Here is a 72,089-nt window from a genome sequence, read left to right as displayed (position 1 = left end):
TATTTTCTGGAAAATCAACAGTTGATCCACCACTCGGAAAGACAATGTACTCGACCCTAAACAATAAAACACTTTCAACTGAACCTTCGTCATTCTTAGCACAACTCCTATGCCAGGTCATGCACGGACTTTTTTGTTATCAATCCAGTTACACTCAGAGGACACCGGGGCAGGGTAAGATTGGTCCAAATCCGTTCTTATCCACTCTCTCTATCGTCCTCTCTCTCTCTCCCCTGATCTCTGTCTCACACTAACTCGCTCACTCCCCTCTCTCTCGCTGTCGATGAGTTTTCAGTGACCGTGTTTCACCATCGATATATCGCAGAAGAAAAAAATCGCAGAGAAGCAGCCACTTTATATTTCCTGTAGCCCACGCGGATTCCCAAACTGAACGTGTTGTTATTGTACCAGCCGCTCTTAGCTGCAATGTAGCTCTCTTTTTATTCTTATTTTTACACGTTTTATATTAACTCTGTCTGTCTGTTGTTGTATCCTCAAATCTTGTAACTCAATTTTACCCCACTTCCCGATTTGGTATCGACTGCAAACTTTGTATACTTATGTCTTATTGATGACAATAATATATTTTATCATAAAACATAAAAATAAATATATTTTTAAATCATCTTTTGACACGCTTTCTATTAACTCACTCTGTCTGTTGTTGTTGTTGGCGTATCCTCAAATATTTTAACTAAATTTTAACCCACTTCCCAATGTGGTATCGACTGCAAACTTGGTATACTTATGTCTTATTGATGACAATACTATATTCTATCATACAAATTGAACAAAATATTTTTAAACCATCTTTTTTTACATGTTATGTTTCGGCTTGGCTCTAATTGTCCACGCCAAACTGACGTTGGCTGTAAATCACCACGGTCCCGTACGTTGTGGAAAGCTTCGGGGCCACTTCCTGAAGTCGTGGAGTTCTTCCATTACCAGTACGGTACATTTCATTAAAGCGTGTTTTAAAAAAAAGTTTTTTTTTACATATTATTTCTTATTTCGGAAGCGACCCTGGGCTATCACAAATGATAGCATCTAAGCAAAGCGCAGCCCAAATCCTCTAAACGCGTGTTGCTGATTCTCCGGAAGGACCCGGAGAAAAAATCCGGCGCGACCACGGGGAGAGAACCATGCAAACTCCAGATACACAGGCGTCATTCCGGGTCGGTGTCGAACCAACGACATCCTGCATAGCAGGCGAGGGAGTTGACATCCCGTCACCGCAACGCTCATCCTGCCAACGAATGCCAAGCAACGATTGCCGTCCAATCATCGACCAACACCTCAGCTACCTCTGAGACCCCTTCTTCTTCACGTGACCTCTGCTCCACACAGAACGGTCCGTGGAAGTGGATATTAAAGAGCTACATCAGAGACCCCTCCTTCTTCACGTGACCTCTGCTCCACACAGAACGGTCCGTGGAAGTGGATATTAAAGAGCTACATCAGAGACCCCTCCTTCTTCACGTGACCTTTGTTTCACGCGGAACGGTCCGTGGAAGTTGATATCACAGAGTTACCTCTGAGATCCCTCCTTCTTCACGTGACGTCTGTTCCACGCAGAACGGTGTTGGAAGTTGATATCACAGAGTTACCTCTGAGACCCCTCCTTCTTCACGTGACCTCTGCTCCACACAGAACGGTCCGTGGAAGTGGATATCACAGAGTTACCTCTGAGACCCCTCCTTCTTCACGTGACCTCTGCTCCACACAGAACGGTCCGTGGAAGTGGATATTAAAGAGCTACATCAGAGACCCCTCCTTCTTCACGTGACCTCTGTTTCACGCGGAACGGTCCGTGGAAGTTGATATCACAGAGTTACCTCTGAGATCCCTCCTTCTTCACGTGACGTCTGTTCCACGCAGAACGGTGCGTGGAAGTTGATATCACAGAGTTACCTCTGAGATCCCTCCTTCTTCACGTGACGTCTGTTCCACGCAGAACGGTGCGTGGAAGTTGATATCACAGAGTTACCTCTGAGATCCCTCCTTCTTCACGTGACGTCTGTTCCACGCAGAACGGTGCGTGGAAGTTGATATCACAGAGTTACCTCTGAGATCCCTCCTTCTTCACGTGACCTCTGTTCCACACAACACGGTGCGTGGAAGTTGATATCACAGAGTTACCTCCGTGATATCCACGGGCCTCGAGTTCCAAACATATCCATCCTGTCTGGGATTGCTCCTCTTGCTGCTGATGTCACCCATCCCAGAGTCTCAACACCCAGTCCAGGGGGATCTTTGCTGCTGCTGCTGCTGCTGCTGATGTCACCCATCCCAGAGTCTCAACACCCAGTCCAGGGGGATCTTTGCTGCTGCTGCTGCTGCTGCTGATGTCACTCATCTTAGAGTCTCTTTGTGGAGAACGGCATTGCGCTGCGCTACGAACCCGGCGAACCGTGACGATTATCTGAATCGGTCCTGGATGTCCCGTAGGTCGACTCAGCCTCGAATGAGTACCCGGTGCCTCGAATGAGTGCCTAACGGCACTTGCACCAACAGTCGGGGGGGGAGCTTTGTCTTTGTGCGGGTGGCACAGTGGTTAGTACAGGTGCGCTGAGAGCCCGGGGCGACCCAAGTTCGACATCAAGACAGGTTCAAGCGCTCAACGGCAACACACCCACCACACACTCCTTCATGAACCAGCAGTGGACCAGCGTGGAGAAGTATGATTCATCTTCCTGGTTCTTTCGGTAAAGTCACGTAGAAGGGAAATAATAAAATAATAAAAATAAAACATAATAAAATAATTCTCACGACGTTTCGGCCACAACGCAAGCAGCCGTCCTCAGGTGGACAACAGGTCTGTCTTCTCGTCCTCAAGTGGAGAACAGGTCTATCTTCTCGACAGACCTGTTCTCCACCTGTGGACGGCTGCTTGCGTTGTGGCCGAAACGTCGTGATAATTATTTTATTATGTTTTATTATTTCCATTCTACGTGATTTTACCGAAAGAACCGAGAAGATGAATCCCTGCAGTCACCAAAGCTTCAAATCGAAATTTAAGTATGGTCCAAACAAAACAAAACAAAAAACTCCACCCGTGTGACCGACGCGGCGTGGAGAGGCCCTCATTCAGCAGTTGAATGATGAGTCCCTGTGAATCATTATCATCATGGACACTTTCTATTGGACACGGGGCCGCAAAAACAACGAGCGTCCAGCAACAAACGGCGTTGTCGAAGTTGTGAGCGATACGAGTTGGTACAATTTCGTTTTCAAGCTACGTGACTTCACCGAAAGAAGCAAGAATACGAGTGAGAGTTGGTACGTGCATTGAAAAAGTCAGCACAGTGCTGATATTCACACACACAGCACTACCAGGTACTGATTTATGGCTGAGTCGATCTTAGGGAACAATCCTAGGACCGAGTCAGACGTTAACCCTTCGGCGGATGATACTCACACCACGAACTGCCCCTCCTTTTGACTCGCCGCTGGTATTTGGCCTACTCTTCCTACCTGCACGTCACCCCAATCGTCGTGGTGATGCCACTGATGGCTGGGCAGAAGCGGTGTTGGAAGATGTTGAAAGAGAGAGAGGGGCGGGCGGGGAGGGGGTGATGGGGAGAGAGGAGGATGGGGGGCGGGGTTCAACGTAAACCCCCGAAGGGGTAGGAAAGGGGGACCCCCCATGGACCCCTAGAACAGGGGGCGGGCCGCGGGGGGTTGGGAGGGAGGTAGCCGAGTGGACCCTTCGATGGGGATTACCCCGTGGCTGGACACGGCACCACCATTGTTGATTTAGACGCAGTGTCTTCGACCGAGTGGTTCTTCCTCCGTAGGGTTAAGAGACGGGAGAGGGGGGGGGGGCGGAAGTGGGGGGGTGTAGATGGGTGGGCACGTTAGAGAGATGTTAACTACCTCGCCTGGTATGCAGGAGGTCGTGGGTTCGATCCCGACCCTGACGCCTGCTGCTGTATATTTGGAGTGTGTGTGTGTCTCTCTCTCATCATCATCACGGTGGCAAGGATATGTTAACTACCTTGCCTGGTGTACAGGAGGTCGTGGGTTCGATCCCGACCCTGACGCCTGCTGCTGTATATTTGGAGTGTGCGTGTCTTTCTCTCTCCCCGTGGTCGCGTGGATTTATCTCCGCGTCCTCCGGGTTTTCCCCTCCGCCTTTTAGAAACATCACGCGTTTAGATTTTTCGGCTGCAATAAATGGTCACGTGATAATAAGCCCACTTTGTTGAGTTATAATTTGCGGACAAGTGGTTTCTGTAAAAGAGCTACATGGCTCAGTGGGCCTCACCAAGTAAAATATATACACAAAGTTTATTTTAGTTTTTAGAATTCGCAAAATTTCGCAAGACGCGCATTGGGACGCACAAAGCCACATTCTTGAGCGCCTCTCGCCTTGAAGGGATAAATGTGTAAGGGGTCGACGTTTCGGGCAACGGCCCTTCCTCTGCATAGCCCGGATAGATGATGATCGCACGCACAAGATGTGCTCTGAAGAAGGGCCATGGCGCGAAACGTCAAGTGACGAACATTACTCTCATATGGCAGAGCGGGTGAGACAGTGCAACGCCCTAATGTGTGCGGGTGGAACAGAGGTCACGTGAAGAAGGGGGGTCTCTGATGTAGCTCTGTGAAATCCACTTCCACGGACCGTTCTGCGTGGAACAGAGGTCACGTGAAGAAGGAGGGGTCTCTGATGTAGCTCTGTGAAATCCACTTCCACGGACCGTTCAGTGTGGAACAGAGGTCACGTGAAGAAGGGGGGTCTCTGATGTAGCTCTGTGAAAACCACTTCCACGGATCGTTTTGTGTGGAACAGAGTTCACGTGAAGAAGGGGGGTCTCTGATGTAGATTTGCGATATCCATTTCCACGGACCGTTTTGGCACAGTCGACCCCTAATACCTAGATCTGACCTTGTGCTGGTCTCAGGGTGCACCTAGCCTGGCACACCCTCCGTGATGATGTCACGACCACTTCGTGGCGAACGGCGGCGGCTGTTGTTGCTGTTGTTGTTGTTGTTGCGTGAGACGCGGCGTCAAACAGAGCCGTGCTTCGTTTTGCTTCTCGCCGCTGGAACGGCCCCATCCGTGCGGGGATCTCAGATGCAGCTCTATGAAGTCTACTTCCACGGACCGTTCACGGCAGTTCTACTCGATGCCGGCAGTCGCTTCAGCCACCGAGGCGCCAGCTGCCTGGGCCTCTCACTCGGACAGAGAGGAGTGCGTTGTGCGTTGTTTGTCGTTCGTGTGCCAGTAGAAAAGCACGGTTAAAGAAGAATTAATTGTGCCCCTTTCTGGCAATAAAACAGGCGTTGTGTTCAGATGTTCAAACCACCGAATAGAAACATTTGGCACAGAATCTAGTCCGTATTGACCACACACATTACTTTTGGTGAAGATGCAAACAAAAAACCACGTGTTCTGATAATATGATTTGCAATGCCTTTGAAACTGATTTGTCTACACCAGAGTTCAAAGTTCAAAGTTCATTTATTAGGTATAGCCCTGTGAGCCATTCCGCTTTTGAATCGGGTGCAACCGCAACAAACAAAAAACAAAAATATAAAAACATCTTAAAGTGACTATGTGACTATGTGCAAACAGACAATCCAAGAAAAGACAGCAAAATATTGCAGAAAAATCACCGTTCACCAACCCTGTGCAAATATCCCAGTGGGATGCAAGTCAAACAACCTTCTTGAGGGCCTCGTCCAGAGGTCGCAAACGGGTTTTGATTCCTTACCCGTACCCGGCCGCACCAGGGTCGCAAATGGGTACCCGTGTCCGTACCCGGCCGGGTACGGGTAGCCGTTCCCTACCCGTACCCTACCCTACCAGAAATGAGTGACAAACGGTGACTCACCAGTGACTCACGGCCTACCCGTACCCGTACCCGGCCGCACCAGGGTCGCAAACGGGTACCCGTACCTGGCCGGGTACGGGTAGCCGGGTATCGGGTAGGGTACGGGTATCGGGTATCCAGTTGCGACCTCTGGCCTCGTCTCACGAGTGTCACGCCAGAGAACGCCAAAAGGCGACCAGCACAAAGACAATGCACCCTTCTGAGAGCTGTGTTCGTATGTTTGCATGTGCGTGCTTAATGCAGCAACTTGATTCATTAAGGGAATTAACCCGTAAAAACAAAGTTTTTCACTATAAATCCTTTATATGCGTGGCATCGGTTTTATTTTATTATTCATTTCTGTTTTTCTTGAGTAAGAGTTTCATTTTTATCACATTGGTATTTTAAATGAAATATGAAATAAAAAAAATTCAAAAAAGTGGAAATTTAGGAATTTTTTTCACGAAAATAAATTGTCACGCACAACGAGTCTGTGTGCAAAATGTCAGCTCGATTGGATCACGGGAAGTGGGTTAAAAAACGATCGAAAGATTTGCACGGTCGTAAGCGCGCAAGCAAGCAAGCAAGTGAACTTAATATAAAGCATTTAAAAAGGTTTCGATTTTGTTCCAGATTTGAAGTTTTCGTGAATGCAAGGATTCATACTCTTTAGTTGTTTCGGTAAAGCCACGGACTTGGTACAGTAATTTAGCTGTGACGGTTCCAACCTGAAGACGGAAGCTTGTGTTGCCTCCGAAACGTCGTGATTTAATTCAGTTGTTTATTTATTTATTTTTACTTTTTAACTACGTGACTTTACCGAAAAGGAGCATTTCGATTTGGTGTTTGAACATCTTAACACAACGCCTGTTTGATGGCCGGCAAGGGTCAAACCCATTCTTATTTTGTTTTCATACGTCGCGTTTCGTGTCTGCGTATGCGCAACCGGTTAACCGGTATGCATGCTGCGTTGAACTTCTTCCACACCGTACCTGGCCAACCGCGCTAATCGGCGGTGCGGTAACCGGTAACCTCCCCCTTCCCCCACTCCACACCTAACAAAAGCGAACAATGCGGAACTAATCGTATTTGATTGCGAGTTTGAGGAATCGCGAACCGTAGCTTGGCTAAGAATCCACATGGAATGACGAGTCGATTCGATGAGTGGACCAACACCAACAACAACAACACCAACAACAACACCCCAGCCAATCACCGCCTGTGCCAGGCTAGGTGCACTTTGAGGCCACGTGAAGTGTCGAAGGGCTCGCTGCTGGCAGGAGGAGGTCACTGGACAGACCCTGCAGGTGCCATGTGTTGTGCTGACCGAGATGAGTGGCCGATGCACACAGCTGAACCAACTTGCTGCGTTTTAGCCGCCCGGCGCTCGGCTCGTTGTTGTGAGCGTCGCTCCTCCGCCCTCCATTGTTGCTGGAGGGCGACTGCCTCCAACTGCCCAGTAGCAGCAGCGGCGTCCTTCACGAGCCTACACAACCACCACAACCACCACCATCGCCACCACAACCATCACCAGCATGACCATCACCAAACAGACAATTTTTTTCGTGGCAAGTGCTGTTAGCGAGCAGCACCTATGAAGGCCGGCACGGCACACGAGGGGGTGGGTGGCCAGCACCACGCCCGGCCGCCTTTGTATCCCCAGTGGCGACGTTTACCCACCGCACCAGGTACTCATTTGAGGCTGAGCCCACCTAGGGGAGGCCCAGAACCAGGACCGGTTCAGATAATCGCCACCGGTCGCGAGCGGGAATCGAACTCGGGTGTCCGGGTTTTTGCAGCGCAGCGCGCTAACCGCTGCGCCACCGCTCCCCATGGACACGCGTCAACGTAAAGTCACACGCGCAGCCACTAAAGACAAAGATTCATTCACCCCCCCCCGCCACCGGGGATAGCCTACGTGGTCTATTTGGGCAAGTGGTGTTTGCGAGCACCCATTAAGGCCGGCACGGCAGACGACAGAGATGGGTCGGTGTGGTGGTCGTGAGTTGACCCACTGCGCCACCACTCCCCACCACCACCAACAACACAACCACCACAACCACCACCACAACCACCACTGCTTCAGTGGTGCTCAGTGGGGGGCCACCCTCGGCTCAGAAGTTTTGTTTAAATTCTTTTTTTTTGGGGTCATGCACCCCGCCCCTCCCCCCCCCAACCCCATAGCCCCCCCAGCCCCCCCGCTGGCAATTCCTCTCCTCCTCCCCCCCTCCTCCGCCTCAACCCCCACCGCGCATTCTATTCGGCTGAGGAGTGGGGTGTGTGTGTGTGAGTGCGTGCGTGTGTGTGAAAGTGCGTGTCTGAGTGTGCGCGTGTGAGTGTCTGCGTGTGAGTGTGTGTCTGAGTGTGTGCGTGTAAGTGTCTGCGTCTGAGTGTGTGTCTGAGTGTGTGTGATAGTGTGTGTCTGAGTGTGTCGGAGAAAGTGTGTGCGTGCGAGTGTGTTTGAGGGTGAGTGTGCGTGTGTGTGTGTCTGAGTGTGCGCGTGTAAGTGTCTGCGTCTGAGTGTGTGTGAGAGTGTGTGTGCGCGTGTGTGTGTCTGAGTGTGTCGGAGTGTGCGCGTGTGTGTGTCTGAGTGTGTCGGAGTGTGCGCGTGTGAGTGTCTGCGTGTGAGTGTGTGTTTGAGTGTGTGTGAGAGTGTGTGTGAGTGTCTGCGTGTGAGTGTGTGTCTGAGTGTGCGCGTGTAAGTGTCTGCGTCTGAGTGTGCGTGAGAGTGTGTGTGAGTGTGCGCGTGTGTGTGTGAGGAGCGGTGGGTGTAATGGTTTGCGCTACGCTGCGCTACGAACCTGGCGACCCGGGTTCGATTCCCGCTCACGGCCAACATCAGTGACGATTATCTTAACCGGTTTTGGGCCTCCCCTAGGTCAACTCAGCCTCAAATGAGTACCTGGTGCGGTGTGTAAACATCGCCACTGGGGAGACAAAGGCGGCCGGGCGTGATGCTGTCCACCCACTCCCTCGCGTACCGTTGCGGCCTTCATAGCTACCCGCTAACAGCACTTGCCCCAACAGTCTGTTAAGGCTACACGGGGGATCTTTGTGTGTGAGCGGGGAGCGGTGGCGTTCCGGTTAACGCACTGCGCTAGGAACACGCGGGGCGAGCCGAGTTCGATCATCCTGGGACCCCTCTACATCGACTCAGCCCTAAACGAGTGCCTGTTGTGATGTGTCGTGAACATCAGCCACTCTTGGGGAACACAAAGGTGTCCGGGCGTAGCTCTGGTTACCGGCACTCTTTTGTGCGCCGTGCCGCCTATAATAGGCGCTCGCTAACAGCGCTTCTTCAACAGCCTCTATAGGCAACACGGGGGGATTCCTTTGTTTATTTGTGTGCGTGACAGGGTATGGGTGTGTAAGGGGCGTTTAACTACGGCGCGCGCGTGTGTGTGTGTGTCAGGGCGTGTGGTGTCAGTGTGGGTGAGTGGGCGAGTGAATGGGTGGGTGAGTTGGTGAGTGAGCGAGTGAGCGAGTGAGTGAGTGAGTGGGTGAGCGATTGAGTGAGCGGATGAGTGAGTGAGTGAGTGGTGAGTGAGTGGGTGAGCGGGTGAGTGAGTGAGCGAGTGAGCTAGTGAGTGGTGAGTTAGTGGGTTAGTGAGTGAGTGAGCGAGTGAGCGAGTGAGTGAGTGGGTGAGCGATTGAGTGAGCGAGTGAGTGGTGAGTTAGTGGGTGAGTGATGAGTGAGTGAGTGGGTGAGTGAGTGAGTGATTGAGTGAGTGGTGAGTGAGTGGGTGAGTGAGAGAGCGAGTGAGTGGGTGAGCGAGTAAGTGAGTGGTGAGTGAGTGAGTGGGTGAGTGGGTGAGTGAGTGAGCGAGCGAGTGACTGTGTTTGTTAAGGACGCTGCTACTGGGCAATTGGAGGCAGTCGCCCTCCAACAACAACGGAGGGCGGACGAGCGACACTCACAACAACGAGCGGAGTGCCGGGCGGATAAAGCACAGCAAATCGGCACAGTTGGGGGGGCACAGGTGGTGCATCGGCCAGTCAACTCAATCAGTCGACCCGTGGCACCTGCTGGGTCTGTCCCGTGGACCTCCTGCCAGCGGGCGTTCGACACTTCACGTGGCCTCTACGTGCACCTAGCCTGGCACGAGTCCCGTGGTGACGTCACCACCACTTAGTGCTGAAGGGCGGTTGTTGTTGTTGTTGTTGTGTCTTAGTCAGTCAGTGTGTAAGTGGGCAGTGGTGGCGTAGTGGTTAGCGCTGCGCTACGAAACCCGCTACGACCCGACTTCGATTTTAGTTCCCGGCCACCACCACCAACAACATCACCAGGGGCGAAATATCGGAACCGGTACTGGGCCTCCCGGAGGTCGACTCAAACACAAATGAGTGCGTGGTGTTCTTCTTAGGTTTTTTCGGTAAAGTCACGTAGAAAGTAAAATAAAATAAAAACAAAAATCACGACGTTTCGGAGGCAACACAAGTCTCCGTCATCAGGTGGGACCGTCACAGCCAGATTAGCTGTATATTTTACTTTCTACGTGACTTTACCGAAAAAACCTAAGAAGATGATTCCTTGCAGTCACGAAAGCTTCAAATCTAGAATGAGTGCGTGGTGTGGTGTTTAAACATCGCCCCTGTAGAAAGACAAAGCGAGTGAGTGAGTGGGTGAGTGAGTGGGTGAGTCATTGAGTGAGCGAGTGAGCGAGTCAGTGATTGAGTGAGTCAGTGAGTCAGTCAGTGAGTTAGTGAGTTAGTGATTGTGTGAGTGAGTGAGTGAGTCAGTGTGTGAGTGAGTCAGTGATTGTGTGAGTGAGAGAGTGAGTGACTCAGTGAGTTAGTGAGTGAGTCAGTGAGTGAGTGAGTCAGTGATTGTGTGAGAGAGTGAGTGAGTCAGTGTGTGAGTGAGTCAGTGATTGTGTGAGTGAGAGAGTGAGTGACTCAGTGAGTTAGTGAGTGAGTCAGTGAGTGAGTGAGTCAGTGATTGTGTGAGTGAGTGAGTGAGTGAGTCAGTGTGTGAGTGAGTCAGTGATTGTGTGAGTGAGAGAGTGAGTGACTCAGTGAGTTAGTGAGTGAGTCAGTGAGTGAGTGAGTCAGTGATTGTGTGAGTGAGTGAGTGAGTCAGTGTGTGAGTGAGTCAGTGATTGTGTGAGTGAGAGAGTGAGTGAGTCAGTGAGTTAGTGAGTGAGTCAGTGAGTGATTGTGTGAGTGAGTGATTGTGTGAGTGAGTGATTGTGTGAGTGAGTCAGTGAATGTGTGAATGAGTGAGTCAGTGATTGTGTGAGTGAGTGAGTGATTGTGTGAGTGAGTGATTGTGTGAGTGATTGTGTGATTGTGTGAGTGAGTGATTGTGTGAGTGAGTGAGTCAGTGAGTGAGTGAGTCAGTGATTGTGTGAGTAAGTGAGTGAGTCAGTGGTTGTGTGAGTGAGTGAGTCAGTGATTGTGTGAGTGAGTGAGTCATTGATTGTGTGAGTGAGTGATTGAGTGATTGTGTGAGTGAGTGAGTGATTGTGTGGGTGAGTGAATGAGTGAGTGATTGTGTGAGTGAGTAAGTGATTGTGTGAGTGAGTGATTGTGTGAGTGAGTGATTGTGTGAGTGAGTCAGTGAATGTGTGAATGAGTGAGTCAGTGATTGTGTGAGTGAGTGATTGTGTGAGTGAGTGATTGTGTGAGTGATTGTGTGATTGTGTGAGTGAGTGATTGTGTGAGTGAGTGAGTCAGTGAGTGAGTGAGTCAGTGATTGTGTGAGTAAGTGAGTGAGTCAGTGGTTGTGTGAGTGAGTGAGTCAGTGATTGTGTGAGTGAGTGAGTCATTGATTGTGTGAGTGAGTGATTGAGTGATTGTGTGAGTGAGTGAGTGATTGTGTGGGTGAGTGAATGAGTGAGTGATTGTGTGAGTGAGTAAGTGATTGTGTGAGTGAGTCAGTGATTGTGTGAGTGAGTGATTGTGTGAGTGACTGAGTGTATCAGCCAGCGACTGTGTGAGTGAGTGTGTCAGCCTCCGTCTTGCCGAGTGAGTTGTGCTCTCTGCTGCGCGGTGCAAGTCAGTCAGCCACGCTTCACTTGACGTCACCACCTCATCTCACTCTCTACCCCATCCTCCTCCACCTTCCCCCTAGCCGCCCCCACCTTCACCACCACCACCCCCCCCACCTCGCCCTTCTCGCCTAACGATCTCTCCTCCCGACATCACCACCACCACCACCGCTCCCACGCCGACAGGGGCAACCATGCTGCTTCCCGAAACCCTCTCGCGCTCACAACTCCGACTCTTCGATTTCACGGGGACCGCTGTTCCCCGTCTCCCCCCGGTCCTCCCCCCCGCCCCCGAGCGCTCCCACCCCTACCCCCTCCACCACCACCACCACCACCACGAGCAGCAGCAGCAGCTACAGCAGCAGCCCCTGCTGTCCGATCTCCCGGGGTGCGCCTCGCCCCCATCGCTCGCCGCGGGAGGGCTCCGCGCGGCTGTCGAGCGCGACTACATCCCCGGGTTGGGTCGCTACGAAGCGCAGATTTTGAAACTGGGGGCGGGCTCGGCACTCTACCACCACCACCACCACCATCAGCACCAGCAACAGCAGCAGCAGCAGCAGCAGCAGCCTCAGCACCACCTGCAACAACAACAACAACATCAACAACATCAACAACAACAACATCATCATCTCGTCCACGTGGAACGCGTAACGGCGGCTCCAGTCGTCTCCTGCGTCAGCGGCGGCGGTTGCCCTGGAGGTGGTGGGCCGGGAACGGGAGAAGACGGAACGCGCAGAGGAGGAGGAGGAGGAGGTGGAGGAGGCGACGTTGTTGCGTTCAACTTGGTTCAACCTTGCAACGCCACTGAGCTCAACACGGAGTTGCTGATTCCGCGAGCGACGATGCCGAGCGGATTGCCGGATCACCACCACCACCACCTGCACCACCACCCTCACCATCATCATCCTCACCACCACCACCACCATCCTCACCATCACCTCCCTCACCACCACCACCACCACCACACCGCCGGCATGTTCATACCACAGTCAACCGCATCGCCCGCATCCCCATCCCTCTACCACGCTGGCGGAAGCTTCATGGACTCGAACCACGGGGCTCAAACGCACTCTCTCTACCCGGGCCTCCACGCGCTTCCCGACGCTTTCTGCCAGGTGATTCGGCCCGATCCGTACGGCGTCGGTGGTGGTGGCGGTGGTGGTGGTGGCGGCGGTGGCGGAGCCGTGAGTCTAGGAGCCGGCGCGTTCCTGCGCTACCTGCGCCACCAACCCATCAAGCAGGAGCTCGTGTGCCGATGGCTCGAGGCCGATCGCTACGGAGCTCCGGGTCTCGGTCTCGTCGGAGTCGTTGTCGTCGGCACGCCGTGCGCCAAGACGTTCGGCACCATGCACGAGCTGGTGGCGCACGTGAGCATGGAGCACGTGGGTGGGCCCGAGGCGGCTCACCACGTGTGCCGCTGGGACGAGTGTCCCCGCGAGGGGAAGCCCTTCAAGGCCAAGTACAAGCTGGTGAACCACATCAGGGTGCACACGGGCGAGAAGCCATTCCCGTGCCCCTTCCCCGCGTGCGGCAAAGTGTTCGCTCGCTCCGAGAACCTCAAGATCCACAAGAGGACGCATACAGGTGAGGGACGGGTGGGTGGGTGGGTGAACAAGTGGGTGGGTAAGTGAGTGGGTGGGTGGGTGAACGAGTAGGTGAACGGGTGAGTGAGTGAACGAGTGAGTGGGTGAGTGAACGAGTGGGTGGGTGAGTGAACGAGTGGGTGGGTGAGTGAAAGAATGGGTGGGTGGGTGAACGAGTGGGTTGGAGAGTGAACGAGTGGGTGGGTGAGTGAAAGAGTGGGTGGGTGAACGAGTAGGTGAACGAATGAGTGAGTGAACGAGTGGGTGGGTAAGTGAGTGGGTGGGTGGGTGAACTAGTGGGTGGGTGAACTAGTGGGTGAGTTTGCGCGGAACGAGAAGGTGGGTTAGTGGGTGAGTGTGCGAACGAGTGGGTGGCTGAGTTGGTGAGCGGGCGGGTGGGTGAGTGAGTGGGTGAGTGAGTGAGTGAGTGCGTGAGTGAGTGAGTAGGTGAGTGAGTGGGTGGGGGAGGAGTGGGTGGGTGAGTGGGTGAGTGTGTGAGGAGTGGCTGAGTGAGTAAGTGGGTGCGTGAGTGAGTGAGTGAGTGGGTGAGTGAGTGGGTGAGTGAGTGAGTGGGTGGGTGAGTGGGTGAGTGTGTGAGTGTGTGAGTGAGTGGGTGAGGAGTGGGCGGTCTTCGCTCGCTCCGAGAACCACCACATTCACCAGCGGACTCGCACAGGTGAAGGAGCGAGGGGCGGGGCTGGGGGTGCGAGTGGGGGGTTGGGTTGGTCGTGAGGTTTGTTGTGGGTGGTGGTGGTGATGGTGGTGCTGCGGGTCACGGAATTGGTTTTGTATTGGTTCGGTGAATCGGAGAGGAGCGGTCGATGGTGCAGCAGTGGATGGATCATGGTCGATGATGACGCTGATGAGAGGCGAGGTGGGACGTCATGAGATCAGGGAGTTCGCGCGACTCTTCTATGAAGGAGGGTCAGTGCCCGAAATGTCGCACGAATATATATTAAATCTGTCCCGTGACTGCTCTAAACGAACGCGTTGAGTTGTTCGGGGTAGGGTCGATGGTGGTGAAGCAATGGATAGACCACGGTCGATATTATTGATGATGCTGATGATGATGATGTTGTTGTTAATGATGTTGTTGTTGATGATGATGTTGATGATGATGTTGTTGATGATGATGATGTTGTTGATAATGATGATGTTGTTGTTGATGATGATGTTGATGTTTATGATGATGTTGTTGATGATGATGTTGTTAATGATGATGATGTTGTTGATGATGATGTTGTTGATAATGATGATGTTGTTGTTGATGATGATGATGTTGATGTTTATGATGATGTTGTTGATGATGATGTTGTTAATGATGATGATGTTGTTGATGATGATGTTGATGTTGATAATGTTGTTGTTGTTGTTGATGATGTTGTTGATGATGTTGTTGTTGATGATGTTGTTGATGATGTTGATGATGATGATGTTGATGATGATGATGATGTTGATGATGATGATGATGTTGTTGATGATGTTGTTGTTGATGATGTTGAGAGGCGATGGGGTCCCGAGGAATGATTTGCTAGAGGGATGACGACGCCAAGTCCCGTTGTTATTGGGGGTGTAACAATCTTTACTCTACAGCGACGTAGGCCCCTTGTCCGAAACGTCGCCTGGTGTACACACCATTGGTTGAGGAATGTGTTCAGGTATTGTCTTGGGGTGAGCGATGGTAGAGCAGTGGATAGAACATGGTTTATCGTGGTGGTGGTGGTGGTGGTGGTGGTGGTGGTGGTGGTGGTGGTGGTGGTGGTGATGTTACTTATACCCAACCCTTTGAAGACGGACAATCATTATCCGTACAGTATATTATAATATACTGCATTAACATCATTATCATCATCACCACCAATGACATCATCATCACAACATCATCATCACTCACAACATTTTCATCAACATCATCACTCGTATCATCACTTACATCATCCCTAACATCATCATCATCACCACCACTGACATCACCATCACAACATCATCATCACTCACAACATTTTCATCAACATCATCACTCACACCATCACTTACATCATCCCTAACATCATCATCATCACCACCACTGACATCACCATCACAACATCATCATCACTCACAACATTTTCATCAACATCATCACTCACACCATCACTTACATCATCCCTAACATCATCACCATCACTGACATCAACATTCACTCACACCGTCACTCGCCCCTTCATCATCATCATCATTGACACAATCGCCAACACCGTTATTAGCACTATTGCGGGCACAATCGCTACGCAACATCGCCAATATCATCACTGACATCACATCGCTGTGAACCCACACGGCTTAGCCCGTATTCCTCTACAGGGAAATTGAGTTTCCAAGTCCACACGGCGTAGATACGTTTCAATGCTGCGCAAAATCCGTTTTTTGTCTATGTGTTTGTGTTTCTCTCTTGTGATGGGACTTTGTCGGATGAACGTTGAGATTTTGAAGGGGGCACTGGGGGGTGACCAACACGTGTCTGAATTGGTGTGTAACAAGGTAGGGGTAACATTTCGATTTAAAGCTTTCGTGACTGCAGGGATTCATCTTCTTGGTTCTTTCGGTAAAGTCACGTAGAAGGGAAATAATAAAATAATAAAAATAAAACATAAAGACGCTGAATGAACACCACAAGACAGGCCTGGTGGTGTTCATTCAGACGCTGTCTTTCCGACAGACCTGTTCTTCACCTGAGGACGGCTGCTTGCGTTGTGGCCGAAACGTCGTGAGAAATATTTTATTATGTTTATTTTTTTTATTTTATTATTTCCCTTCTACGTGACTTTACCGAAAGAACCAAGAATAAGGTAGGGGTCACCGATAAGGGGCTGGCAGGTATGACTTCATCACCGCAATCACTTTGCAGCATCGCACGCAACATCAACAACATCAACAACATCAACATCATCATCATCATCGCCATCACTGACACAGCAGTTGTGATTGGGGCACGATGGCTTCGATCTGAAGAACGTGTCTCACCGCGCCAGATACGCGTGCGACTTTGACGATGAATACACACAGATCCGGAACAAAATGCGGTGATTCATAATAACGTGTTTTTGTTTGTCTGTGTGGGATCGCGTGAACGTAAATGTGTCGCTAACCCACCACCACCACCGCCACCACCACCACCACCGCCATCACCACCACCGCCACCACCGCCACCACCGCCACCACCACCACCACCACCGCCACCGCCACCACCACCGCCACCACCACCGCCGCAGCCAATTAGTAAGTGGTTGTCACGTACACACGATGACGTGTCAATTCGTTAGTGTAGCAGCAGCAGCAGCGCTGTTGCGTGTTGGAGAGTAAACCCACTACGACGTTTACGAGTAGCGTGACGTTTCGCTGACGATTACAACAACCACAACCAACACAACAACAACCACAACGACAACCACAACTAACACAACAACAACATCTGCAACGAAAACAACAACCACAACAAACACAACAACAACCACAACACCCACAACAACAGCAACAACAACCACACCGACAACAACAGCAACAACAACCACAACAAACACAACAACAACAACAACCACAACAAACACAACAACAACAACAACCACAACAAACACAACAACAACCACAACGACAACAACAAACACAACAACCACAGCGACAACAACAGCAACAACAACAACCAGCTTCATCGGGTGATTTGCCAATGCTGGTAAAACTCGATGGATTAAGTTGTTGGGTTTTACTCTCCAGCACATAACCGGTTTAGCGCTGAACTCGTCACTAATTTGCACGTTTTGTTCACGTTGACAAATCTCACTAATTGGCCGCGTCGGGTGGTGGCGGGCTAACGACACAGTTACAATTACGCGATCTAACCTTAGCTACGGATAATGTCGGTCGCAAACAGCCTGCGTGTTAAACAAACTGCGGGGAGAATTGCTTCGTACTGAGATGGAGACACGGGAGGAACGGGAGTCGGGGGAGGAGAGAGGTGGGCATTCATCCAGCAGTGGAGTGACCCACTATGCCAACACAGCACGCACAGAGACGACCTCCCGGTACTGCCTGTAACAGACTGTTGGGGCAAGTGCTGATGACGTTGTAAATGAGACGTTTTACGCGAACTTGCCACTGCTGCTGCTGCTCATGCCTCAATAGTGTCAGATGTTGCGTCGATTAGACTGGTCAACGAAAAAAACATGTTTTTCTGGCCTGGACTTTTGCAGCTGTTTTAAACGAATTTCAGGGTGCTGATTCAAAATCTGATCTCAGATTTGCTCTATCACATCTCATGTTTATGCTATCGGCATACCACATTTTCATTGATTTTTACCCGAAAATAACTCTGTCACTCATGATTGCAAGTTGTTGCGAGTCAGTGACTGCTTTAGTGTTAAAATATGGTGCTGTAGTTTTAGGATAGTGTGTTTATAATATAATTTTATGTAGGTATCCACATTTATTTAATATTTTTCTTTTGCAGTTTTTATTGAAAATGCAATATTTGACATCTCAAAAACCTGATGTGATAGACAAAAACTGATGCCAGATTTGGAATCAGCACCCCAAAATTACATTAGAACCGTTGGAATACCTTATGCCAGAAAAAGTGTGTTGACCAGTGTTATTTAGCATATTATAACGCGTTACATTATAGACACAACTAAATACATTTCGATGTAAAGCTTTCGTGACCGCAGGGATTCATATGCTTGGATCTTTCGGTAAAATCACGTAGAAGGGAAATAATCAAGTAATACAAATAAAGCAATAAAATACATTCAAATATACAAATTCGCCCCCTACCCCAATTTTGTTTTATCTCCGCGTAAAACTGATACAAACTAAAGTAAATTAATATTAATATACATATTAATATTATTTTACACATCTTGTCGGCCGCACGGCAATGCTGATGAGTCTGTGTTGTGCGTCATAGCGTTGTGTGTACAACACCCATGCCTATGAACATCTACCAATTCATCAGCAATTGATTAATTCACGCGAGCCTGACACTGCTGATGAGACAACTCAATGCCGAAACCGCTCCTTATCGATAAGCATCTACCAGTTCATCAGCGATTGATTGATTCATGCGAGCCTGATACTGCCGATGATGAAACATCGAAGCGATGCTTGCATTTGGAGCAATGCGATTCCACCCCCCCCCCCGAAATCAGTGGAACTGACGGGATGTGTGAAAATAATACTTATATAAATATATATTTGTTGTACGTGGTCATCGTATGCGAAGCAGATTTCGCGTTCTTACGTATCTCGTGACGATGTTTTTAAAAAAAATTCTATTTACGTGTTATTTATTTTATATATATATGTGTGCGTGTGTATATATATAGTTTATGTATGTATACATGTACATATGTAATGTATGCACTTGCCCCAACAGTCTGTGACGGCTACAGGGGGGATCTTTGTCTTTTGTTTGTATGCGAGTGTGGGGAGTGGTAGTGTAACAGTCAGCGCCGAGTTCGATTCCCGCTCACGGCAACCAACACCCAGTGACGGCTATCTGAACCGGTCCTGGGCCTCCCCTAGGTCGACTCAGCCTCAAATGAGTACCTGGTGCGGTGTGTAGTAAACATCGCCACTGGGGGAGACAAAGGCGGCCGGGCGTGGTGCTGGTCACCCACCCCCTCGTTCGCGTACCGTTCCGGCCTTCATAGGTGCTCGCTAACAGCACTTGCCCCTACAGTCTGTTAAGGCTATGCGGGGGATCTTTGTGTGTGTGTGTGTGAGAGCGAGTGTTCATTTGTTGATCGCTGTGTAACATCGAGTGCCCTTTCGAGAGTCGTGAGGAACTGTTCCAGGCAACTGTTTCAGATCCCCGGAGTTACAGATCCAGCAGATCGAGTCCCACTCACAGGGCCGAGCAGTGTTTGATGCGGTGGTTGTTGTGGTTGTGGTGGTTGTGGTTATTGATGTAGCTGAAGGTTGTTGCTGTTGATGTGGTTGTTGATGACAACTGTGGTTATTGATGTTGTTGTTGTGGTTATTGATGTTGCTGAGGTTGTTGATGTGTTTGTTGAAGCCAACTGTGGTTATTGTTGTTGATGTGGTTGTTGTTGTTATGGTTATATATATAGCTGAGGTTGTTGTTGTTGATGTGGTTGTTGATGCCAACTGTGTTTATTGATGTTGTTGTGGTTGTTGTGGTTATTGATGTACCTGAAGGTTGTTGTTGATGTGGTTGTTGATGCACCTGTGGTTGTTGATGTTGTTGTGGTTGTTGTTGTGGTTATTGATGTAGCTGAAGGTTGTTGTTGATGTGGTTGTTGATGCAACTGTGGTTATTGATGTTGTTGTGGTTGTTGTTGTTGTTGTGGTTATTGATGTAGCTGAAGGTTGTTGTTGATGTGGTTGTTGATGCAACTGTGGTCATTGATGTTGTTGTGGTTGTTGTGGTTATTGATGTAGCTGAGGTTGTTGTTGTTGATGTGGTTGTTGATGCAACTGTGGTTATTGATGTAGCTGAGGTTGTTGATGTGGTTGTTGATGCAACTGTGGTTGTTCATGTTGTTGTGGTTGTTGTTGTTGTTGTGGTTATTGATGTAGCTGAGGTTGTTGTTGTTGATGTGGTTGTTGATGCAACTGTGGTTATTGATGTAGCTGAGGTTGTTGTTGTTGATGTGGTTGTTGATGCAACTGTGGTTATTGATGTTGTTGTGGCTGCTGATGTGGTTGTTGTGATTTTGGTTACGGTGGTTGATGTTGTGGTTGTTATTGATGTGATTGTGGTTGCTGATGAAATTGTGGTTGCTATGGTGGTTGTTGAAGTTGCGGTTGTTGTTGTGGTTGTCGAAGTTGCGGTTGTTGTTGTGGTTGTTGAAGTTGCCGTTGTTGTTGTTAGTGTTGATGAAATTGTGATTGTTGTGGTTGCTACTGTTGTGGTTGTTATTGGTTGTTGATGTTTATGCACAGGCACAATCCACAATAACCACATCATTCAGCCAATCACCATGCCGGAAACCACATCACTCAGTCAATCAGGACGCAGCAATCTACATCACTTAGCCAATCAGCCAATCAGCCCGAGGCAAACCACATGAACTAACCCAATCAGCCCGCAGCAACCACATCACTAAGCCAATCAGCTCGCAGCAAATTACGTCACTCAGCGAATCAGCTCACAGCAAACCGCATCACTCAGCCAATCAGCACGCAGCAAACCACATCACTCAGCCAATCAGCACGCAGCAAACCACATCACTCAGCCAATCAGCTCGCAGCAAACCACATCACTAAGCCAATCAGCTCGCAGCAACCACATCACTAAGCCAATCAGCTCGCAGCAACCACATCACTCAGCCAATCAGCACGCAGCAAACCGCATCACTCAGCGAATCAGCACGCAGCAAGCCACATCACTCAGCCAATCAGCACGCAGCAAACCACATCACTCAGCCAATCAGCTCGCAACAACCACATCACTAAGCCAATCAGCTCGCAGCAACCACATCACTCAGCCAATCAGCTCACAGCAAACCGCATCACTCAGCCAATCAGCACGCAGCAAACCACATCACTCAGCCAATCAGCACGCAGCAAACCACATCACTCAGCCAATCAGCATGCAGCAAACCACATCACTCAGCCAATCAGCTCGCAGCAAACCGCATCACTCAGCCAATCAGCACGCAGCAAACTACATCACTCAGCCAATCAGCACGCAGCAAACTACATCACTCAGCCAATCAGCTCGCAGCAAACACATCACTCAGCCAATCAGCACGCAGCAAACCACATCACTCAGCCAATCAGCTCGCAGCAAACCACATCACTCAGCCAATCAGCTGGTCTACCAGACACCATAGTGCGTTCAACCACCATCACACCACAGATCAAAACAACTCACACACCCATTAACTCACCTAACCACCCACTCACTCAACCATCCATCCACTCACTCACACACTCACCCATCCACTCACTCACACACTCACCCATCCACTCACTCACTGACTCACTTTACCACCGACTCACCCATCCATCCACTCACTCACCCATCCATTCACTCACTCACACACTCACCCATCCACTCACACAGTGACTTACCGAACCATCCACTCACTCACCCATCCATCCATCCACTCACTCACACACTCACCCATCCACTCACACACTGACTCACCTAACCACCTACTCACTCACTCACCCATCCACTCACTCACTCACCCATCCACTCACTCACACACTCACCCATCCACTCACACAGTGACTTACCGAACCATCCACTCACTCACCCATCTACTCACTCACACACTCACCCATCCACTCACACACTGACTCACCAAACCACCCACTGACTCACTCACCCATCCATCCACTCACTCACACACTCACCCATCCACTCACACACTGACTCACCTAACCACCTACTCACTCACTCACCCATCCATCCACTCACTCACACACTCACCCATCCACTCACACACTGACTCACTTTACCACCTACTCACCCATCCATCCACTCACTCACTCCCCCATCCACTCACTCACACACTCACCCATCCACTCACACAGTGACTTACCGAACCATCCACTCACTCACTCACCCATCCATCCACTCACTCACACACTCACCCATCCACTCACACACTGACTCACCTAACCACCTACTCACTCACTCACTCACCCATCCACTCACTCACTCACACACTCACCCATCCACTGACTCACTTTACCACCTACTCACCCATCCACTCAACTAACCACTCGCCCATCCACACACTCACTCAGCTAACTACCCACCCAGCCACTCATTCACAAGTAAAAACAACAACAGAAACACTCAACACAATCCGCACATACTTGTGTGTGCGTGTGTGTGGGGAGCGGTGGTGTAGTGGTTAGCGAGCCACGCTACGAACCGGCAACCCGGGTTTGATTCCCGCTCACGGCAAACACCAGTGACGATTGTCTGAACGGGTTCTGGGCCTCCACTAGGTCGGCTCAGCCTCAAATGATTACCCGGTGCGATGTGTAAACATCACCACTAGGGAGACAAAGGCGGCCGGGCGTGGTGTTGGCCACCCACCCCCTCGTGTGCCATGCCGGCCTTTATAGATGCTCGCTAATAACACTTGCCCCTACAGTCTCTTAAGGCTATACGGGGGATCTTTGTATTTTTGGGACATTTTTGCCAATATCCAATATGATGAAAAATAACAATAGTTTTTACGCTTTCTGGCAATAAAACAGTAGGTGTTAAAATGTTCAAACACCGAATTGAAAGCTTTAGCAAGGGATCAAGGCTGCATCAGCCACACACGTGTACAACCCCGACATTGCCTTTATACCGCTCGTGTTTTGGAGTTCTCTGGCCCAAAACTGGTACAGGGACAAGGCAGTGAAGAAGGCTGTCTCTGATGGGGGGGCAATCAGTTTTCAAAAACGATGCATGTTTTTTTAATTATCGGATCATATCTGTTTGCATGTTTCGCCACAATTGCGAGTGCTTCATGCAGACTTGAGTCATTGCAAAAGTCTTCTTGGTTTTTTCGGTAAAGTCACGTAGAAGGGAAGTAATAAAATAATAAAAATAAAACATAATTAAATAATTAACTTTCCATTTAAAGCTTTCGTGACTGCAGGGATTCATCTTCTTGGTTCTTTCGGTAAAGTCACGTAGAAGGGAAGTAATAAAATAATAAAAATAAAACATAATTAAATAATTAACTTTCCATTTAAAGCTTTCGTGACTGCAGGGATTCATCTTCTTGGTTCTTTCGGTAAAGTCACGTAGAAGGGAAGTAATAAAATAATAAAAATAAAACCTAATAAAATAATTCTCACGACGTTTCGGCTACAGCGCAAGCAGCCGTCTTCAGGTGAAGAATGAGACACTGCCAAGCTAGGAGCGTATATATCACAACGTAAATCTTATTTTTCATCAGCACGCGTGCGTGTGTGTGTGTAAGACCAACGTTTCGCTCAACAGACCTTGTGCGTGCCCTTTGCTAATCAAGAATGACCTGTTGCCAGCAACGTTGGCTACCTCTCTGCTATGAAGAAGGGCCGTTACCCGAAACGTCTCCCATCATATGTGTGTCCTTCCCGACGGTGCATTGTGAGCGTTAGCGGTGAGTTGTGTGTTGCGTGACGATTATCTGAACTGGTCTTGGGCCTCAAATGACTTACCTGGTGCGGTGTGTAACCATCGCCACTTGGGAGACAAAGGCGGCCGGGCGTGGTGTTGGCCACCCACCCCTTCGTGTGCCGTGCCGGCCTTCATAGGTGCTGCTCCCTAACAGCACTTGACCCAACAGTCGTTTAAGTCTATACGGGGTATATTTATCTTTGTTGCTCTCGAATACAGTTCAGTATTCGCATTCGTACCTGCTATGAATAAGGTTCATTGCCTGAAACGTCGCCTACTGATATACATTCAGGGCAGTGCCATTGACCCGTGTGGTACACAACCTTATTGAGTCCGGTGCTGTGAATAAGGTTAGTTGCCTGAAACGTCGCCTACTAATATACATTCAGGGCAGTGCCATTGACCCGTGTGGTACACAACTTTATTGAGTCCGGTGCTGTGAATAAGGTTAGTTGCCTGAAACGTCGCCTACTGATATACATTCAGGGCAGTGCCATTGACCCGTGTGGTACACAACTTTATTGAGTCCGGTGCTGTGAATAAGGTTAGTTGCCTGAAACGTCGCCTACTATTATACATTCAGGGCAGTGCCGACTGCCTGAATACGAGGGAAGTGAGTCTCAACCGATGTCATCATCATGAGCCGTGGTCTCATCTACTGCTGGATGGAGATCAATGTGGTGATGATGGTCATGTCTCTACCCCTTGCATGTGTGTCCTTTCATCCGCGTGTTCCTCTCTCTATGTGTAACCATCATCACCATTATCCATCCACTGCTGGATAAAATGATTCTAAACTCGTATAAACTAAACTATTATTTTTACTTTTTAGTTCTTTCGGTAAAGTCACCGTGATGATGATGATGAGAGAGAGAGAGACACGTGACTTTACCGAAAGCACCAAAGGGTAATTCCTGCAGTCCCGAAAGCTTAAAATCAACTATTATTTTTAAATCCTTTATATTAAGTTCACTTGCTTGCTTGCTTGCGCGCTTACGACCGTGCAAATATTTCGGTCGTTTTTTAACCCACTTTCCGTGATCCAATCGAGCTGACATTTTCCACACAGACTCGTTGTGCGTGACAATTAATTTTTGTGAAATTTTTTTTCAAAATGTTTATACTTTTTAGGAAAAAAAAGTTATATTTAATTACCAATTGCTTAATGGTGGCAGGCAATCATCTGACCCATAGGTGGCAGCCATCTCAAGCCAGAGGACGAGAGGACTCTAGCCGCCACGCATATAAAGGATTTATAGTGAAAAACTTTGTTTTTACGGGTTAATTTTTTATTTTACCAGGTAAGGCCCCACTGACCCGGTCACAAATGATATCGCGTGTAAATTTACAGCAGCCAAAAAAACACTTTAAACGCACGTCCATTCTAAATGTGGAGTGGATAACTGGCGGATGCGGATACAAAAAAATCCATGCGACCACAGAGAGAGACACGCAAACTCCAAATATACAGCAGGCGTCAGCGTCGGGATCTAACCCACGACCTCCGGCATACCAGGCGAGGTAGTTAACATCTCCTAGCCACCGTGATGATGATGAGAGAAAGAGAGACACGCAAACTCCAAATATACAGCAGGCGTCAGCGTCGGGATCTAACCCACGACCTCCTGTAGACCAGGCGAGGTAGTTAACATCTCCTAGCCACCGTGATGATGATGAGAGAAAGAGAGACACGCAAACTCCAAATATACAGCAGGCGTCAGCGTCGGGATCTAACCCACGACCTCCTGTAGACCAGGCGAGGTAGTTAACATCTCCTAGCCACCGTGATGATGATGAGAGAGAGAGACACGCACACTCAAAATATGCAGCAGCAGGCATTGTCAGGATCGGGATCAAACCCACGAACTCCGACATACCAGGCGAGGTAGTTAACATCTCCTAGCCACCGTGGCCTGTCTCTAGCCCGCGCGTGTGTCCTCTTATCCACGTGCACCTCCCACAGTGTAATTTTAAAATAAATGCCACGAACAATTATCGTTGTTGTTGTTGTCAGACCCTCCACCACCCGACCTGGCCAAGTAAACTCCTATTGTTGTACTCTTAGGTTTTAACGGTAAAGTCACGTAGGTAATAAAAATTAACCCGTAAAAACAAAGTTTTTCACTATAAATCCTTTATATGCGTGTTCAATGGGCCACAACCTAGCCCACATTGGTCTTTGGAACGGGCGGCTAGAGTCCTCTCGTCCTTTGGCTTGAGATGGCTGCCACCTATGGGTCAGATGATTGCCTGCCACCATTAAGCAATTGGTAATTACATATAAAAAAAAATACCTAAAAAGTGTACAATTTTGGAAAAAAAATTTCACGAAAATAAATTGTCACGCAACAACGAGTCTGTGTGCAAAAATGTCAGCTCGATTGGATCACGGGAAGTGGGTTAAAAAAACGACCGAACGATTTGCACGGTCGTAATATAAAGGATTAAAAAATAAATTGTCGTGTGGTACCTAACCTCTGATAGACACCCATTCCTCGATTGTAAGACTGGATTTGTACGAAATTGATCTTTGTGATTAACTATAATTGTGAGGAATTTATAGTAAGGGATGAATTTCTACTTTGTGATCAATTCACGGTTTGTGATCAATTTCTACTTTGTGATCAATTCACGGTTTGTGATCAATTTCTACTTTGTGATCAATTCACGGTTTGTGATCAATTTCTACTTTGTGATCAATTCACGGTTTGTGATCAATTTCTACTTTGTGATCAATTCACGGTTTGTGATCAATTTCTACTTTGTGATCAATTCACGATTTGTGATCAATTTCTACTTTGTGATCAATTCACGATTTGTGATCAATTTCTACTTTGTGATCAATTCACGATTTGTGATTAATTTCTACTTTGTGATCAATTCACGGTTTGTGATCAATTTCTACTTTGTGATCAATTCACGATTTGTGATGAATTTCTACTTTGTGATCAATTCACGGTTTGTGATCAATTTCTACTTTGTGATCAATTCACGATTTGTGATCAATTTCTACTTTGTGATCAATTCACGATTTGTGATCAATTTCTACTTTGTGATCAATTCACGGTTTGTGATCAATTTCTACTTTGTGATCAATTCACGATTTGTGATCAATTTCTACTTTGTGATCAATTCACGGTTTGTGATCAATGTCTACTTGGTGAGCACTATCTAGTTATGATAAATTCATAGATTTATAAAAAAAAAAAAATTAATTTGTGATACATTTTTAGAAGTAAATTTCGTTGTTTTTTCTGGTTGTGATCAATGTTCGAGATCAACGTCTATTATTGATCAATATTCTCATCGTGATCAACGTCTTACCCACGTAAGACGTTGGGGGGGGGGGTGGTTGTGTAAATGGAGGGGGGGGGGGGTGACATTGATTGTGCCAAGTCGTTAGTGTGCCAAGCCGTGTAACGGAATGTCCACAGAGCTCCACTAAAAGACTCGGTGTTACCGAGGCCTGTGCTTGCACGCGCGTGTCCTCGGGGTGTAAACATTGTGCGTGTGTGTGTTAAAAGTGTGCGTGTTTGTGTTAAAAGTGTGTTTGTTAAAAGTGTGCGTGTTTGTGGTAAAAGTGTGTGTTAAAAGTGTGCGTGTTTGTGTTAAAAGTGTGTGTGTTATAAGTGTGCGTGTTTGTGTTAAAAGTGTGTGTGTTATAAGTGTGCGTGTTTGTGTTAAAAGTGTGTGTGTTATAAGTGTGCGTGTTTGTGGTAAAAGTGTGTGTGTTATAAGTGTGCGTGTTTGTGGTAAAAGTGTTTGTGTTTCATCGGTGTGTGTGTTCAAAGTGCGAGTTAAAAGTGTGTGTTTGTGTTAAAGTGAGTGTGTGTTAAAAGTATGTCTGTGTTAAAACTTTGTGTTACAATTGTGTTTGTTGCAATTGCGTGTGTCCAAAGGTGTGTGTGTGTGTTTGTGTTAAAAGTGTGTGTGTTAGAAGTGAGTGTTAAAGTGTGTGTGTGTTAAAAGTGGGTGTGTTCCATCGGTGTGTGTGTTAAAAGTGCGAGTTAAAAGTGTGTTTTTGGTAAAACTGTGTTGGTTACAATTCTGTGTGTGTGTTAAAAGCATATGTGTGTGTGTTAAAACTGTTTGTGTTAAGAGTGTGTGTGTTAAAAGTGCGAGTTAAAAGTGTGTGTTTGGTAAAAGTGTGTGTTTGTTAAAACTGTTTTGGTTACGATTTTGTGTGTGTTAAAAGTATGTGTGTTAACAGTGTGCGTGTTAAAGTGTGCGTGCTAAAAATATGTACGTGTTAAAATTTTGTGTTACAATTGTGTTTGTTATAATTGTGTGTGTGTGTGTTAAAAGTGTGTGTTTGTTAAAAGTATGAATGTGTTAAAACTGTGTGCGTTACAATTGTGTTTGTGCGTGTAAAAAGGTGTGTGTGTGTTAAAAGCGTCGGCGTGTGTGTGTGTGTGTTAAAAGTGTGCGTGTTAAAAATTCTCGTGTGTCAACGTATGTGCATTCAAATCGTGTGTGTGTGTATTACAATCGTCTGTATGTTTTATCATTGCACGGGTGTGTGTGTGTGTGTGTCACAGTGTGTGTGTGTGTGTCTGTGTGTGTGTCTGTGTGTGTATCTGAGTGTGTGTGTTAGTGCGTGTGCGTGCGTGCGTGGGGAGCGGTGGTGTAGCGGTTAGCGCGCTGCCCTATGAACCCGGCGATACGGGTTCGATTCCCGCTCCCGGCCAACACCAGTGACGATTATCTGAACCGGTCCCGGGCCTCCCCTAGGTCGACTTACCTGGTGCGGTGTGTAAACATCGCCACTAGGGAGACAAAGGCGGTCGGGCGTGGTGCTGGCCACCCACCCCCTCGTGTACCGTTCCGGCCTTCATAGGTGCTCGCTAACAGCACTTGCCCCTACAGTCTGTTAAGGCTATGCGGGGGTTCTTTGTCTTTGTTAACCGCGTACGCAAACGCATTGCAGCTGCGTGTACGTGGTCGCGTGTTGCAATAGCATGTGTGTAGTCTAATAAAATGGGGCAATGCCTATTCCAACTGTGCGTGTATTCGCGTTAAAATTGTTTAACGCCAGTGTAAAACGTGCGTGTGTGTGTGGGGGGGGGGGGGGCAGGGAGACAAAGGCGGTCGGGCGTGGTACTGGCCACCCACTCCCTCGTGTGCCGTGCTGGCCTTCATAGGTGCTCGCTAACAGCACTTGCCCCAAAAGCCTGTTAAGGCTACACGGGGGATCTTTGTATGCGTTACGTAGTGTATTAGAAATGGATCGCGCGCGTGCTTAGAATGTGTGTGCGTGTGTTAAATATTACGATTTTATATTTGCGTCTGTAGATTTACACGAACACTGTGTACTTTTGTTTCGTTACAATAATGCCCATGTGTCTAGGCATTGCTATTGTGCGCGCGTGTTCAGACGGAGTGCGTGAGAAATCATCGTGTCGGCGTGAGAACGCTGCGTTAACATTATCTCGTCGGCGTCAAAGTTGCGTCTCACGTGCGAATTGTTCGCGTTGACATCGTGCGCGTGTTGGAATTATTGTGCAAGCGTTGCCCGTCGTCTGTGTGTGCGCGTTTTAAAAATTATTGCGTGGAGTGTTGAAGTTGAGTCTGTGTGCTCGTGTTAGAATTATTGCTGTGTTGACAACGCGTAAACGTGCATTCAAATTGCACTCGTGCACCGCGTGTTGAATTTGTGCACATTATTCAAAGTGTATTCAATATCATGAATTGCCCCTTGTGTGTGTATATATACGCAGAGGAGAGCGGTGGTGCAGCGGTTAGCGCTCTGCGCAACGAACCCAGCGACCCGAGTTCGATTATTTAAACCGGTCCAGGGCCTCCGCAGTAGGTAGACTCGGCCTCAAATGAGTACCTGGTGGATGGTGTGCAAACACCAGCGTTGGGGAGACAAAGGCGGCCGGGCGAGGTGCTGGTCACCCACCTCCCCGTGATGTACCGTGCGGGCCTTCAGAGGTGCCAACGTTGCAGGTGACAATGCACGTGTGTGCGTGTGTGTGTACGCGTGTCTGTGGGGAGCGGTGGCGCAGCGGTTAGCGCGCCGGTTGACGCGAGTTCGATTACCGCTAACCGCTAATATTGGTGCCGATTGTTTGAACGCGGTTCTGGGCCTCCCCTAGGTCGACTCCGCCTCAAATCAGCACCTGGGTGTAGGTGTGTAAACACCAGCGTTCATAGGTGCTCGCTAACATCGCTTGCTGCAAGAGGCTTTTAAAGGCTATACGGGGGACATTTGCCTTTGTGTGTCGTAAAACCCTCGACCACCCGACCTCGGCAAAGTAATTTATTTGTCACGTGGTGAAGGAGCGTTGTGACGACGCGCCCATTGTTATGATGCGCGTTTCAGCATCTCACTCACTCAACCACTCTCTCAACCACTCACTGAACCACGTTCTCAACCATCCGCTCACTCAACCACTCACTCTCTCTCTCCGAATCACACACTCATTTTGTTAATCACTCACTCAATCACTCACTTCCTCAACCACTCACTCAACCACTTACTCAACCACTCTATGAGTGTGTATCTCTTTGAGTATCTATGTATCTCTATGTGTGTATGTCTCTATGAGTGTGTATCTCTTTGAGTATCTATGCATCTCTATATATTCACGTAGATCTCTCTGTGGGTCTCGATGGGTTTACTCTGCTGTCCATGGCGTGGGTCGCATGGCCACATTATCACATCAAAAGGAGCGCCTCGGCCTGGTGTTGATGAAAGTCTCAATACGCAAGTGGATGGTTCCACCGGTGCCTCTGTGGAGGAGGATGTTGATAAGGACCAATGTCACAGCGAGGAGGAGATGTCCGATGATGTTTGGCCGTCGAACGAAGTGTTGATTTTTTTTAAATTCTGGACTTTCGCGTTGCTCAACGTTGTTCGAAAACCATCATCATCAGCATCAGCAGCAGCGACAACAGAGATCTTTCGGGTCTGGGTGGTGAGATTCTAGGATGGGTGGCAGCAGCAGCAGCTGGATGGAGATCATTGGTGGCGAGGAGGTGGTGGTATTGATGAGGTCTTGGGTCAATGATGGGTGGGCAAGTTGGTTGGCAGGAGACCGCGTGGGTCGATGGTGCAGTGAGCCTGGACAAAGACAAAGATCCCCCGTTTAGCCTTAGCATACTGTTGGGGCAAGTGCTGTTAGCAAGTAGCACCTATGAAGGCCGGCACGGCACACGAGGGGGGTGGGTGGCCAACACCACGCCCGGCCGCCTTTGTCTCCCCAGTGGCGATGTTTACACACCGCACAAGGTACTCATTTGAGGCTGAGTCGACCTAGGGGGAGGCCCAGGACGGGCTGAGATAATCGTCAGGTTCGTAGCGCAAAACCGCTGCACTACCACTCCACAATAAACACACGTACGCACACGTACACACGCACACACGTACACACACACGCACACGTACACACGCACACGTGCACACGCACACGTACACACGCACACGTACACACGTACACACGCACACACGTACACACACACACGCACACGTACACACGCACACACGCACACACGTACACACACACACGCACACGTACACACGTACACACGTACACACGTACACACGCACACGCACACACGTACACACACACGCACACACGTACACACGCACACGCGGGCACGTATTGATATCACTAACCGTAATATGCATAATTACGCGGCCTAACGCAGTCGTCAGTTTTGAATCGCGTAACCCTTGGCTGTGAAAACACACGCCCCTGGGGTCAACAGACCGTAGCGGTGGCCTATGGCCAACTCAACCCGGAGCGCGCTCGCCCCCCCCCCCCATCCAATGCCTGGGCTCGCAAAGCTCAGCAAGTGTTGAGCCTGGGCCATCACCACAAGCACCACCACCACCCTCACTGTGCATAACAGGTGCTATAGGCTGCTCCGGGGCCACGTGGCGGGCAGCAGCGCATGGGGGCGTCGTGACGCGCAACGCTCCTGACGACGCAGACGCGGCTACAGTGGTGGGGTGGCACCCTCCTAGAGGGCGAGGAGAGATGGAGGGAGGGATGGGGGCGGGTGGGAGGGGGAGGGAGGGGGGATGGGAGGGAGGGATGGAGGCGATGGGAGGGAGGAGGGATGGGAGGGATGGGAGGGATGGGAGGGAGAAATGGATGGAGGGGATGGGAGGGAAGGATGGGAGGGAAGGGGGATGTGAGGGAGGGAAGCGGGGGGTGGGAGGGAGAGGGGAGGAAGAGAGGGGGGATAGGAGGGAGGGAAGGAAAGGATGAGAGGGAGGGAAGGGGGGGATGGGAGGCACGCTGGAGGTGGAGAGAGGGGATGAGAGGGATGGGGGGGGGGTGCTGGAGGAGGAGGATGAGTTGAAAGCGCCGATCATGGACCGCGCGCTCCGCTCACGCGTCTCAAGGCGGCCCCCGACACACGAGTGAACACGCCACACGCGCCAGATGATTGTTAAACCGCCTGCGTCTCTCACCTCGTCACCGTCACCGCGCTTGGCAAATCTCTGACGCTCGCGGCCCGGCGGGATAGGCCGGGGGGCGACCTACTCCCGATGCTGGTTGCAAGCCGCGCGCGCTGCACGCACCGGATGATTGGTCAACCCGCGGCTTGGCAGCGCCGTCGTGGAGAGGGGGGGGGGGTGAGAAGGGGTGGGGGAAGGGGTGGGGGTGATGGGGGGGTCTAGAGAGCCCAAGTTCTTCCGAATCGAGTCGAGTTTACGCGATGGGGCTGCGTGTTTATTTACGAGTCCCTGGCTGCTCGTTGTTGCGAAAGTGGCTTTTTTGGGGGGGGCGGTGGGGGGGGTGGTGTGCGGGGAGAGGATTGGGGGGGGGGTGGAGGATGGGGGTGGGGGGGAAGCGACCCCTCGTGTGTCGGCGCATTACACTTAATGACCGCGGTGGTCGTCCCGAGGGATCGCGTGATATCGTGTCGCCTTGTAGCCGTCAATGGAGCGTGGTGGTGGTGGTGGTGGTGCCGGAGGAAGGGAGGGAGGAGGGGGGTGGATGTATGGATGGGAGTGAGAGGGGATAGAGAGGGGGAGGGGAGATGGATGGAGAGATGGGATGGATGTATGGATGGGAGTGAGAGGGGATAGAGAGGGGGAGGGGAGATGGATGGAGAGATGGGATGGATGTATGGATGGGAGTGAGAGAGGATAGAGAGGGGGAGGGGAGATGGATGGAGAGATGGGATGGATGTATGGATGGGAGTGAGAGAGGATAGAGAGGGGGAGGGGAGATGGATGGAGAGATGGGATGGATGTATGGATGGGAGTGAGAGAGGATAGAGAGAGGGAGGGGAGATGGATGGAGAGATGGGATGGATGTATGGATGGGAGTGAGAGGGGATAGAGAGGGGGAGGGGAGATGGATGGAGAGATGGGATGGATGTATGGATGGGAGTGAGAGAGGATAGAGAGGGGGAGGGGAGATGGATGGAGAGATGGGGTGGATGTATGGATGGGAGTGAGAAAGGATAGAGAGGGGGAGGGGAGATGGATGGAGACATGGGATGGATGTATGGATGGGAGTGAGAGGGGATAGAGAGGGGGAGGGGAGATGGATGGAGAGATGGGATGGATGTATGGATGGGAGTGAGAGGGGATAGAGAGGGGGAGGGGAGATGGATGGAGAGATGGGATGGATGTATGGATGGGAGTGAGAGAGGATAGAGAGGGGGAGGGGAGATGGATGGAGAGATGGGATGGATGTATGGATGGGAGTGAGAGAGGATAGAGAGGGGGAGGGGAGATGGATGGAGAGATGGGATGGATGTATGGATGGGAGTGAGAGGGGATAGAGAGGGGGAGGGGAGATGGATGGAGAGATGGGATGGATGTATGGATGGGAGTGAGAGAGGATAGAGAGGGGGAGGGGAGATGGATGGAGAGATGGGATGGATGTATGGATGGGAGTGAGAGAGGATAGAGAGGGGGAGGGGAGATGGATGGAGAGATGGGATGGATGTATGGATGGGAGTGAGAAAGGATAGAGAGGGGGAGGGGAGATGGATGGAGAGATGGGATGGATGTATGGATGGGAGTGAGAGGGGATAGAGAGGGGGAGGGGAGATGGATGGAGAGATGGGATGGATGTATGGATGGGAGTGAGAGGGGATAGAGAGGGGGAGGGGAGATGGATGGAGAGATGGGATGGATGTATGGATGGGAGTGAGAGGGGATAGAGAGGGGGAGGGGAGATGGATGGAGAGATGGGATGGATGTATGGATGGGAGTGAGAGGGGATAGAGCGGGGGAGGGGAGATGGATGGAGAGATGGGATGGATGTATGGATGGGAGTGAGAGTGGATAGAGATGGGGAGGGGAGATGGATGGAGAGATGGGATGGATGTATGGATGGGAGTGAGAGTGGATAGAGATGGGGAGGGGAGATGGATGGAGAGATGGGATGGATGTATGGATGGGAATGAGAGGGGATCGAGAGGGGGAGGAGAGATGGATCGAGAGATGGGGTGGATGTATGGATGGGAGTGAGAGAGGATAGAGAGGGGGAGGGGAGATGGATGGAGAGATGGGATAGATGGTTGGGAGATGGCGAGGGAGTGTAAGAGACGCGAGGGAGGGAGGAGGATGAGGAGCATCTTCATCTTCTTGGTTCTTTCGGTAAAGTCACGTAAAATGGAAATAATAAAATAATAAAAATAAAACATAATAAAATAATTCTCACGATGTTTCGGCCACAACGCAAGCAGCCGTCCTCAGGTGAAGACCAGGTCTGTCGGGGAGACAGCGTCTGAATAATTTTATTATGTTTTATTTTTCTAATTTTATTACTTCCCTTCTACGTGACTTTACCGAAAGAACCAAAGAAGATGAATCCCTGCAGTCACGGAAGCTTTAAATCGAGCATCTTCTTGTTTCATCTAATCGTAAAAAAAGAAAAAAAGAGAGAGGATGCCAAAGAAGTAGGGGATGGGAGGGAGGGAAGGGAGGGATGGGAGGGTGGGAAGGGAGGATGGGAGGGAAGGGGGAGGTGGAGGGAGGGAAGGAGAGGGAGGGGGGGATGCTGAGGAGGAGTTGAAAGCGCCTAGCATGGACCGTGTCAGATCGTGGCTGTCACGAGCAGAGGGGACGAGGAGAGAGCTCGCCTCCATAATAGAAGCGCGCTCACACAAACATACACACATACATACACACATACACACATACACATACATACACACACACACATACACACACATACACACATACATACATACACACATACACACACACATTTACACATACATACACTCATAGATACACACACATACACACACATACACACACACACATATACACACATACACATATACACATACACACATACATACACACATACACACACATACACTGATAGATACACACACATACTCACACACATACATATACATACACACATACATACACATACACACGTACATACACACACATACACACATACACACATACACTTATACACATACACACATACACACATATATACATATACACATACACACATACAAAGATCCAAAGATCCCCCGTATAGCCTTAACAGACTGTAGGGGCAAGTGCTGTTAGCGAGCACCTATGAAGGCCAGCTACACACATACACACACACATACATACACATATATATGTATATATATACACATCCACACATACGAACACACATACACACATACATATACACACACACATACACCCATATATACACACACACATACACATACATACACACACACATATACACACACACACATACACACATACTCACACACATACACCATACATACACACACACATACATACACACACACATATACACACACACACACATATACACACACACACATACACACATACTCACACACACACATATACATACACACACAGACACACATACTCATACACATACACACATACATACATATACACACATACACACATATACACACATATAAACACATACTCACACACATATACACATATACACACACAGACACACATACTCATATACATACACACACATACATACACACATACACACACATACACACACACATACTCTCATACACACACATACTCACACATACACATATACATACACACACATACACATACATACTCACATACACACACACATACACACACACATACACACACACATACATACACATACACACACATACACACACATACACATATACATACACACACATACACACACATACACACACATACACACATATACACACACATACTCTCATACACACACATACACACACATACACATATACATACACACACATACACACACACATACACACACATACTCACATACACACACATACACACACACATACACACACATACTCTCATACACACATACACAATACACATACTCTCACATACACACATACATACACACATACACACACATACTTACACCTAGGACAGTCAGAGGATAGATTCACCACCACCACCGCCACACGTGACCTTGCTGATCATGGACGTATCTGCGTTTAAACCGGTTCGTGTCATCGTTGATGGGTGGGACAGAGGTTAGCAGCGTCGGGAGTTGATCCCTGTGTAGCGTTGGCCGAATTATCGTGACCATCATCATCAGCATCAACCGATTAATCCGTGTAAAACATTCACGTTCAAATCGCAGCCCGGATTCGACCAGTGTGAAACATTTCACTGATGTCTAAAAGCTATGGAATAGTGCTACGTGTGTGTGTGTATATATATATGTAGTTTATGCTAATGCGTATTCTGACGACATGCATGCGTTTTCTAACGCGCAGCTCATTCTCTATCTACTGCTGGATGGAGACGGCCCGACCCAGGCCCACATTCGGGCAATCGCAAAGGCAAAGGTGTCCCGTGTAGCCTCGCGCGGACGGTTGTGGGGCAAGTGCACGTTTTATTTACGAATGTAACCGTTCTAAACACGGTTCCTCTTTAATGCCATCAATACCAGCACACGTAAATATATACATGGACAGCAAATATACGCAAATGCACCAATTTACACGATAAATGCACACACCATGCACGCGTGTTACACAACAAATACTCGCGCATAAGCATACCATGCGCTCACACACGTATCAATAACAAACATACACGCATGCAAAACACACACAAATTCAAACGCTACGTACACACACACGCGTACGCATAGCAAATATGCACGTATATATATACACGCAACGAAATACACGCGCGCGCACGTACGCAATGTGTACAAAAATATGCATACCAACTATACGCCAACGCGCAAACGTAACGAATATGCACACACGTTGACATAAACGTGCACACACGTGGACAATTGAAATTCACACGCACACACACACACACACAAAATATACACACATGCGCGTATACACACACATGCGTACACACACACAATATATATCCGCACATATACGCACCAAATATACACACACACACGTATACAAAGACATGCTAGATACTCAAAAATGCACGCGAATGTGTGTTGTATACACAACACAGACACGCGTACACAACACAAATTCACGTATACACACAGACGTGCACATTGCAAATGCACACACACACACGCGCACGTTTGCATCACAACAACAACAACCGCCATTCGCCACTAAGTGGCGGTGACGTCACCACGACGCTTGTGCCAGGCCATGTGCACCTTGAGGCCACGTGATGTGTCGAACGCCCGCTGGCAGGAGGTCACGGGGCAGACCCAGCAGGTGCCACGGGTCGACTGACTGAGATGACCGAGATGACTGGCTGATGCACCACCTGTGCCCCCTACTGTGCCAACTTGCTGTGCTTTAGCCACCCGGCGCTCCGCTCGTTGTTGTGAGCGTCGCTCCTCCGCCCTCCGTTGTTGTTGGAGGGCGACTGCCTCCAACTGCATCACGGACACACACACACACAACGCGTGTGCCACACAAGTTGACACAAAGCATGCACACACAAACACGTGCGCACACCTGACACCACCGCTACCAACACAACAGCAGCAGCAGATATTTTCCATTAACATATGCACAACGGATATGCGACCACGGTGAATGTATACACATCGGAAGTAACTGGTTCGCGTATATATACTCGACGGATATAAAGATACGCTTTTGTATATCCGTGGAATTTTTATTTATTTATTCCGTGAACGTGTGTGTGTGTGTGTGCATACGTGGCCTGTGCACAAATAAAGGTCACCCGTGTAGCCTCAACGGACTGTTGGGGCAAGTGCCGTTAGCGAGCAGCACCTATGAAGGCCGGCACGGCGTACGAGGGGAAGGGTGGCCATCACCACGCCCGGCCGCCTTTGTCTCCCCAGTTGGCCGATGTTTACGCACCGCACCGGGTGAGCCATTTGAGGCTGAGTCGACCTAGTGGGGGAAATCCCAGGACCGGTTCGGATATAATTCTTCACCTCGTGTTGGTGGTAGGCCGTGAGCGGGAATCGATGTCGCGTCACCGGGTTCGTGAGCGCTGCTGCAGCGCGCTAACCGCTGCGCCACCGCTCCCCCACGCACACGGGCACACCACAGAGCCAAAGATCCCCCGTATAGCCTGCAGAAAACCGTTGAGGGCAAGTGCTGTTAGCGAGCACCTATGAAGACCGGAACGCCACGCGAGAGGGGGGTGGGGGGGGCAGCACCACGCCCGGCCGCCTTTGTCTCCCCAGCTGGCGATGTTTGCACACCACACCGGGTTCTCGACACAGCCCCACACGCTCGCGTTCACACACACACACGCACACACACACGCACGCACACACACGCACAAAGATCCCCCGTATAGCCTTAACAGACTGTAGGGGCAAGTGCTGTTAGCGAGCACCTATGAAGGCCGGAACGGTACGCGAACGAGGGGGTGGGTGGCCAGCACCACGCCCGACCGCCTTTGTCTCCTCAGTGGCGATATTTACACACCGCACCAGGTACTCGTTTCAGGCTGAGTCGACCTAGGGGAGGCCCAAGACCGGTTCAGATAATCGTCACTGGTGTTAGCCGTGAGCGGGAATCGAACTCGGGTCGCTAGGTTCATAGCGCAGCGCGCTAACCGCTACACTACCGCTCCCCACACACACACACACGCACACACACACGCACACGCACGCTCACGTGTAGGAGGGGTTCTTAGCATGGTTGTGTTAGTTTTCTAAGAGTAACTTGGATATATTTACACATTGGGGGGCTGGGGAGGGACTGGGGGGGGGGCGGTGACTCATCCTTCGCCGCTTCAGCTTCACGGTTCTAACCGAGCGGCGGCCCAGGTCAATACCTCTACCACTGCGTGTGTACCACGAATGGTTAAACAACATATATACACACACACACAGAGTATATAATAATAATACCGCTGCTGCTGCTTCTTCCGTCGCTACGCTTGACCGCGTCGCACTCGCGTTGTGGACGCGAATGAGTCTTCCACGTGACGTTCCTTGGGGGGCGAGGTAGGCAAATCTGTGCCTGGGTCAGCGCTAACGATGTTGTTGGGATTTCACACTCAGCCTGGCCCCGCCTCCCCACCTCGTTCCCGCTTGGTTGAGCCGTCAGCTGTGGTCAACGCGCTTTACAAACAGAGTTGTATAGATCAGTGGGCCTTACCTGGTTAAAAATGAAGAGAAAATGTAGTTTTAGACAAGATCAAAGCGTTCCACGATTACTCACACACACACTGACTCACTCACACACTCACTCTCACCCGCTCATTCATTCATCCATCCACTTAAACAAACACACACTCACTGGCCCTCTCACACACTCACTCACTCACCCTCTCACACACTCACTCACACACTCACTCACACACTGACTCACTCACTCACTCACATACTCACTCACACAATCACACACTCACTCACTCACACACCCTCTCACACACTCACGCACTCACACACACTCACTCACACACTCACTCACTCACACACTCACTCACACACTCACACTCACTCACCCGCTCACACAATCACCCTCTCACAAACTCACTCACTCACACACTCACTCACACACTCACTCACACACTCACACACTCACTCACTCACCCTCTCACACACTCACGCACTCACACACTCACCCACCCTCTCACACACTCACAACTACTACCACTATACTACCACGACCACCACTACCACCATCGCCACTATCGCCACCACTACTACCACTATCACTAGCACCACCACCACTATCACCACAACCACCGCTATACTACCACGATCACCACTATCACCACTACCACCATCACCACTATCGCCACAACTCCCACTACTACCATTATCACCACCAGTACCACCACCACCACGACCTGCCGATTATAATTGTAGTCTTCAGTCAATCACCGCTGGAATATGATCGTCATTTAAATAGATATAAATAAGCAGATGTACGATATAAAGTACTCTATATATACAAACATAGCGCGTGATATTTTCTTTTTTTAAATTATCGTTTAAATAACCATTTCAAATTTGAGACGAAATAGATCGCTAATTTGAGCACATATTCTTACATATATGTTTGCATAATTATTTACATATATATGAAGATATTGTTTACATTGCTTCCTGCACACAAGCACGCACACGCAGGATATTCACACAGTACAAAGACAAAGATCCCCGTATAGCCTTAAACAGCACGCGCGTGGGGGCAAGTGCTGTTTGCGAGCGCCTATTTAGTAAGACCAGCACGGCACCGCGCCCGGACCCGCCTTTGTCTCCCCAGAGATGATGTTTCACACACACCACGTAAGACACTCGTTTTTTGTTGTTAAGGCCGAGTCCACCTAGGCGGGAACGGCACACGAAGGGTGTGGATGGCCAGCACCACGCCCTACCGCCTTTGTCTCCCCAGTGGCGATATTTACACACCGCACCAGGTACGCTCATTCGAGGCTGAGTCGACCTAGGGGGAGGCCCAGGACCGGTTCAGATAATCGCCGTCACTGATGTTGATGGCCGTGAGCGGGAGTCGAACTTGGGTCACCGCCTGGGTTTGTAGCGCTGTGCGCTAACCACTGCGCCACCGCTCCCCGTAAACTCTACACCACAATCACTGAGGCAGACAGATATGTCCGTAGGTCTGTGCGCGCGTGTAAATGTATAAAACGGCGAATAGGAAGACAAAGGCGGCCGGGTGAGGTTCTAAACACCCACTCTCGTGGGCCTTAATAGGTGCTCGCTAACAGCACTTGCCCCGACAGCATCGTAAGGCTACACAGGGCCTCTTTGTGCGCGTGTGTTTGTATATACGTGTGTGTGCATCTGAGTGTGTGTATCTGAGTGTGTGTACGTGTGTGTGTGTGTCTGTGTGTGTCTGTGTGTGTGTGGGGAGCGGTAGTGTAGCGGTTAGCGCGCTGCGCTACGAACCCGGCGACCCGGGTTCGATTCCCGCTCACGGCCAACACCGGTGACGATTATCTGAACCGGTCCTGGGCGTCCCCTAGGTCGACTCAGCCGCAAACGAGTAACCTGGCTCGGTGTGTAGTAAACATCGCCACTGGGGGAGACAAAGGCGGCCGGGCGTGGTGCTGGCCACCCCACCCCCTCGTGTGCCGTGCCGGCCTTTAATAGGTGCTCGCAAACAGCACTTGATAAGGCTGCGCGACCGACGCGTTGTGGGAGTGGTGGGGCAACGGTTAGCGAGCGCTGCGCTACGAACCCGGCGACCCGAATTCGACTCCCTCTCGCGGACAACAACAAACACCGGTGACGATTATCTGAATGGGTCCCGGGCCTCCCCTAGGTCGACTCAGCCTCAACTGGGTACCCTGGTGCGGTGGGTGTAGAACATCGGCACTGGGGGAGACAAAGGCGGCCGGGCGTGGTCACACAACCCCCTCGTGTGCCGTGACGGCCTTCGTAAGTTGTTCGCGAACAGCAACTTCCACGAGCAGTCTATTTAAAAAATTAAAATTAATAAAAGTAAAATAAAATAAAAATCACGACGTTTCGGAGGCAAGACGGAAGCTTGTGTTGCCTCCGAAACGTCGTGATTTTTATTTTATTTTACTTTTATTAATTTTAATTTTTCACCTCCGTGACTTTACCGAAAAAACCTAAGAATGTGACCTTTGATCTTTCATACGGATTGGAGGAGGCGTTCATCTAGCAGGGGACGAGCAAAGCTCTCAATTTTTTTCCACGATTGACGATGTTTCTTCTGCCGCATGTACAGCCAACAACAACAACAACGAGAACACTCAACAACAACAACAACTACACAACACTGGCCGTTCTTCATAGCACGAAAAATATATAAATATAACATACCGGATTTATTCAGCATTCCACCGTGTTTGAATGTTCTAACTCACGAAGTTATAACAACATCGGATCACGTGTCCAGTCATCATCGTCATCACCAGCCATGGTTTATCAACTGCTGGATGAAGACCCCACCCACCCCCCCCTCCACCAACTCCCGTGTCCGTCTGTCGCTGTGCATTGTTGCATGCACATACTTCACCACTCTGGGTCTCTGCGCGTTGGGTGTGAATGATGCATGGCGAGGGGTTTCGGGTCCGTCTCTGGGACCCCGAGCAGCCCACTTTGACCTTGGACACGAACATCAGGTCACGCCGATGCGCATGGGTTCGTCAAGAGTCAACGGTTTTTAATGAGAAAAAAAAGTTAGAAGCGCGGCCCCTGCAACTGCTTGCGGGGGACACGTCACAACTGTTGGCAGGTGCCCCTCCGCTCAACGAGGAGCTCCACAACCTCCATACCGGAGCCTAGCGTCTTGGGAAGAGGTGGGAGCGAACCCACACTTTGACCCACCGCCGAAGAAAAACATCAGCCCGTATAGATGTTTTTTTTATGGCAAGCGTCGATCTATGATGGCCGGCACGGCACACGAACGGTAGAGGGTATGAGTGGCGAGCACTACGCCCGGCCGCCTTTGTCTCCCCAGTGCCGATTTTTTTTTACACACACACACCGCACAAGGTACTCATTTAGGGCTGAGTCGACCTAAGGGCAGGGCTCAGGATCGGCTCAGATAATCGTCACCTGGGTATTGGCGGTGGCCGTGAGCGAGAATCGAACTGGGGTCGCCGGGTTCGTGGCGTAGCGCGCTGACCACTGCGCCACCGCTCCTCACTCTTGTCCCCTGCCCGATCATGAACTGTGGCTGCAAGTGTTTTGTACTGATGATGGGTGGGACAGAGGTTAGCGGCGTTGGTAAGTGCCTTCCCAGCATTGGTTGCAAACGACCGCGACTGGAGATATAGCTGAATAAAAAATGTTTAAACACTATGCTTTTTTTAATTTCACCAGGTAAGGACCACTGAGCTATGTAGTTCATTTTCAGAAGCAAACCGTCCATCACAAATGATAGCTCAACGAAAGCGGCTTAGTATCACGTGGACATCTATAGCAGCAGCAGCAGCCAAAACAACTCTAAACGCGTGACGATGATTCTAAATGTTGGAGGGTAAAACCGGAGGACTTGGAGACAAATCCACGCGACCACGGGGAGAGAGAGACACGCAAACTCCAAATATACAGCAGCAGGCGTCAGGGTCGGGATAGAACCCACGACCTCCTGTACACCGGGCGAGGTAGTTAACATCTCATAGCCACCGTGGTGATGATGAGAGAGAGAGAGAGACACACAAACTCCAAATGTACAGCAGCAGGCGTCAGGGTCGGAATTGAACCCACAACCTCCTGTACACCAGGCGAGGTAGTTAACATCTCGCAATCGTGAATTAGAACCTTCGCTAGGCTGTGGCTAGCAAGCCCAGCGTTGCTCGTGGCCGATGCAATAACCACTATTGTGGTTGTGCTCTAGATTAATGTACAGGTTTTACTTTTATGATCAACAGACGGAATTGCCTCGCCTAATAATGCCGTAATTGTGTATTTTGTAAATGTGTTCTGGCGCATACATAATTTATGTGCGGCGTATGTTTTACGATTTAACTCAATAACAACATAATTAACCGGCGATAATCAAATGCAATTCATCTCGAGAAACAAAGGGAATGTAATGGTGAGGCGTTTTTTTTTGCGTATTATTATCATTATTGAAAAGTGAACGCTTAAAGTGAGTTACGAAAATTAATCAGATTCTGTTCGTGGTCTTAGAGCGCTGGTCGCAACATCACTTCGACCTTGCAGCGCGGAGTTCGATTCGATTTCCCGGCGCGGCAGGGAGTTGAAACGAGGGTGCAGGTTTCTTAAATCCCCCTCCTACACCTCCCTCGCCTCCCCTCCCTCCCCTCCTCCCTTTCATCCCTCCCATCCCATTAGATCCCTCCTCTCCCCTCGCTCCTCTCCCCTCCCTCCCCTCCCTCCCCCCCTCCCTCCCCTCGCTCCCCTCCCCTCCCCTCCCCTCCATCCCTCCCTACCTCCCCCCCTCCCTCCATCCCTCCCCTTCCCTCCATCCCTCCCTCCCTCATCTCCCCTCCCCTCCATCCCTCCCTCTCCTCCCTCTCCACCACCATCTTTGTGTAGTGGTGGTGGTCCTGATGAATCGGTCCTGGGCCTCCCCTAAGTCGACTCAGCCTCAAATGAGTACATGCTTCGGTGTGTAAGCATCGCCACTCGGGAGACAAAGGCGGTCGGGCGTGGTGCTGGCCTCCCACCCCCTCGTGTGCCGTGCCGACCGTCATAGGTGACACTCGCTAACAGCACTTGCATTCTAGTAGAGGCTCTTGCGCCTGCAGTGACATGAGCAGGAAATTGCAGGGCTGCGCCTGTAACCTGGACAGACAATATGCCTCCTCCACACACGAGACACGTGATGTATTTTACCCATCACATCAGCCGCAAGGCCTTATGGCAGTCCTGAGAAGGATCGTGTCTCTGAACGTCTGGCAATTCGCCAGCGTTGGTTCAAGACGAGCCTGGATCTGCTGATGAGACGCTGAAAGTCGAAACCGGTCCGTGTCTCCAGCCATCTGGCAGTTCATCGGCATTGGGACAAGCGTGCCTCGCTCTGCTGATGAGACTCTGGTTGTCGACACCGACCCAGGGTTCTGCTTGTGTCGTTGATGAGATACGCGGCAAGTAGGAGGCCGTGTAGCTGATTGGATGTGTAACAAATAAACGATCATGTATATTTGTTTCGTGTTTTATCATTTAATTGATGGGAATATAGCCACTTGAATGCATATGAATCAGGCGACCTGAGTTCTAGAATGGCTAGAGAGCTGAGTGACTGATGTACAACTCTCGTGATGCTCTAGAAGTGATGCTCTAGAAGGGCTAGAGAGCTGAGTGACTGATGTACAACTCTAGTGATGTTCTAGAAGGGATAGAGAGCTGAGTTACTGATGTACAACTCTAGTGATGTTCAAGATGGGATAGAGAGCTGAGTTACTGATGTACAACTCTAGTGATGCTCTAGAAGGGCTAGAGAGCTGAGTGACTGATGTACAACTCTAGTGATGTTCTAGAAGGGCTAGAGAGCTGAGTTACTGATGTACAACTCTAGTGATGCTCTAGAAGGGATAGAGAGCTGAGTTACTGATGTACAACTCTAGTGATGCTCTAGAAGGGCTAGAGAGCTGAGTGACTGATGTACAACTCTAGTGATGATGTAGAAGGGCTAGAGAGCTGAGTGACTGATGTACAACTCTAGTGATGTTCTAGAATGGATAGAGAGCTGAGTGACTGATGTACAACTCTAGTGATGCTCTAGATGGGCTAGAGAGCTGAGTGACTGATGTACATTCTAGTGATGTTCTAGAAGGGCTAGAGAGCTGAGTGACTGATGTACAACTCTAGTGATGTTCTAGAAGGGCTAGAGAGCTGAGTGACTGATGTACAACTCTAGTGATGTTCTAGAAGGGCTAGAGAGCTGAGTGACTGATGTACAACTCTAGTGATGTTCTAGAAGGGCTAGAGAGCTGAGTGACTGATGTACAACTCTAGTGATGTTCTAGACGGGCTAGAGAGCTGAGTGACTGATGTACAACTCTAGTGATGTTCTAGAAGGGCTAGAGAGCTGAGTGACTGATGTACAACTCTAGTGATGTTCTAGACGGGCTAGAGAGCTGAGTGACTGATGTACAACTCTAGTGATGCTCTAGAAGGGCGGGATACGTGATCGGTGTCACTTACAGGGCAGGCTGATCATGGAGTTCTACAGTACGAAGCATTCTCAGGCACGCTCACGATTCACCCCATCAGAGTCAGTGAACCGAGTAATTCGCCCGCCTCTGCGGTGTGACGATGAAGCCGATAGACATCGGGCAACATCATCATCATCTGTAACCCCTCCGTGAACCTCGTCTCAGATAGCCCTCGGGCAGATGTTTGGTATGAAAATGACAGAGTAAGTCCCTGCCCCTCGAATGGGGTTGGAGGCTACATTGCTGCTCAACTCCCGTTGACGTTCCAGCAGAAGTGGTGGAAATTCCACGTTCCCATGGCGGGTGCGCGTCTGTCTGTAGTACAACCACTACTGTTGTAGATTGTTTTTCTCAGAGTGGTGCTCGTTTGGAATATATTTGTTCGACCCCGAAGAGACAGATGATTTGCTGAGTCAAACACAGAGACCCATAGACTCACACAAAGACCCACAGACTCACAGGGAGACCCAGAGACTCACACACAGACCCATTGACTCACACAGAGACCCACAGACTCACATAGGGATTCATAGACACAAACAGAGACCCACAGACTCATACAATGAGCCATATACTAACGCAGAGACCCACATACACGTACAGTGACCCTTAGACTCAAACAACGACCCACAGACTCACACAGATGCCCACAGTCTTACACAGAGACCCACAGACTCACACAGAGACCCACAGACTGACGCAGTGACCCACAGACTCACACAGAGACCCACAGATTCACACAGAGACCCAAAGACTCACACAGATACCCACAGTCTTACACAGAGACCCAAAGACCCACACAGAGACCAACAGACTTACACAGAGACCCACAGACTCACACAGAGACCCACAGACTCACACAGAGACCCACAGACTGACACAGTGACCCACACACTCACACAGTGACCCACAAGCTCACGCAGAGACCCACAGACGCAAAGACCCACAGAGTCACACAGAGACGCACAGACTCACACAGAGACCCACATACTCACACAGAAACCCACAGACTCACACAGTGACCCACAGACTCCGTGACCCACAGACTCAGTGACCCACAGACTCACGCAAAGACCCACAGACTCACACAGTGACCCACAGACTCACACAGAGACCCACAGACTCAGTGACCCACAGACTCACACAGAGACCCACAGACTCACACAGTGACCCACAGACTCACACAGAGACCCACAGACTCACACAGAGACCCACAGACTCAGTGACCCACAGACTCACGCAAAGACCCACAGACTCACACAGAGACCCACAGACTCACACATTTGACCCACAGACGCAGTGACCCACAGACTCACGCAAAGACCCACAGACTCACACAGTGACCCACATACTCACGCAAAGACCCACAGACTCACGCAATGACCCACAGACTCACGCGGAGACGCACATCGAAAAAAAATGAAACAGCCACCGCGTGCAAGCGGCAACAAAAAAAAACACCGACTGGAGGGAAAAAACGCGCGGCATCCCACGCCGTGGGAGCCGATCGATTATTTTTAGATCGCGACTGATCACGGATTTCCATTCCCGTTAGCCCCGCGTGTCCCTGGCGCAGGAACCTCAACCCACGGTGCCTCTACCGCCACTGTCATCAACTCCTAATTAATCCCGACAGATTTGAGCTGATGCCTTTGACAACTTCCAATGACTTCATCCGGTGGATTTGTACGCCGCCAAAACCCCCCAAATCCTTCAGCCCCCACCCCCGCGCCCTCCCCCTGCCAGCAATTACCACAATTCCTCTCCCATTGGATTACATCCATACCGAGTGAAGTGTGTGGTTTGCGCGTGTGTGTAAGTGTGTGTAGGTGTGTGTAAGTGTGTGTTTGCGCGTGTGAGTGTGTAAGTGTGTGTAGGTGTGTGTTTGAGCTTGTGATTAGGTGTGTGTAAGTGTGTGTAAGTGTGTGTGTGTAAGTGTGTGTAGGTGTGTGTTTGAGCTTGTGAGTAGGTGTGTGTAAGTGTGTGGAGGTGTGTGTAAGTGTGTGTGTAAGTGTGTGTAGGTGTGTGTTTGAGCTTGTGAGTAGGTGTGTGTAAGTGTGTGTAGGTGTGTGTAAGTGTGTGTGTGTAAGTGTGTAGGTGTGTGTTTGAGCTTGTGAGTAGGTGTGTGTAAGTGTGTGTAGGTGTGTGTAAGTGTGTGTGTAAGTGTGTGTAGGTGTGTGTTTGAGCTTGTGAGTAGGTGTGTGTGTGTGTAAGTGTGTGTGTGTAAGTGTGTGTAGGTGTGTGTTTGAGCTTGTGAGTAGGTGTGTGTAAGTGTGTGTAGGTGTGTGTAAGTGTGTGTGTGTAAGTGTGTAGGTGTGTGTTTGAGCTTGTGAGTAGGTGTGTGTAAGTGTGTGTAGGTGTGTGTAAGTGTGTGTGTAAGTGTGTGTAGGTGTGTGTTTGAGCTTGTGAGTAGGTGTGTGTAAGTGTGTGTAGGTGTGTGTAAGTGTGTGTGTAAGTGTGTGTAGGTGTGTGTTTGAGCTTGTGAGTAGGTGTGTGTAAGTGTGTGTAGGTGTGTGTAAGTGTGTGTAGCGGTTAGCGCGCTGCGCTTTGAACCCGACGACATGGATTCGATTCCCGCTCACGGCCAACACCAATAACGATTATCTGAACCGGTCCCGGGCCTCCCCTGGGTTGACTCAGCCTTAAATGAGTACCTGGTGCAGTGTGTAAATATTGCTACTAGGGAGACAAAGGCGGTCGGGCGTGGTGCTGGCCACCCACCCCCCTCGTGTACCGTTCCACGGCCTTCATAGGTGCTCGCTAACAGCACTTGCCCCAACAGTCTGAGAGTCAGAGACCCACAGACTCACACAGACTCACACAGAGACCCACAGATTCACAGAGAGACCCACAGATTCACACAGAGACCCACAGACTTACACAGAGACCCACAGATCCACACAGAGACCCAGAGACCCACAAACACACACACAGAGACCCACATACTCACACAGAGACCCACAGACTCACACAGAGACCCACAGATTCACATAGAGACCAACAGACTTACACAGACACCCGCAGACACACACAGAGACCCAAAGACTCACACAGAGACCCACAGATTCACACAGAGACCCACAGACTCACACAGAGGCCCACAGACTCATACAGAGACCCACAGACTCAGACAGAGACCCACAGATTCACATAGACACCCACAGACTCACACAGAGACCCACAGACTCACACAGAGACCCACAGACTCACACAGAGTCCCACAGACTCAAATAGACACCCACAGCCTCACACAGAGACCCACAGACTCACACAAAGACCCACAAACTCACACTGACTCACAGAGAGACCCACAGACTCACACAGAGACCCACAAACTGGATGAAGGCCCCCCTCTCCAGGTTGCCGCCGCTGATCCCCATCCCCTGCGATAAATAAATAAAAATTAATAAAAAATAAAATAATAATTTTATTAATTTTTATTTATTTTTTTACCTACGTGACTTTACCGAATAACTTAAGAGTATGAATCATTGCTTCAAATCTAGAAAAAATGGGGAAGTATTCCATCTGACTCCGAGGCGTCGTCGTACCACGTGTCCCCCCACCCCCCTCGGCAGCCCCCTCAAATTGCGGGGCCCAGGGCGATCGCCCCGATTCGCCGCACCCCAGGGGGTGGGGGTGGGGGCGGCTCTGAACTCACGGTCCACTCGAACTGACTGCATCACTCCATCTCCTCCGCGGACGTGCTCCGAGGCCACTAATGATTGACACCCCCCCCCCGCCCGCGTCATCCCCCTTAATTTGCCTAATTTGCATAAACCGTCACAGCCCCCCCCCCTCCCCCCCATTCATAAACATCTGGATGTGAGGCCATTGCTTCGAGAGGGGCTCGGCAGGCAGGGAGAGGGGCGGGGGTGATGACGACGGGAGTCAGGGCAGAGGTCGCAAACGGGTTTTGATTCATTACCCGTACCTGTACCCGGCATCACCAGGGTCGCAAACGGGTACCCGTACCCTACCCGATACCCGGCTACCCGTACCCGGCCGGGTATCGGGTAGGGTACGGGTATCGAGTACCCGATTGCGACCTCTGGGATGAAGCCATGTTGCAGGCACGGGTGGGTTGATTCTAGGAACTTGAATTGTTAGAAGAGACAAGACGTTGGGAAATGAGTGACAAACGGTGACTCACCAGTGACTCACGGCCTACCCGTACCCGGCCGCACCAGGGTCGCAAACGGGTACCCGTACCCGTACCCGACCGGGTACAGGTACGGGTATCGGGTACCCGGTTGCGACCTCTGAGGCAGGGGGAGGGGTGGAGGGTGGCGAGGTGGATTGCGGTAATTGCTTTGATCGTTCTGATTGAACTCATCACCGCCTATGGCGTGGCCTGGCTCGGTGCGAACTCCTCGCCACGCTCGCAGTGGAGGAGGAGGAGGAGGTGGTGGTGGAGCGGTGCATGTGGAGGGCGTGCGCAGGTTTGTGAGACCCCCACGTTTGCCGGGGGGGTGGGGGGGGGGCTCCACGTGACGTGGCTATGACGAGGGGTGGGATGGGGGGTTGGGGATGGTCACACCTGGACACCGGATGAAGGATTTAATTTTTTTTATTGACACGATTTTTATTCACTTTGTCTGTTGTTGTCGTATCGTCAAATCTTGTAACTCAATTTTTACCCACTTCCCAATGTGGTATCGACTGCTAACTTGGTATACTTATGTCATAGTGATGACAATACTATATTCTATCATTAAAAATAAAAAAATTAAATGTTTAAAACATGTTTTATATCTTATGTTTCGGCTTGGGTCTAATTGTCAGTTTCAGATTCATGTAATTGGTATAGCCCTGTGAGCCATTCGGCTCTTGAATCGGGTGCAACCGCAACAAACTAAAACATGAACAACAAAACATCTTAAAATGTGCAATCAGAAAATCCAAGAAAAGACAGCAAAATATTTCAAAACAAGCACCGTACACCACGCTCAACTCACGTTGGCTGTAAATGACCGAGGTCCCTTACGTTGTGGCAAGCTTCGGGGCCACATCCTGGAGTCGTGGAGTTCTTCCATTACTTAGTTAGGGTGCATTTCATTAAAGCGTGTTTAAAAAAAAACATTTTTTTAAATATTATTTCTTATTCATTCTAAAGTTATCTTCTCGTGCATGATAGCAGCAGCAGTGCTGCTACTGCCGTTGTTGTCGTCCAGTGAAAGTTTCACTTAAGGCTTTCGTGACTGCGGGAATTCATACTCTTGGTTCTATCGGTGAAGTCACGTAGATAGAAATAAAAATAATAAAATAAATTTAAAAATAATAAAAGCAAAAAAAACCACCCACGACGTTTCGATCGCTTGTGTTGCCCTTATTATTTAAAATGTATTTTTATTTTACATTTTTAAAATGTATTTTATTTTTTTATTTTAATTTTTTTTTTTTTTTTTTTTTTTTTGTTATTTAAAACTAAGAATTATGTCGTCCAGTTGTCCAGCAGCTCGATTTTCTCCTCCTCCTCTTGCTGCTGCTGCCACAGCTTGGTGGTAGCCACCACGAGATCACTGCAGCAGAGAGAGAGACGGAGAGACAGATCGATTATAATTGTTGTGCCAAATCGTTGCCGTACTGGCAAAGAATTGGCACATTCTGTCACGTGACAAACCTCACTTATTGGCCGTGTCGGGTGGTGGCCGGTTTAACGACACATTTGTATTCTTAGGTTTTTTTCGGTAAAGTCACGTAGGAAAAAAATTAAAATTACAGCTATCGTGCTGTGACGGTTCCACCTGAAGACGGAAGCTTGTGTTGCCTCCAAAACGTCGTAATTTTTTATTTTACTTTTATTAATTTAAATTTTTTACCTACGTGACTTTACCGAAAAAACCTAAGAATATGAATCCTTGCAGTCACTAAAGCTTCAAATCTAGACGCATTTATATATTTACACGATCTAACCCAGACACCTTTATTGTACACAGAGAGAGAGAATTCGTGTGGGGCTGCTGCTTATCCATCTTCTCGTCCTCCGCTGAAGGAGCGCAAACTACAGTCGGTAGTTCACTCGGCCTCACGGTCCCATTACTGCCCCGTGTCTCTCACGCATCTCTACGAATCTCGATCTCTATGGGTCTCTATGTGTCTCCGTGCGTCTCTACTACACTGGTCAACAACAACAAAAACATTTTTTTTGGCCTGGACTTTTGCAGCTGGGTGCTGATTCCATATCTGACCTCAGATTTGCTCTATCACATCTCATTTTTATGCTATCGGCATACCCCATTTTCATTGATTTTACCCGAAATTAACTCTGTCACTTATGATTGCAAGTTGTTGCGAGTCAGTGACTGCTTTAGTGTTAAAATATGGTTCTGTATTTTAGGATAGTGTGTTTATAATATCATTTTATGTAGATATCCACATTTTTTAAATATTTCTCTTCTGCAGTTTTTATTGAAAATGCAATATTTGATATCTCAAAAACCTGATGGGATAGACAAAAACTGATGCCAGATTTGGAATCAGCACCCCAAAATTGCATTAAAACCGTTGGAATACCTTATGCCAGAAGAAGTGTGTTGACCAGTGCTATCTCTATGGGTCTCCAATTCCCTCTACGAGTCTCTATACGTCTTTATGAGTCTCTTTGAACATCTGTGAGACTCTCTGTATCACGATGGGTTTCTACGTGTCTCTGAGTCTGTGTGGCTTTATGTACCCTTAGGAGTTTCAATATATAGATCTGTGAGTCTATGAGTCTCTTTGTATATGGATCTCTACTTATCGTTCTGAGTCTATGTGGAACAACGAAAACGTTGAGAATAATCACCCCAACATTCTCCTGGCCTTGCCATTCCTCCTCCTGCGTTAATCACCGATGCTCCCATAGGGTCCAGTGTCCATCACTGATGCTCACAGGGTTCAATGTTAATCACCGAGGTTCGCTGGGTTTAATGTTAATCACCGACGCTCATAGGGTTCAGTGTTTAATCGCTGAGGCTTTTACAGGGGGTAGTGTAAATCACTGGAGCTCATAGGGTTCAATGGTTATCACTGGAGGCTCCCATAGCATGCGGTCTCATAGAGCCAGACTAAGGTGTCAGTGTTGATCACTGTACACGCACGCACAAAGACAAATGTGCCCGGTGTAGCCTGCGCAGGCGTTTGGGGCAAGTGCTGTTAGCGAGCACAAATGAAGGCCGGCACGGTACACGAGGTGGTGGGTGACTAACACCACTCACGGTCGCCTTTGTCTCACCTGTGGCGATGTTTCCACACCAGGTACTCGTTTAATGATTTGTCTCGCACCACGCCCGGCAGCCTTTGTCTCCCCAGTGCCGTCGTTAAACACAGGCAAACTCTATGCACATGATTGCTGCGTTGGCAGTGGTACACAAGCACAACAACAACAACACGGCCCGTGTTAACAACAACAACAACAGCACCAGCGTGTGTGTGTGGCCATTGAAAAGGAAAACAAACATAATGGGCGACGTTTCGGGCAACGCCCCTTCCCCACGACACACTGCGGATCGATTTCTATACAAGAAGGCGTCGATCACCGCCCTCTCTGTCCCTCTCTCGCCCCCCCCACCGACCCCCCCCCCCCACCCAGGAGAGAAACCTTTCCGCTGCGAGTTCGTGGGCTGCGACCGACGTTTCGCGAACAGCAGCGACCGCAAGAAGCACATGCACGTGCACACGTCGGACAAGCCCTACCTGTGCAAGCTGTGCGACAAGTCGTACACGCACCCCAGCTCGCTGCGCAAGCACATGAAGGCCCACAGTGCCAAGTCGCCGGCAACCTCCTCGAGTCGCCCTGAGTCGCCCACTCCGGGCCACCAGATCCAGCATCAACCGCAGCAGCAACAGCAGCAGCAGCCGCCGCCGCCATCGTCGTCGTCATCGTCGTCGTCCACCTCGTCCTCCTCCTTCTCGCCGCCGCGCACGGCTACGAATCTAGCCGAGTGGTACGTGTGTCAAGGCGGTGGTGGAGTCGGCGGCGGTGGAGTCGGCGGCGGCGGTGGTGGCGGTGGAAGGGTTAAGGGGTGGACACGGTGATTCGCCCGACACGCGCTCCCCTCGTCCCGGTGAACTCCACGAGTTGCAGGTTCACAGTGGCCACGTCCGCGGCAGAACTCGTCACTCGTCGCGACCTCCACCGCCCCCGGCTCCACCTCCTCCACCTCCTCCCCCAACTCTGCTCCACGTGAACTGTGTTCTAAATGTAGACTTCTAGCACCCTCGGTCTCTTGCCGAACCCCCCCGCCCGCCTCGCCACCCCTTCTCCCTAAAGGGGAGATTGCGAAAACCCGAGGCACAGTGGGGGGCTCCCTTTGGTGCTCACTCAGACGCAAGCGACGGCCTTTGTGCGACGCTCGCTCCGAGCGGATTAAGCGACAATGGTCGTTAAGCTAAAGGCGGGGATCGAGCACGTGGGACACGTCACATTGCCTTCATGTGCACACGTCACACACACACGCACACACACACGTCACACAGACGTCACACAGACGTCACACAGACGTCACAGACGCGTCGCACGTGGCACACACACACACGTCACACACACGTCACACACACGTCACACAGACGCTCACACGTCACACACACGTCACACACGCACACACACACACGTCACACAGACGTCACACACACGTCACACACACGTCACACAGACGTCACAGACGCGTCGCACGTGGCACACACACACACGTCACACACACGTCACACACACGTCACACAGACGCTCACACGTCACACACACGTCACACACGCACACACACACACGTCACACAGACGTCACACACACGTCACACACACGTCACACAGACGTCACAGACGCGTCGCACGTGGCACACACACACACGTCACACACACGTCACACACACGTCACACAGACGCTCACACGTCACACACACGTCACACACACGTCACACAGACGTCACAGACGCGTCACAGACACGTCGCACGTGGCACACACACACACGTCACGTTCACGTCACACACACGTGACACACTCGTCATGCATACGTCACGGACACGTCAGCCACGTCAGTTACACGCGGCACACGCACGTCACGCATGTCGCAGACGTCACACACACACACACGTGACACTCGTCACACGTCACACGAATCATCGCCATCGAAATCCGCATTCTCGCCGACGCATCGGAAAGTAAGACGCACCCACCCCACCCCACCCCGCCCCTCCCCAGCCCCCCACCCCCACCCCCACCCCTCCCCTCCGCCCCACCCAGCCCCGCCCCTCCCCAGCCCCCACAGCCCCCACCCCTCCAGCGCCCCCCTCCCCCGTCCCCCTTCACACCCCCTCCTTTTAAAATAAATATATATTGGTTAGCGCCTGGGTTTAATACATGTTTGCAACGTTGGTCACACACACACATACACAGGTAAAGGTTCTCACCCCCACGTAGCCTTTCGTAGGCTGCTGGGGCAAGTGCTGCTTGCGAGTATCAATCATATTAAGGCCTCATTTTCACCAGGGTAGTCATTTAAGGCTGATTTCACACGTAGGCTTTCGCGACCAATATTATTCATAATCAACGTTTTGGGTTATATCGCGTCATTTTTAAACGTCGTACTACTCAAATATTGTAAATGTTGTGGTTTCACGCTTCAACACACCGGCGTGGGGCTAAAGCAGTGAACTATTTGTCTTTTGATAGTTGTTTTTTTACCCTTCTATCTGGCAACAAAACTGACACCTTTTTTTACAAGGAGTCATGTTTACATAGACCACAATACCTGCAGTCATAATGCAAACAAAAAACATAACTCTGATAGTGTGCACTGTCCTTGTGCACTGTTTTTTGTTTGCATTATGACTGCAGGTATTGTGGTCTATGTAAACATGACTCCTTGTAAAAAAAGGTGTCAGTTTTGTTGCCAGATAGAAGGGTAAAAAAAACAATTATCATATATACTGGCAAATGAGGTTCCAATGGTATTTGTCTTTTGTCAACGTGACACTTTTTTTGCTGATTGGCCGTGTCGGGTGGTGGAGGGTTACGACACATTTATAAATAACGCGATCTAAACCCAAAAACGTTGATTATGAATTAGGGGAGGCCCAAGACCGGTTTCGAATATTCGCTACCACTGTTACACGTCTTGCCGTAAGCGAGAATCGAACTCGTCTCACCGAGGTTTGTGCTAACCACGGCGCCACCGCTCCCCACATTCTCACACACACACTCTCTCTGCAGGAGATGCATTGGCACAAACCACCCAAACGTGCAAACTGCCGTTCCCAAATCGTTCCTGCTACCACCTAAAACAATCACCGCCATCATTAGTTGTGGTTACTCCACTGCTGGATGAAGCCCACCCCTCCCTCCCCTCCTCCCTCCCGTGTCTCCGTCTCCCTGGTGGTGGTGGACGTCCTCCCCCTCCCCCGCGTCCCTCCTTCGACTGCCGCTCCGTGCTGAGTCTCGACCATCGGCCACCGCCGTCCCCCTCTGGGCGTGACGCCTCCTGCCCAAGCCCCACCACTCACTCCGCTTCGCAGTCTGCACGACGCCTCCTCCTCCTCTACCCCCCAGCGTGTGATCATCACCACCATGGTCTATCTACTGCTGGGCGGAGATCGATGTGGTGATGATGATGGTGATGTCTCTACCCCGCGTGTGATCATCACCACCATGGTCTATCCACTGCTAGATGGAGATCGATGTGGTGATGATGATGGTGGTGTCTCTACCCGGCGTGTGTGATCATCACCACCATGGTCTATCTACTGCTGGATGGAGATCGATGTGGTGGTGATGATGGTGATGTCTCTACCCCGCGTGTGATCATCACCACCATGGTCTATCTACTGCTGGATGGAGATCGATGTGGTGATGATGGTGGTGATGTCTCTACCCCGCGTGTGTGTCCTCTCTCTCTCTCTCTGTGTAACCATCATCACCACCGTGGTCTATACACTGCTGGATGGAGATCATTGTGAGACCGCGGCTGAGCTGTGAATTCCATTCGGAAATCCGAGGAAGCTCCCACCTCAGCAATAGCCCCCCGCCCCAGGCGACTTCAACACGGTAACCAGACTGAGTGCCTTCAAAGCCGCTGCCGCGAACTTCTAACGGGCAGTACCGTATTCTGATGATTTAGAAGACACACTTTACCCCCCCGCACCCCCACCGCACCCACCTGCAATTTATATTAAATCAAAAGTTGTGGTTGCGTTTTTTTAATTCTGGTAGATCTTGACCCGACTCGCTACCCCCCCCCCCCCTGCCATAGCAATGTGGAATCGCCACCACTGGCTCAGGGCTGATGCGCGGGTGCTTCGTCGAAACAACTTTTGACTTCTTGTTTTGATTTCGAGGGCGGAGAATGCGGTAATTCATCACGGTGGTTGCGGACGAGTTTTTGTTTGCGGGAGCGGTTAAAACCGGTTACGAACGTCAAAAAATTGCTGTGCCAGTGGACTTGGAGCAATTAATGCACTGATTAAAGATTTTTCTTTTTTTAAATATAAAAGTATGCACAATCGGCGCGGTGCGATTGAGATGGAGTCAAACGGCCGCGCCTGTGGATGGCAAGTGAGGAGATTGGTGGTGGTGGTGGTGGAGTGGGGAGCGGTGGGTGTAGTGGTTAGCGCTATGCTGCGCTACGAACCCGGCGACCAGAGTTCGATTGCCGCTCACGGCCACCAACATCGGTGACGATGATATCAGCCGGTCCTGGGCCTCCCCTAGGTCGACTCAGCCTCAAATGAGTACCTGGTGTGGTGTGTAAACATCGCCACTGAGGAGACAAAGGCGGCTGGGTATGGTGCTGGCCCACCCACCCCCTCGTGTGCCGTGCCGGCCTTCATATGTGCTCGCTAACAGCACTTGCCCCGACAGTCTGCCAAGGCTACACGGGGGATCTTTGTCTTTGCCTCTGCTGCTGTTGGCACGGTAGGGGGTACAGCTTGCCGGTCATCGCAGTCGGTCAACCCGTGGCACCTGCCGGGTCTGTCCCGTGACCTCCTCCTGCCAGCAGCGAGGCCTTCGACACTTCACGTGGCCTCGACGTGCACCTAGCCTGGCACAGGCTCTGCGGTGACGTCACCGTCACTTCGTGGCGATTGGCTGGCCCCAACCGTCACCACTGGGACAGATGCCTTGGATTGTCTCTAATTGCTCCAGGCGCGTTTCGTCGACGTCTGTGGATACAAAAGAGTATTCTAAGGTTTGTTTCGGTAAAGTCACGTAGGTAAAAAAAATTAAATTAATAAAAGTAAAATAAAAATAAAATAAAAATCACGACGTTTCGGAGGCAACACAAGCTTCCGTCTTCAGGTGGAACCGTCACAGCCCGACAGCTGTATTACTTGATAAACGTCGTGATTTTTATTTTATTTTACTTTTATTAATTTTAATGTTTTTACCTACGTGACTTTACCGAAAAAAGCTAAGAATATGAATCCTTGCAGTCACGAAAGCTTCAAATCTAGATACAAAAGAGCTTTAATGCTCATCGGATTCCTTCAGGAACCGGTATTAACCGGTATTAGCCGCTGTTAACCGGTTTTGACGGGTGTGTCCAAACGGACACGAGAACAAAAACGATTTAAAATAAAAAAAAATGCGTAGCCACGATCTTTTTTAGACAGACCGTTAAATATAATTTTTTTTTTAAATCGATCGAATGAGCGTTGCGATACGATCCATGGAAATCGTGAAGGGAGTAGGGCCCGTATACCCCCCCACCACACCGCCTCCAGCCCCCCAATGTCACTTTTATAACTTTGTATACAACGTAACTTTATTGATAACTTTGTATACAACGTAACTTTTTCGACACGGCGTGTCTTGCGTTCAACGCGATGGTTTTGGGGTTCAAAGCGAGCGGTTGTGTTCTTCGTGATTCACAACATGAGTTGTCGTTCAGGGCCACGTACATGAAGGTCCGGTCAATTCTGTGTCGTGAGACCCCTCCACCACCTGACACAGCCAAACAAACCGCGTCGTCGCGTGGTGCACCACGTGACTAACAGCGACGCGCCTGTTGTGATGGTTTCAACAGCTCACACACTCATTCACTCACCAACTCGCTCACCCACTCACTCACCCACTCACTCACCCACTCACTCACCAAATCACTCACCCACTCACTCAGCCACTCACTCACAAACTCACTCACAAACTCACTCACCAACTCACCCACTCACTCACCAACTCACTCACCAACTTACTCACCCACTCACTCACAAACTCACTCACCCACTCACTCACCAACTCACTCACCAACTCACTCACCCACTCACTCACACACTCACTTACACACTCACTCACCAACTCACTCACCAACTCACTCACCCACTCACTCACCCACTCACTCACTCACCCACTCACTCACCCACTCATTCACCAATTCACTCACCCACTCACTCACCAAATCACACACTCACCCACACACTCATATACGCATCCACTCGCTCAACCACTCACATACTCAACCACTCACTCACTCAACCACTCACTCAACCACTCATTTTCTCAACCACTCACAATCAACCACTCACTCACTCAACCACTCAATCACTCAACCACTCACCCACTCTCTCAACCACTCACTCAACCACTCACTCAACCACTCACTCAACCACTCACCCACTCTCTCAACCACTCAGAGAGAGTGAGTGGTTGAGTGAGTGAGTGGTTGAGTGGTTGAGTGGTTGAGTGAGTGAGTGGTTGAGAGAGTGAGTGGTTGAGTGAGTGAGTGGTTGAGTGAGTGAGTGGTTGAGAGAGTGAGTGGTTGAGTGAGTGAGTGGTTGAGAGAGTGAGTGGTTGAGTGAGTGAGTGGTTGAGTGAGTGAGTGGTTGAGTGAGTGAGTGGTTGAGTGAGTGAGTGGTTGAGAGAGTGATTGGTTGAGTGGTTGAGTGGTTGAGTGAGTGAGTGGTTGAGAGAGTGAGTGGTTGAGTGAGTGAGTGGTTGAGTGAGTGAGTGGTTGAGAGAGTGATTGGTTGAGTGAGTGAGTGGTTGAGAGAGTGATTGGTTGAGTGAGTGAGTGGTTGAGAGAGTGAGTGGTTGAGTGAGTAAGCGAGCTGCTACAATCATTATCACAATCGGCGCGTCGTTACAATGCTCGTACACAATTCAATCTGCGTAATGCTGCATCGCGGTGGTAGTGGTGGTGGTGGTGGAGGGGGTGACGACACAAACGTGGCCAGATCCCTGTTACGCCAATGCGTAGCCGACGAAATAAATTGTAAGTGCCATTCGTAATCATATTTGGCTTCCAAACAACACCAGAACGTGTTCAGGTTTTTTTTTTTAAACTCGCCGTTTCTTTTATTTTTCTGTTGATTTAACTCGTCCTAAATTCCGCGTTCCTTTGACGTAAGTTGACGCTGGGGGTTGTTGTTGTTGTTGTTGTTGTTTTTATACAAATATTGGAAATGGTCTCGCGCTGTAATTTATTCTTCTGTTGTTGTTGTTGTTGTTTTTACGAAGGAATTGAAAGGACGGTGAAAGGTTTGAAAGCGCCCTGTGGGTCCACCGTGTCTCTCTCCGTGTGTCTCCTCGTGTCTCTCTCCGTGTGTCTCCCCGTGTGTCTCTCCGTGTGTCTCCGTGTGTCTCCCCGTGTCTCTCTCCGTGTGTCTCCCCGTGTCTCTCTCCGTGTGTCTCCCCGTGTGTCTCTCCGTGTGTCTCCCCGTGTCTCTCCCCGTGTCTCTCCCCGTGTCTCTGCCCGTGTTTCTCTCCGTGTGTCTCCACGTGTCTCTCTCCGTGTCTCTCCGTGTGTCTCTCTCCGTGTCTCTCCCCGTGTCTCTCCCCGTGTCTCTCCCTGCGTGTCTCCCCGTGTCTCTCTCCGTGTCTCTCCGTGTGTATCTCCCCGTGTCTCTCCCCGTGTGTCTCCCTGCGTGTCTCCCCGTGTCTCTCTCCGTGTGTCTCCCCGTGTGTCTCTCCGTGTGTCTCCCCGTGTCTCTCTCCGTGTCTCTTCCCGTGTCTCTCTCCGTGTCTCACCCCGTGTCTCTCCCCGTGTGACCACGTGCGTCCCACGTGTATCCCCCCGTGTGTGTCCCCCCTGTCGCCTGCGTTGATGTTCGTTGTAAAAAATGCCATCGGTTTGTTTTTTTATTCGCTCGTGATATTTCGCTTCTGTCTAATAAAGTACAATAAACCAAAGCGATAGCCACTTCTGCACAGACACTCAGAGTGATTAATGTCCGTGTGTGAGCATGCGTAAGCGAGCGTGCGTGAATCGGAGTGTGCGTGTGTGTCCCTCTCGTGGGGAGCGGTGGGTGTAGTGGTTAGCGCTACGCTGCGCTACGAACCCGGCGACCCGAGTTCGATTCCCGCTCACGGTCACCAACATCAGTGACGGCGAATATCTGAACCGCTCCTGGGCCTCCCCTAGGTCGACTCAGACTCAAATGAGTACCTGGGGCGGTGTGTAAAACATCGCCACTGGGGAGACAAAGGCGGCCAGGCGTGGTTGCTGGCCACCCACCCCCTCGTGTGCCGTGCCGGCCTTCATAGGTGCTGCTCGCTATCAGCACTTGCCCCCAACAGTCTGTTAAGGCTACACGGGGCATCTTTGTCTGAGGATGTGTGTGGGAGAGGAAAGCGCAGTGGTCAGCACGCTGCGCTACGGAACCGGCGACCCGAGTTCGACTCCCGATCACTGCCAACAAGAGCTGGTGGTGAGGGTGCCGGCTCACCCACGGAGTTTGTCGTGAGCTGTACGAACTAGAAACGTGTTTCTTCATACTGGTAGGAACTCCTGGTTACACCAGCCCACAGGGGATTGTTGTGTCCGTCGTGCAGGGAGGGGCAGGGTGGGGGGGGTGGGGCTGGGTGGGGAAGGGTTGGGTGGGGAGGGTGGGGCTGGGTGGGGAGGGGAGGGAGGGGAGGGGCTGGGTGGGGAGGGTGGGGTGGGGCTGGGTGGGGAAGGTGGGGAGGGGCTGGGTGGGGAGGGTGGGGAGGGGCTGGGTGGGGAGAAAGGGAGGGGCTGGGTGGGAAGGGTGGGGCTGGGTGGGGGTTAGGAGGGGTGGGGCTGGGTGGGGAAGGGCTGGTCACCCCGTGGTGCCCTTATAAAACTCAATGTTTAACCTACTCACGCCGGCTTGTGCCCGCCCTCACAGTCGGCCATATTTGCGGAATACACCACGCCGCCGTTGACCCTGGCCATTGACCGAGCAACCCAACGTTCCTACCAGCTCCCTCCGCAGGAATGTGTTTATTTTACGAGGTAAGGCCCCACTGATATGCTATATTACTCTTTTTCAGAAGCGACCCGGCGAACACAAATGATAGCTCAACGAAGCGGCTTATCATCACGTGGACATTTATAGCAGCAGCTAACCACTCTGAACGCGTGATGTCGATTCCAAATGTCGATGGGAACAATCGGATGGACCCGGAGAAATATCCACGCGACCACGTGGAGAGAGAGAGACACGCAAACTGCAAATATACAGCAGCAGGCGTCAGGGTCGGGATCGAACCACGACCTCCTGTATACCAGGCGAGGTTGTTAACATCTCCTAGCCACCGTGATGATGATGAGAAAGAGAGAGACGCAAACTCTAAATATACAGCAAGCGTCAGGGTCGGGATCGAACCCACGACCTCCCGCACACCAGGCGAGGTAGTTATCATCTCCTAGCCACCGTGATGATGATGAGAGAGAGAGAGACGCAAACTCCAAATATACAGCAGCAGGCGTCAGGGTCGGAATCGAACCCACGACCTCCTGCATACCAGGCGAGGTAGTTATCATCTCCTAGCCACCGTGATGATGATGAGAGAGAGAGAGACGCAAACTCCAAATATACAGCAGCAGGCGTCAGGGTCGGAATCGAACCCACGACCTCCTGCATACCAGGCGAGCTTGTTAACATCTCGGCATCGCGGGGAATCGAACTCGAGTCGCCGGCTTCGTAGCGCAGCCGCGCTAACCGCTACCCCCCACCCCACACACGCACACGCACACAGACAACCCCACACACAGACGCACACGGGGACACACACACACACAGACACGCGTTTTTGTGATGTTTACACAAGCGATTGTGCAAATGCCACGCGCGCGTTGGCGTGTGCACGCAGTTCACGTGTCGCCCGCGTCTCCTTCGACTCGCGGCGGCGAGGAAGATGAAGGGGGAGCTGCGCGCAGTCCGTATTGACAATTAGATGGGCTGCGTCTTAAGGGATTATCGAATACAAATGAGCAAACAGCTTCCCGGGGAGAGCGCGGCGAAAAATAAATCAACGAGGAGGGGAATATGTAACCGCGCTGTGTCATGAACAAGGTAAACATCGTGCGTTATTATTCATCGTGCGTTGTTGTTGTTGTTGTTGTTTGTTGTTGTTGTTGTTGTTTGTTGTTGTACGCCATCCCGATTCCACGTGCGTTTACCCCTTTCGCACTGGGAGTGCAGGACGGCACTGCGGCATCAGAGCAGCGTTGGGTTCGAGAAGAACCAAGTCTCTAGGACGGATTTCGCTTCGAGAAGAACCAAGTCTCTAGGAAGGATTTCGCTTCGAAAAGAACCAAGTCTCTAGGAAGGATTTCGCTTCGAGAAGAACCAAGTCTCTAGGACGGATTTCGCTTCGAGAAGAACCAAGTCTCTAGGAAGGATTTCGCTTCGAGAAGAACCAAGTCTCTAGGACGGATTTCGCTTCGAGAAGAACCTAGTCTCTAGGACGGATTTCGCTTCGAGAAGAACCTAGTCTCTAGGACGGATTTCGCTTCGAGAAGAACCTAGTCTCTAGGAAGGATTTCGCTTCGAGAAGAACCTAGTCTCTAGGACGGATTTCGCTTCGAAAAGAACCAAGTCTCTAGGAAGGATTTCGCTTCGAGAAGAACCAAGTCTCTAGGAAGGATTTCGCTTCGAAAAGAACCAAGTCTCTAGGAAGGATTTCGCTTCGAGAAGAACCAAGTCTCTAGGACGGATTTCGCTTGGAGAAGAACCTAGTCTCTAGGACGGATTTCGCTTCGAGAAGAACCTAGTCTCTAGGAAGGATTTCGCTTCGAGAAGAACCTAGTCTCTAGGACGGATTTCGCTTCGAGAAGAACCAAGTCTCTAGGAAGGATTTCGCTTCGAGAAGAACCAAGTCTCTAGGAAGGATTTCGCTTGGAGAAGAACCAAGTCTCTATGACGGATTTCGCTTCGAGAAGAACCAAGTCTCTAGGACGGATTTCGCTTCGAGGAGAGAGAATTTTCTCTAGGACGAATTTCGCTTCGAGAAGAACGAATTCTCTCTTGGACGGATTTCGCTTCGAGAAGAACCAAGTCTCTTGGACGGATTTCGGGGGTGCGCAAGGGGTCACTTCGGCTGAGTCGAGCTCGGCTCCCCTCAACGAATGCGGATGAGCTGCCCGGTCAAGGGGGGCGACGTGGTGGCTGGGAGATGTTAACTGCCTGGTATACAGGAGGTCGTGGGTTCCATCCCGACCCTGACGCCTGCTGCTGTATATTTGGAGTTTGCGTGTCTCTCTCTCTCATCATCATCACGGTGGCTAGGAGATGTTAACTACCTCGCATGGTAAACAGGAGGTCGTGGGTTTGATCCCGACCCAGACGCCTGCTGTGTATTTCGAGGTTGCGTGTCTCTCTCCCCGTGGTCGCGTGGATTTTTAACATTAAGAAAGGTGCATTTAGACAGGGGTGGGAAACCTTTAATTCTGCCCAGGGCTATTTGGATATTTATAACATCATTCGCGGGCCATAGAAAATTATCAACTTAAAAATTAGCCCGTTATATTTGGTCAAACATTGAATTAACTCACCCCTAATGCGATGGCTGGAACTGCTTCTCTCTGGCGAGGTGTGTGATGTTAGCTGGTGTTGATGATGTTGCTACTCGCAGCTGCATTTACAGGTTTGCTCCTAGATTTATTGAAATTCGAGTCCCGCCTGCTGTTGCCTTGGCAGGGCCAGACCCAAATGATTTCGCGTGCCGGACGTTCCCCACCCCCCTGGTTTAGAGTATTCGGCTGCTGCAAATGTCCACGTGATAAGCCACTTCGCGGAGCTGTCATTCGTGAAAAAAAACATCTATGCAGTTCAGTGGCACTTACCTGTAACGTAAACAATTAAATAGTAAAAAAAATAGTCAGGACCGATAATTGTTTTTTTACCCTTCTATCTGGCAACAAAACTGACACCTTTTTACAAGGAGTCATGTTTGCATAGACCACAATACCTGCAGTCATAATGCAAACAAAAAACACAACTCTGAAAATGTGCACTGTCCTTGAAGTTGATTGGTCCACACCCGAGACAGCTTTCCTTAGAGCCTAGTCTCACATGGCGTTGGACCAGATGACGCCAAAAGGCGCACAACTCAAAGACAATGCACGATCAGAGTATGAGAGCTCGGGGTAAGCATTTACACCATTGGAACCTCATTTGCCAGTAAAAATATGATAATTGTTTTTTTACCCTTCTATCTGGCGACAAAACTGACCGGTGTTGACATTCACTGCCTCATCAGCACCGTGAGATTCGCTTGAACCAATCCTCTCTCTGTCCTCACGCTCTCACAAACAACAATCGCCCCGCTCGTTTCAAGAGGCGCGTTCTACTCCGCGTCTGTCACCAACTCGGATCGTGGTGCTGTTTGTGGCTGGCCGCTTCTTAAAAATTGCTGTGCGCACGCGCATGGCGCTGGTTTCTCGCGTTGGCGTTCGTAACGACCGCGGAGGGAGTGAGGGAGGGATGGAGTGAGGGAGGGAGGGAGGGAGGGAGGGGGGGAGTGAGGGAGGGAGTGAGGGAGTAAGGGAGGGGGAGCGAGGGAGGGGGGAGTGAGGGAGGGGGGGGAGTGAGGGAGCAAGGGAGGGGACGAGGGAGAGAGGGAGCGAGGGAGGGGGGGGAGGGGGGAGTGAGGGAGCGAGGGAGTGAGGGAGGGAGCGAGGGAGGGGGTGATGGAGTGAGCGAGGGAGAGGGCGAAGGAGTGAGGGGGGAGTGAGGGAGCGAGGGAGGGGGGAGGGGGGGAGGGAGTGAAGGAGGGAGCGAGGGAGGGAGCGAGGGAGGGAGCGAGGGAGGGAGTGAAGGAGGGGGGGAGGGGGAGTGAGGGGGCGAGGGAGGGGATGAGGGAGGGGGCGAGGGAGGGAGTGAGGGAGCGAGGGATCGAGGGAGTGAGGGAGGGAGCGAGGGGGTGAGGGAGGGGGCGAGGGATCGAGGGAGTGAAGGAGGGAGGGAGGGGGCGGTGGAGGGTCGGGAGGGAGCCAGTGAGTGATGCACACAGAGAGAAGGAACATCCTCCGAGCGAGCGAGAGAGCGAGCGAGAGCGAGCGAGATGAAGGCGATAAATCTCAGAAAGCAAAACAATGGACGGCGCTGCACCGCTTGATGTTTCGTCAAACGCGGCAAAGTTCAAAGCCAACTGTGCCCCCCCCTCCCTCCGCCCCCCTCCTCCCCACGCCCCCCCCCCCTCCACTGTTCTAGTTATTGTGCCGGGACTTGCGCCTAACGCGGCTCCATCCTCACGCTGCGTTAGGCTCGCCATGGCGATGGAACGGTGGGAGGGAGGTGGAGGGAAGGGGGGAGGAGGGGGGGGAGGGGGGGACCCCCCCCCCCAGAGTCGGTCCCTTTGAGGCCCCCCCCCCCCCCCGATGTCCCCTGCCCGAGTTCCCCGTCTCTCGAATCAGAGGCGTTCCCGCTGACCCCCAAGCTAATGGCCACGGCCCAGTGTCGCGCGGTGTCCAATCCATCATCCCGCGTAATATCGGGGGAGGGTACGGGGGGAGGGAGTGGGGGGAGGAGGGAGGGAGGGAAGGGGTGGGGGGAGGGAGGGAGGGGAGGGAGTGACGTGGTGGTGGTGGTGGGTGGGGTGGGTGAATGATGAAGGAATGGAGAGAAGCGTCGTAGGGAGGGAGGAGGAGGAGGGCGCGAGGGAGGGAGACGAGGGGGGAAGAGATGGAGGGATGGAGATGGGAGAATGGGGAGGGAGGGGGAGGGAGGGAGGGAGGGGGAGGGAGGGGGGGGGAGTGGAGTTTAGGCGAAGCGGATCAAGCGGGAGGTTTGTTCCGATTTGAAAGAGGGAGAGCGGTTGTTCGGCAAAAGCCGGTGTGGGTGACGAGGTGTAGAGGGAGGGGTGTGGGTGACGATGTTTGGGTGATGAGGTGAGGGTGACGAGGTGAGAATGATGAGGTGTAGAGGGAGGGGTGTTGGTGATGAGGTGTAGAGGGAGGAGGAGTATGATGAACTGTACACACACGAGCCCACCAAACACAACCACACAACCACGCAAACACAACCACACCAACACAACCACACAAACACAACGCTTACACACAATTCCCACACAAACCACGCACACAACGTGACAGCACACAATGTAAACACACGGCACACACACAAACTCAAACGCCTAACATAACTCAACAGGCCATCAACACAAGTAAAACACACACATACACACTACGTACACTACTGAACACAGCAACACAAAAACAACACACAGACAAAGATCCCCCGCATAGCCTTCGACAGACTGTTGGGGCAAGTGCCGTTAGCGAGCAGCACCTATGAAGGCCGGCACGGCACACGAGGGGGATGGGATGGCAAGCAACCACGCCCGGCCGCCTTTGTCTCCCCAGTGGCGATGTTTACACACTGGACCAGGAACAGTGCTCGTTTAAGGCTGAGTCGACTTACGGGAGGTCCTAGTACCGGTTCAGGGAATAATCGCTGTTGGTGGTGGCCGTGAGCGGGAATGGAACTCGCCTTGTTCGTAAGCGTAGCGCTCTAACCGCTGCGCCACCGCTCACAAACTCGCACAAAGACAAAGGTCCCCCCCCCCCCCTCCGTGTAGCCTTCATCAGACTGTTGGGGCAAGCGCCGTTAGCGAGCAGCACCTCTGAAGGCCGGCACGGCACACGAGGGGGTGAGTGGGCAGCGCCACGCCCGGTCACAAACGTGCATCTCAGTGTGGGCGAACACACACAGACACACACACGTAGGGCAAACGCGTGTGTGTGTGAGAGGGTGTGTGTGTGTGTGTGTGAAATGGTGTGTTTGTGTGTGTGTGGAAGGGGGTGTGCGTCTGTGTGTGAAAGAGTCTGTGTGTGTGGAAGGGTCTGTGTGTGTGCGTGGAAGGGTTTATGTCCGTGTGTGTGTGAGAGGGGTGTCTGTGTGTGTGTAAGGGATTATGTCCGTGTGTGTGTGTGAGGGTGTGTGTGTGTGTAAGGGTTTATGTCCGTGTGTATGTGAAAGGGTGTCTGTGTGTGTGTGGAAGGGTGTGTGTGTGTGTAAGGGTTTATGTCCGTGTGTGTGTGTGTAAGAGTTTATGTCTGTGTGTGTGTGTGTGAGGGTGTGTGTGTGTGTAAGAGTTTATATCTGTGTGTGTAAGAGTTTATATCTGTGTGTGTGTGTGAGAGGGTGTGTGTGTGTAAGAGTTTATATCTGTGTGTGTGTGAGGGTGTCTGTGTGTGAGGGTGTGTGTGTGTGTGTAAGAGTTTATATCTATGTGTGTGAGGGTGTCTGTGTGTGAGGGTGTGTGTGTGTGTGTGTAAAAGTTTATATATGTGTGTGTGTGTGTGAGGGTGTGTGTGTGTGTAAGAGTTTATATATGTGTGTGTGTGTGAGGGTGTGTGTGTGTGGGTGTGTGTGTGTGAGGGAGTGTGTGTGTGTGAGGGAGTGTGTGTGTGTGAGGGTCTGTGTGTGTGTGTGAGGGTGTGTGTGTGTAAGAGTTTATGTGTGTGTGTGAGGGTGTGTGTGTGTGTGTAAGAGTTTATGTGTGTGTGCGAGGGTGTGTGTGTGTGTGTAAGAGTTTATGTGTGTGTGCGAGGGTGTGTGTGTGTGTGTAAGAGTTTATGTGTGTGTGTGAGGGTGTGTGTGTGTGTGTGTAAGAGTTTATGTGTGTGTGCGAGGGTGTGTGTGTGTAAGAGTTTATGTGTGTGTGTGAGGGTGTGTGTGTGTGTGTGTAAGAGTTTATGTGTGTGTGTGAGGGTGTGTGTGTGTGTGTGTAAGAGTTTATGTGTGTGTGTGAGGGTGTGTGTGTGTGTGTAAGAGTTTATGTGTGTGTGCGAGGGTGTGTGTGTGTGTGTAAGAGTTTATGTGTGTGTGCGAGGGTGTGTGTGTGTGTGTGCGTGCGTGCTGAGTGAGCCTGTCTCTATCTGCTTGCGCGCGCGTGTGTGTCTGCGCACTCGCGCATCTGCGTTGTAAGCGGGCGCGCTCAACGCGGTGTTTACTTAACGCGAGTGCCCCGTCCTCTATGGGAAGACGACAAAGACGGGCGGCCGGGCGAGCGAGACGTCGTGTCGCGCGATCCTGCGACAGGGGCGGTACCCATCGCTTTGTGACTCTCGTGGAGGGACATTGCGATGGGCGGGAGAGGGGGGGGGGAGGGTTAGGTCGCGCTCGCGTGGAGAATGACGAGGGGACGTGAAGAACAACCCCCAAACTCTCCGTCTTCCCCCCCATGCACCCCCCCCATGTCCCTCCCCCCCCATGTCCCTCCCCCCCATGTCCCCCCCCCCCCATGTCCCCCCCCCCCCATGTCCCCCCCCCCCATGTCCCACCCCCCCCCCCGCTGTTGGCAGGGACCAGGGCTTTGAAGTGGGAGAGGCATTGTCCCCGAGTCGCGCTTCCACGCGGGCTCCCCAGAGACGGAGGCGAAGCGGAAGGCGACCCGAGCATTGTGGTCGATTGGTTCCGTGTGTGTGAGAGTGTTAGTGTGTGTGTGTTAGTGTGTGTGTGTGAGAGTGTGTGTGTGTGTTAGTGTGTGTGTGTGAGAGTGTGTTAGTGTGTGTGTGTTAGTGTGTGTGTGTGTGTTAGTGTGTGTGTGTGAGAGTGTGTTAGTGTGTGTGTGTTAGTGTGTGTGTGTTAGTGTGTGTGTTAGTGTGTGTGTTAGTGTGTGTGTTAGTGTGTGTGTTAGTGTGTGTGTTAGTGTGTGAGAGTGTGTGTGTGTTAGTGTGTGTGCGTTAGTGTGTAAGTGTGTGTGTGTTAGTGTGTGTGTGTGAGAGTGTGTGAGCGTGTGTGTGTGTTAGTGTGTGAGAGTGTGTTAGTGTGTGTGTGTGTTAGTGTGTGTGTGTTAGTGTGTGTGTTAGTGTGTGTGTTAGTGTGTGTGTGTGTTAGTGTGTGAGAGTGTGTGTGCTAGTGTGTGTGTGTGTGTGTTAGTGTGTGTGTGTGTGTGTTAGTGTGTGTGTTAGTGTGTGTGTGTGTTAGTGTGTGAGAGTGTGTGTGTGTGTTAGTGTGTGCGTGTGTGTGTGTGTTAGTGTGTGTGTTAGTGTGTGTGTGTGTGTGTTAGTGTGTGAGAGTGTGTGTGTTAGTGTGTGTGTGTTAGTGTGTGTGTGTAAGAGTGTGTGTGAGTGTCTGTGTGAGAGTGTGTGTGTGTTAGTGTGTGTGAGTGTGTGTGTGAGAGTGTGTGTGAGCGTGTGTGTGTGTTAGTGTGTGTGAGTGTGTGTGAGAGTGTGTATGTGTGAGCGTGTGTGTGAGCGTGTGTGTGTGAGAGTGTGTGAGTGTGTGTGTTAGTGTGTGAGAGTGTGAGCGTGTGTGTGTGAGAGTGTGAGCGTGTGTGTGTGTGAGCGTGTGTGTGTGTGAGAGTGTGTGTTTGTGATAGTGTGTGAGCGTGAGTGTGTGTTAGTGTGTGAGCGTGAGTGTGTGTTAGTGTGTGTGTTAGTGTGTGTGTTAGTGTGTGTGTTAGTGTGTGTGTGTGTTTGTTAGTGTGTGAGAGTGTGAGCGTGTGTGTGTGTGAGAGTGTGTGTGTGTGAGAGTGTGTGTGTTAGTGTGTGTGTGAGAGTGTGTGTGAGAGTGTGTGAGTGTGTGTGAGAGTGTGTGTGTTAGTGTGTGTGAAAGTGTGAGTGTGTGAGAGTGTGAGTGTGTGTATGCGTGTGTGTGAATCTGTGTGTGAGAGTGTGTGTGAGAGTGTGTGTGTGTGAGTGTGTGTGTGAGCGTGAGTGTGTGTGAGAGTGTGTGTGTGAGTTTTTGTGCGTGCGTGTGCGTATGTATATGTGTGAGTGTGTGTGAGTGTGTGTGAGAATGTGTGAGTGAGTGTGTGTGTGCGTGAGTGTGTGTATATGTGAGTGTGTGTGAGTGTGTGAGTGAGAGTGTGTGTGAGTGTGTGTGAGTGTGTGAGTGTGTGTGAGTGTGTGTGAGTGAGAGTGTGTGTGAGTGTGTGAGTGTGTGTGAGTGTGTGTGAGTGAGTGCGTGAGTGTTTGTGTATGAGTGTGTGTGAGAGAGGACGGATTCCGCAGGATTGGAAGGATGCCCTGGTGGTCCCCCTCTTTAAGAAGAGGCACCGCACAGAATGTAACAACTACAGGGGCATCTCACTCAGTGTGCCGGGAAAGGTCCTGACAAGGATTATTCAACATCGCCTTGCTAGGCACGCTGAGGAGAGGCTTGCGGATCCCCAATGCGGTTTCAGGAAATGGGGGTCCTGCACAAATGCCATATTTTCTGTCCGTCTGATACAGCGGAGGTGTATGGAATTTCAACAAGACCTACATCTCTGCTTTATTGATCTGTTCAAGGCCTATGATACCATCAGTAGGCCTGGGCTCTGGGTTGTTCTTCGTGCTTTCGGAGTCCCTGACCCTCTGCTCACGATCATTAAGGACCTTCATGATGGTGAGCGGTCCCGAGTAAAACGACGTGGCCGGGAGTCGGAGCCATTCCCTGTACACCTCGTGGTGCGACAGGGATGTCCTCTGGCTCCCACATTATTTAACATCTATTTCGACCACGGAGTTCGTGAAGCCTTCAATAGCTGTACCGGAAGAATCTCCATCTGGCACAGATACAATGGGATGCTGATCGATGCCTGGGTGCAGTCAAGGGATGGCTCCCTTTGCTCAACCACGTTATGTATGCCGATGATCTGGAAATTGCTGCTCACTCAGAGGAGGAGTTTGAGGTGCTGCTACTGAACCTGGAGCTTGCCACTAAGAGGTGGGGCCTTACCATCAGCCCCACCAAAACTAAGCATCTGCCTGGGTATTTTGTACCATCAGACACTCCACCCCCACAACTCCCAATTGGTGATAATGCAGTTGTGGAGAGTTTCCCATACCTGGGCAGTGTGCTCATGACCGGCTCCGGTTTAACAGCAGATGTCTCACTCCGAATCAGTCGAGTGGCATTATCTTTTTATAACTTGTGTAACGCTGTGTGGAAGCTACCTGGTCTGTCGCTCCGCACGAAGCTTCAGGTCTTCTCGACCACAGTCATTCCCTCCCTTCTCTACGCTTGCGAAACGTGGACCCCCCTAATGGAGCATCTTCGCCGGTTGGAAACATTTAGGCTAGCCTGCCTACGATCCATCCTGGGTTTAACCAGGCTGGATTGTGTGAGGAGCCCACAAATCCTTGAAAGATCTGGGCAAAGTCCCATCGGTGAGCTCCTCCGGCAGGCAAGGCTGCTTTGGCTGGGTCATGTAGCCCGCAATCCCAGCTACCGCATGCCTAGACAGATTCTGTTCGGCCGGATCGAGGGGGCTAAACGGGCGCGGCACGGGCTAGAGAAGAGATGGAGTGATGTGGTACAAGAGGATGTGGAGCTGAGTGGACGTACCGATGTCTGGTACCAGCGGTGACCCGAGTTGGATTTCCGCTAACGGTAACCAACACCAGTGACAATTATCTGAATCGGCCCTGCCCCCCCTAGGTCGACTCAGCCTCAAATCAGTACCTG

General features: G+C 50.7%; 1 protein-coding gene across 1 annotated transcript; it reads left to right on the top strand.

Annotated features, from left to right (window-relative positions):
- Positions 1-12,003: 12,003 nt before the first annotated feature.
- LOC144948815 (uncharacterized) lies at positions 12,004-54,704 on the top strand. The gene is made up of 2 exons (XM_078878467.1): positions 12,004-13,393; positions 53,104-54,704. Exons 1-2 carry the CDS (start codon positions 12,004-12,006, stop codon positions 53,547-53,549), a joined length of 1,836 nt encoding a protein of 611 aa, XP_078734593.1. The 3' UTR covers positions 53,550-54,704.
- Positions 54,705-72,089: the final 17,385 nt, after the last annotated feature.

Source organism: Lampetra fluviatilis, chromosome 51, assembly GCF_964198595.1.
Source record: "Lampetra fluviatilis chromosome 51, kcLamFluv1.1, whole genome shotgun sequence".
In the NCBI taxonomy this organism is placed as follows: domain Eukaryota; kingdom Metazoa; phylum Chordata; class Hyperoartia; order Petromyzontiformes; family Petromyzontidae; genus Lampetra; species Lampetra fluviatilis.
This window is presented reverse-complemented; position numbering and strand designations above follow the sequence as displayed.

Excerpts from the sequence above, each read along its gene's own strand:
- LOC144948815 (XM_078878467.1), top strand. The coding sequence starts at position 12,004 with ATGCTGCTTCCCGAAACCCTCTCGCGCTCACAACTCCGACTCTTCGAT. Across the intron at positions 13,394-53,103 it reads CCACAAGAGGACGCATACAG|GAGAGAAACCTTTCCGCTGC; the intron begins GTGAGGGACGGG and ends CCCCCCACCCAG.